A 71003-nucleotide genomic window follows, 5' to 3' on the forward strand; every position below is an offset into this window, starting at 1 on the left:
TCTTCTCAGTCGAACGCTGTAATTTAACCCCCGATTGCTCAACTATCCGATTTTTCAAACCAAGTTTCGTTTCCCTTAGAGGCTCAAGAAATCGGGATTCCACTGTATTTCTTAATCAAGCGTGCATTTAGCAAATTCCTGGGTCAACAGACAGCTTTTTCAATAAACAGCCTCCCTCAGGTAAACCCCATAACATTACAACAGCACCTAGCGTGTGCACAGCGGGTCGATGAAAAGCCGTGTTTTGTGTCTTTTATTTGCGTAGGCTCTCTTTTATAATTACATCCAAGGTATATTGTTTATTTATAAATGGTGATGTAAATGTGTTTTTCTCGTGTGTTAATGTTTTTGTTTTCAACTGGCTTCTCGAATTAACACCCTGCCGGTTTTAAAATACCATACGCCAAATCCACTTCACTGACTTGAAAAGGTTTCTGTGATAGCTCCGAAATACTACATCTATGGTCATCAAATCGATATTTATAATCATGTTTTATGTGCTGAAAAGGGCCTCCTTCGGTGAAAGAGCATCTTCTTTCTAGGCTTGTTAACTATACATGTACACCCTTCCCAAGCTTGCTTGGTTGTTCAGTGAAGCGAAGTGGGCCGCCTTTAATATTCTTTCCAAGTTTAAAATAGCATTCTCTATACTGATTAAGATTTTGGAGAACAGTTAATCATCTTCCAGGACGTGCTTGTAACAGTTTTACAAAGACAATATTTGTTTTTTCAGAGATGCTTTTTTAAAAAGAACCTTCACAAAACCTATTTGAAAGTCGTGATAGATTTTCATTCACACGTCGCCACAGAGTGTGACCTCAGCATGACCTCAGTGATTATGCGATTAACTACAACCATTGATGTTTATTTAACACGATTCTTTGACGTGCTGACCGTCTGTGGTGTGTTTAATTCACCTAAAGCTATACTGATCCGTGAATATATTATGGCTTGAACTTCGTTGAAAATTTGGGGCATTACCAGATCAAATATTACCGATATAAAATCGTTTTTCTAAACTGAAACCAATTTTCTTCACGTCATGCATACTCAATCATTGTCAATGCCGTTCTTTGCTAAGAAAAAAGAGCGGTCCTTCTTCGTATCGAAATATACATTTAAATAGCCAAAAATATCAGACCCTTGAGGCTGACACTTACTATAATTGTAATTACCAATACCTTTCTATGAATAGAAATATTACAATTTGAAAAATGCTACTAGCGATAATGACACAAAAATATCATACCGCCTGGGCTGATACCTTTCGCTCTAATTACTGATACCTTCCATGTCTTCCTCGTCGAACTCTGAATTTGAACTGCCAACAGAGTTAGGAATGCGTTTTCGACTGACTCTTCCGTTGACAGCTTCGCTGTTCAAGTCCTTCGATTTATGACTCTTGTGCCTTCCTCGCTGCTGGTTCTTGTGCTGAACCAGTGTCTCCAGCTGATCTGTCAAACTCGCCAACTTGTTAAACGTTGTGTGGTCATGCTCGAGCGATAGCATCTCTCGCTCAAGATGTAGACTTTCTCGGAGCATGGCAGCCTCCTCTTTGAGCGCCTCTACTTCGTGCTGAAACTCGCGCTCTCTCTTCTGGAAGAGTGTTTCCAGAGTGATCTTCTCGGCTAGAAGTTTGTCGTACCTGTATGCCCATTCCTTGGCGCCGTTCGAGTCCCCGAACGGCTCCTCCTCGCGGGAAGGCCTTCGAAGTTGTAGCTTTCTCTCCAGCTTTGCCACCTGCTCCATCAGCGCTGTGATCTGTTCCTTGTAGAAAGTTTCCTTGTTATTGAATAACTCATCGCGGCGCGATCTTTCCGACAACAGCTCCTTGATTTCGACAGACATTTGTGCGATTTTAGAGTCTTGCAGTGCTAGCTGCTCTTTGTACATCTCTTCCATGGCGTCCGTCTGTTTCTGCTCCTTGTCCCAAAGATTGCTCTCGACACTCTCGAGCCTTCGCCTTAAATCCCTGATGCAATCATGTGTCGGAATATCGCTGAGATCCAATTCCACTCCGCATCCCCCCGGACACACTAGTGTTTTCTTTTCATATCTCCTTATATCTTTCAAGGACAGTTTTCGACCACTTTGTTCTAGATTGGCATCTGCGGATTGGGGCGTGCTAATACCCGTCTGTTCTTCCATCTCATCCAGAGTATCCATGTTCGCTTCCACGTCAAATTTAGACTGTCCTGTATTTTATTCGGCCAACAGCTCGTTTTAGAAGCCGGAATCTCGTTGAGCGATAAGTAGAGTTCAAAACAAACCGAAACCGTTAGATTACGTATTATCAGGGAATATTTGGTCACGTCTAGTTGACCTCGAACAACGACATACAATTCGAGAGTAAGCCGTTCATGGATCTGTTCAACTGAGTGTAATTATACACTTCCAAAGAGGGTAATAAGGCCTATTATATCCCTTTGGCGGAACAAAACTCCAACCCTGCTGGGCACGAGAACAGCTGCACTCGTCAGCTTTTCGGTGAATCCAGTCACACCTTTACTGTACCCGGTTGTTTTCGTTTTCGTTTTCGAGATCCTGCCTTTTGTGTCGTGTTCCTCAAACTGATCTAGTTACTCCCGCCCTCGCACTTCAAACTGTCTCGTCCCGAAGTTTGATAATGAATGTCACAAGAGGCGTCAATTGCTGCCGAAGACTTAGCTCACAGTGCCTTTGCGGTACAGAAAAGCCTTTCTACTGCCTTAAAAGTGTTCCAACAACGTGCTGTGCGACAACAACGTTCGGTCGCGGCCCGCAATCAAGCGACTATCGTTTGCGCGCGATCCTAACGACCACAGAAGACGAAAATGATAACTTTACAAATGATTGTTTGACTCGGTGTTGTTTAGACGGTTTACATTGGGTTATCATGGGTCAACGGCCAATTATAATTGTGACATAAAGGAATTTTCACACATGGAGTCAGGCATCCGAAAAATCTCATTTATTTGTTGTCACTTTGGCAATGACGGCGCTATAATGTTACCTGGGACGTTCTGTTGTTGTCCCTTGAAAATGGAAATAAAGTCGCTTTTGCTTTGAAAAGGTCGCTACAGCAACGCGAAAAGCTACGTGCTCTCCACAAGAAGGTATTGAGGAAATAATTGTCGGTCTGTCATAATATTGATCAAACAAAAATTCAAAAAACCTGAAGTGGTTTGTATCTATGGAATATATCTTGGAAGCTCCACGAAATATTGAGAAACCTTTGCTATCTGACTGTACCGTTTGAAATGTTCGGATATGTTCGGTAAATCGTCGGATTATTATCTCCACTCCGGGGATCTTTGATTACGGTTCTTTAGTCGACGATTGAATGTCTTTCATTAATCTTATTTCATTTTATTTTGCATTAGCTGAGACAAAAGCAATTGACAAATAATTGACAATTAGCGTATAAGCGGAAACGATAATGAATGGTAAAAAGTGGAAATTACAACGTAAGTCCAGGAGCATAAGTCATAGATCAAGATTGCAAAATATGCAAATATTTTAAAATTATAATATGACTTTGAGTAGTTTTATCAAAATAACTTCAACGACCTTTGGAATGTTGGCAATCAACCGCTGCCATGACGGTATAAGAATTGTCCAGTGAAGACACCTACTTTTAACTGCTACAAAGATTTTACTTTAACAAACATAGAGAAGCAGTTTTCTCTTTCATCAGTTAAATGATTTATATTAATTGTGTATTTAAAATTTGATTTTATGAATAAATTGAATTAAATTGCATCCAGTGCGTTACTATACTTAGACTGCAAAACGACCTCACTTTTCTCTGGAACTGGCCAATAGGATAAGTGAGCGGAAGGCGCGAAAAGTTTGGCAGGAAGTGAGTGCTAAGCTGATGGTGCGAACATTTTGGCGGGAGGGAGTGCTCAGCGGTTGGCACGAAAAGTTTGGCGGGAAGTGAGTGCTAAGCGGGTGGCGCGAAAATTTTTGCCGGAAGTGGATGCTAAGCGGATGGTGAGAAGTGCCAATTTTCGTGCGTGATACTAACACGGTTCGCGGTCTCATCCCACTTTCTTACACTTCTTCCAGGCTCGCTTTTGGAGCTCATACCACGCGTACGTAACACCCGGCGTATCTAATCGAACGTTCGGTAATCGAACATAATCGAACTCACACTAAAATTTGGTCAATCGAACAAAATCGAACGTTCGATTGTCGAACGTCGACAATCGAACAAAATCGAAGGTTCGATTACCGAACGGTCGACAGTCGTACTCAGTCAAACGCGGGATTACCGAACTCCTGTTTGTTTGATTTTTATGTTCAAATATAAGCACTGATAAAAAAGTACAATGCATAACCGAACACTGACATTCAGTTTGATACTTGGACGTTTTTGTATTAATCCCATTCAATTAAGGTTGATTATGATTACTCCTGCGTGATTTACTTATCATTAGAAATGGATTCCGAACAAAATCGAATCGGATTGAGTTCGATTGCGTTCGATTTTGTTTGATTGGTTCGATAATCGAACTCAAAGGAAAATAGATGTTCGATTGCCGAATTCAATCGAACGATTGGTGTTCGATTGGGTTCGATTTTGTTCGATTAGATACGCCAGGGTAACAAGATGTGTATTCTTATGTAGTGAATTCGTCACATACGTGGGTCATGGTTGGAAGACTTGAAGTAGGCACTAAGGGACAGATCATATTTTTTTGAGGGGCAGGGGGTAGTTTGGGCATGATTTTTTTTTTTTCGCACCTTTAAGTTGTGCATGATTTTTTTGGTGGGCAACAGCTTGTGCAAGATTAATAATAGAAAGCACTAGCTCAATTTGTATTTTCCATATGGCTCCCCTTGCACGAATTGTTTCGGCAGTTTTTGCTGTGCGCGAATCAAATTTCTGGGGAAAATTGCCCAACCCCCACCCCCAACCCCGCCCTCCCAAAAATAATGGTCCGTCCCTAAGAATTCTCGAACATTCTCAATGATTACAGCTTAACACTTGCGACTGCATACTAGTGTCTTCCCGACATTTCCTCCACAAATGATCGCGTTCTCTCCTCCATCCGCGTCCACACATCGTCTCCTGGATGGAAGGGCGGCTTCTGCTGCATCCAGTCCTGGAGCCAACCCAAATGCCGGTGATCTACACGTGGCGCCGATGGATTATGCTGTAATCGGTAATTGTAATCACGTTCTAAAGCGCGAAGCTTGGCGAGTACATCCTCCTTCTCTGCCACCATGTCAACGGCGTCGGAAAAAAATCTGTCAAAGCCAATCGAGAAAGAAGTTTTCTGTTATCCTGAATTTTACAAACCCTTCCACGCCGTCTTCCTCTTGGGAAACAACCAGATATTGCGAACTTTTCTTTCAGCTGATCAATTTTTGTCTTCTCAGATTTTCGCTGGCTTATGCTCTGATCAAGGTGGACAGTCGCCACCGAACATTTTACAAAGGTAAAAAAACAAATCGACTGAAACATTCTTCCAAAAAACTCTTAGATATCGTCAACTGTGAAAGTTACTGGATCAATGTGACCTAACACTGCAAAACTATGAAAGAGAGCAGTTCAGAGAGTTTTTTTTTTTTTTGCCTCCCTTGGGATTATCTCATGGATTTTTTGAGGAAACCACAAAGAGAATAATGAACAGATAATACTTTAGAACATGGGTAGCAGGTGCGACGTCAAATACACACTTAACAGATTGCTACACAGATTGCTACATCTGCTGAAATGTTTACTCGTCCACGCGAGATATGGCAACAGTCTTAGACTAAAGCTTTTGATGCAATCTTGACATTACCAACCCAAACCTGTAGGTCTGTCGGTGTTTCCCTACGTAGACTGCCGTTGGGTGCAGAAATTTAATTGCAAACAATTTGCAATTGAATCCAAGTGTAATTTTGCGATACCGTATAGAAAATTCATATGGAAGGATAACAAAAGCTTCTTTGTCTCGAAAACTCGTAACCATAACTTCCACTTAATTCTCTCGGACGTTCACAAAATTTCTGTGCCTGTGTAATTGAGCAATGCCCGATCATGCAATGACAGTGAGTGTTAAATCAAGATTAGTCGGCTTACCTGTTCAAATAAACGCACTCGCGACAAGACGGTCCATACAGTGCAGCGTACTTCATGAATATGCCGTCCACCCGTGCCACCAGATCGTTATTAAAGGCGGTGAAGTACTCGAGCATATGCCTCCGCTCCTGTAACTTCTTGGCCTTCTCGGCTTGCTCCGCCGTCCCAAACAAGGATGGCATCTGCCTGTGACACCAGCCAGTGACGCTATGATGTAGGGAACTGGTTACCTTTCCCAAAAAGCTTTTTATCGCGTTCGGGATCGCAACAAGCGGACTATTAGAAGAGTAGTCAAAAGGGCTGCTTCGCCATGATGGTATCAGATCCTGATCCCAACTGACGAAGAACTCGTCGCCATCAAGATCGCCGCCCGAGGATTCGTCAGCGTGCGGTCGGCTCCCTCTGGTCGGGAACACGATGCAGTCGCTGAGATACGCGTATTCTGGCTTGTTCTTGACGAGTTTCAGCACACGGATGTCACCTGGATGGTAGCATGGATTGCGAACGACCATCACCTCATGAGCTGCCTGAAACTCTGCGAACTGCACCTCGTCAAAAAGAGTGGGTTGAAAAACGCACTGGCCGTATTCCAGCTCATTGAATGGATCACACGCGCCAAACACTACCCTTGATTTGGGGACGAGGACTCGAAGCTTACATTTTGAGTTCTGCGTTAGACTGACTTCATCGCCTGCATCTACAGTGTTGTTGTCTTTCTGCATCTTTTTAACCTCCTTGGCTTGAAGAGCTTTGAGTTCTTTTTGTAGGCGATGGCTTTCCAGGCCATAGTCATGCAACCAATTGACCAGCTTTCTCTCGCCCTTAATGCGCAGATAGTGCTCGGCGGATTGTACAGTGCCACGGAGCTCTCTTAACGTAGAGTGAAAATCATTCTGTAGACCTGTGAGATAGCTGTGTTGGACTCCACTGTCAGCTAGCAGCATGGTGATCTGCTTGTTAAGGTAGCCCATGGTGTACGGTCGAGAACACTTCACAACGCCAAAGGTGGTACACGTGTGGCGCATTCGTTCATCAGGGATGGTAAACTTTTTCATGGACTTCCGGAATTGTACCTTGACCCGGTCCCCCAACTGTCGATTAAGGATGAGCACGCCTTTGAAGCCCTGATACCGGACTTGCGCCACACAAGGTTTGCCATCGAGCTTGCCTACCGCATCCTGTATCTCCTGCGCAAAAGAATCTGACATGAAACCGCATCCGTCTGTAAAGATGTAATTGCCGCGCTCCACGTCGTCGATAACTGTGTAGTCGTCCTCGGTCAGGGAAATGCTCTGGCTGAACGACGAGAACAGCAGTCCGATCCTCTTAGCGCGCTTAGCAGCTGTCTTGATTTGCGAAAACTTTCCAAACATTGCCAGCAGCTCGTAGATTTCTTCGTCCGAGGCATTCATTAGAGTGCAAGTTCTTTCTTTAAGCTGCGAGTTGGAATGGCCCAGGAAGCTGTATATCGCGCCACTGAAAGCAATTCCACGCTTCAAGATCTCTTGCGAACAGTCGGTGTCAGCGCCTCTTTCAGGGCGAAAGGCCACTGTCATGATCCTGTCGATCTGCTGTTGACCATGCGCAGACATGAGGTATTCCAGGAACAGGTTTCCACCCTCCACTTTGTTATATTTCATTGGCGGTCGCACCAGCCTTCCGTGAATGTCCACATGCTTCACGTACAGGGCTCGTTCCAGGTGACCAGCTGGAGGAGGTCTTATGAACTCGTCTGGTATTTCGTAAGGATTCGTCATGTTCATTTTCTGGCGAGGGAACAATATAAAGCCGTTAAGAGGCACTCGGGCCAAATTGGACCAGACAGATCCCTAGGCGCGAATCATTTAGGAAGAAGTCTACTTTCCCCTGCCACTTCCTTTGCCAGTGGGATACCACTTCAACGCTCGGTTGCCCGAGCATTTCTTTTTCATAAATTATTCGCCCCTTATCAGGCTAGGGATTGTGAGCCTTAAAGGAGCCGCGCCACGGTTTGCGCATCTTAAAAAGTTTAATGGCCTAAATTTTTCAAATCCGTGTCAATCTTCGCCATCCTTAACCATCCTTGTTTCTTTACGGTTTATTTTTATCTCTTTGTTGTTTTTCTATCTTACTAAACTATCATTTTCAGGTTAAGTTAATTTTGTACGTGGCCAAAATAACCCAACTACCGTGACTGACTGCTCAAGAACTGAACATAATTACCCCGCCTAGGGATCATGGGATCCGGCCGGTCGATCCAGAGTCCAATACAATAACCTTTCCAGACAACCGTGGCTTCCTCGGCGAAAGACAAAGTATAGACGGATTCGGCTAACGTGCTTGCTTCCTTGTTGCCACCCAATTCAGACCACGCAAGGATTCATTTGGGAGGTTACAACTGTGCAAATTGCTACACAACTGATTTCATGGAGTATGTTCAAACAGACCAGTTGTAACCTCCCAAATGTATCATATGATCTGAATTGGTGGAAACAAATGGTTCACAATGTATATATTTTTGAACAGAATTTCAATTTAAGAGGGAAGGTAAAGGTAAAGCCTGCGTCAGGCCGGTGGTCTATACAGCTTGAGTTTATCCCAGTTTCTGTAGCATGAAGCGACCAGGAGTAGTTCTACTTCCCCTCAATGGGATGCTAGTCTATCGCAGGGGTACCCCCCAGCTAGTGCCCATTTATGCACCGGGTGGAAAGAGGCAGTGTGAGAGTAAAGTGTCTTGCTCAAGAACACAGCACAAAGATCCCGGCCAGGGCTCGAACCCGGACTGCTCGATCCGGAATCCCATGCAGCACGCTAACCATTAGGTCACCATTAGCTGGCAAACGGCTATCGCTAAATCTAGATATATCTAGGCACAGACTGTTTGTAGTCGGCTGTACGATGAAGCTCGTTCGCTCGGAAAGAAGAGGTTTCGGGTAAATTCCTTTAATTTGGCGTCAACAGTCAAAATTGTGATTAGTTTGTTGATAATTCCAACTGTTCTGTATAACGCCAATGTCACTGACGAACACTTATTATTCCGCCTGCGGAAATTCCAATTTGATCGTTAAAATAGTAGGCATTAAATGTAATAAAAATCATCCACCATCCGCTATTCTTCGTCCGCTCCGTTTCCTACCTTAGCAGTGTTTTGCGGCAAATGATTTTCAGTTAATGCAAATAATTTTGCCGTTCTGTGAGGTTAATTATTTAACTTGTAAGCTTATTTGTACCCGTCTTCCCCTGACAATGGAATTGATTTTGATGCTTCGGATTATTCTTTTGTCTTGTGAGGGATCTTGTGATTACGATGATTCGAGGGATTTGCGTAGGTTTTCTAAACTTTGATGCTTTGCTTTCAAAGGTCAGAGAGTTCATTATTTCTCGAACTGGAATTTTCTTACTTTGTTGCCAGGTTTTGCTTCTGCTATACCAACCGAGAGAAAGTAAAACTGTAACAATGAACGGACCAACCAGCGCTATAAATTTCCTGACTTCGGGCGAAATTCTAAGAAAATACGAGTCACGCGTACCCTTGACAAATCCCGACACAAAATGTAACATTAATTATTTTTACCTACCTTAAATCTTCGATGAATAGTTCTTCTTTGAATTAGCTTTCAGGCAAATTCCCTATGAAATAATTGTCAAAACAAAAGACTCGTGTTTCACGTCACCTTCTCAGAAGTTTTTCGTGACTTCCGGTCATTTTCTGAGAACTCCAGTTTGGTCCCAAGGCTCTTCCGGTACGCGGTCATTTGTGATGGTCGTTAAAGCGAGATGGTTGAAAACATACAACTGGATGGTTATAGAGTTAGCTCAATACATCAAGTCGTTTTCTATGATGCACAAAATTGCATTCAAAATAAACTATTCATCACAATAATTGATCACGCGAGGTACTGAAAATGAAAAGAAAAACAAAGTTGCGAAGACAAGGTGGATGATGAAACCAAAACAAGCAGGAATGGCTTGAGCTTCACAGGAAACGTACCCAAAATTCTTTCAAGAGTTACATAAAGCTGAGTAATACCTTTAATATCTATCTTTTTCGTTTTTAAAGTATGATTAAAGGCCAGTTTGAGAAATTCGTGTCAATTTTTATGATAACAATTAAAATAAAACTTTAATTTCTTTTTTTAAATTTCCGATTTTTCCAGAAATGATCCAGCGATTCTGAAAATGTTTCTTGTTCATAGTCGACTTGTAAGATTTACGTACTATTCAGTGATCTTTGTAGCTTTGTTTCAAGAGGGGCGGGAGGGGGAAGACGAAATGAATATGAGCCGTTTTCCGGGCTCCCTGCTCGACTCCTATTGACACCAGGGTCATGTGGTGTGACGAGCACAGCCTAGCGTGACCCTGGTGCGTGATATTGAGCGCAAACTCGTGCTACGAAAGCTAAATAACAAACACATCACTGATAAGAATACCTTGTCATCGCGACATATTCAAGTGTTTACTACAGAAACAGTACAACCTGCTAAAAGCATCCTTGAACTTGAATTTTTTTGGTACAAGTGAGCTTGCAGGATAATTTTTTTTAAGTATCACCTACGCCCCTTGAAAGGTCAAATGGTCTACCCCTAAAACCATAGATAGAGCCACATGGCCTATAGCTATTAAGAGGCATTTAAATGGCTTACATCATATGTCTATATTTCGTAAGTCTGCAATATTATAATCTTTGCAAAGAAAAACAAAAAGGGCTGACGATATGATAAAATTATAAAGCTAATTTTCCGTTTCTCTGATATCTATTTTTCATTTGACTGAATCTAACGTTACACGTATAAAGGCAACGCCCACAAATTTGGGCAATGATCAAATGTCAACAGCAAATCCTCGTTCATATTACAAAGATAACACAGGCAACGTTGTGTTAATAATACCTGAGTTCAGACAGCCGCTAATAAATTATCGATATACATAAGTCAAGTATAACATATAAAAGCGGAATGTGTTTGTTGGAAGAGTTTTTCCAGCCTAACATCCCATGTAGGTAAAAAAAGATCTCCCAAAACTACTGAAACCAGAGTTAAGCTCCGGCCTCTTCAGCTAATATCTACTGACTTTTCACTTTTGATTATGTCGACGTTCCCTAAGTGTGTTGAATCGTCTACGAAAAATCACTGGCACGATCAGTAACACACCCATTCCTGTTTGCATATGAATTTGAATGTTACACAATTATTTTAAGAAAGCCAAGCGACTCCTTAATAGTTTTCCGGAGAAGAGTGGGCTTGACGGCTTTTTCTGGCTAAGGATCTCAAATCATGAATGCTTAAGCTATGAATATAATAAAAAATTCTCGATTCTCTTGTTGTCTGGCTACGCTATTTTCTGAGCTAATTTTCGATCTTAAAAGTTTCTAGTTTTCCTCAGTTATGTCTGCTCCTTTGCCGACCTTTAATAGAACCGCACGAGAACCAAAAAAGAAAAGAACTAGTGTTGAATAAAGTACCTCAAACTCTACAACTTATGAGCTTGTTGGTCTCGGTGACGTGACTGGGATGTATTAAAGGCGCAGCTAAACAATGAGACATAGCAACTAAGCAACTGTAAAACCACACCCTGAGAAGAAAGGCAACCCTTCCTGATTGGAAGACTAAACGACGCGCATTTGATTTTCACGTTGCATTCCCTCAACAAAGTCTTTAGCTATCTTGTCGATGTCCTTCCAGATCTCATTTCTAGCGCGACGCTGTTCTGCCGATCTTGCTGAACGTGTTGACGATCTTCTTGAACTTTCCTGGTCGGGCCTGGTTGGGCTTTCCACGTCTGAATACTCATTTGCGTCGTCTACGTCTTGGCCATTTGGTGAACCCGAGAACAACGCTGATTCTATCGACGGCTTCATTTTCTCGAGCTCTTTTCGCAACTTACCACTATCCACACAGAAGCTTGCTGCTTGGTAAAGCAACTTGCTTAGTTGTCGGCATTGCTTTGATGATGGGCCCAAGGCAGTGGCACATTTCATGTATTCTCCTTCAATCATCCTTGGAATTTCATCTGAGAATGTGGCGAAGTACTCCAGCATTTCCTCTCGTGATTTCAATTCCTTGTTGTTGTGGCCCTTTCTGAATTTTTCCAATGCCTTTGACACTGATTTGGCTGACGCCTGGCGTAATTGAGCCGCCACTGTCGGCGAATAATCGCAGGGGTTCTTTTTTTCACTTGGAATGAGATTTTTATCCCAGCTGACAAAGAACTCGTTTCCAGCCAAGTCCCCACCGAAACATTCAAACGCGTGAGGGCGTGGGCCTTCGACAGGTAGCACCAGACAGTCCCTGAGGTTCTCGTAGCCTTCCTTTTCCTTCGTCATTTTCAACACACGAACGTCCCCAGGGTGGTAACATGGGTTTCGTGTCACCACAAACTCCTGGCCTGCAGGAAAAACCTTTGCTTCATCCTTTGGCATTGTGGGATTGAAGTAGCACTCTCCGTACTTCAGCTTGTCGTAAGGATCGCAAACAGCAAACACCACGCGGGACTCGGGAACCAAAATCCTCGTGTAGGCAGCTTTTTCCATTTCATCCAGTTCTTGTTTTCTCAGACATTTCAAGCGCTTCTTTATGGTGCCGTCAATGCCTTTGTTTTGAATGTCCTGCAGAAGACGGAATTCCCCTTTGAAGCGCAGGAAATACTCGGCAGTCTCTTTGCCCATGCCTTCTAACAATTCATGGTAGCCCGCCTGCAAGTTTTTGAGGGTTTGAGCGGACACTCCTCTGTCAGCCAGAAGCATGACCATTCGAGTGTCGAGGTATCCGTTGACGTAAGGGCGGGAATAATCCACAACATCAGCAAAGCTGAACCTTTCAGGCATGTTCTCAATTGGGGTGACAAATTTCTGCATTGAGTCGTGGAACAGCACTTCAAAATAGCCCAAATCTTCTTTGAGTACCAGCATGCCCTCGATGCCTCGATAGCGGACTTGGACGGCGCTGGGCTGATAATCAAGCTCGAGGGTCAGCTGTACTTTGGAAGAGAATTCCGGAGACATAAATCCACATCCATCAGTGAAAGTGTATGATCCGGTAATACCGCCTGTAATGTCTGGCTGGACTTTGTATTTGCGCGTATCTAATGGCACGAATTTGTTTATTGTCGAGAAAAGCATTCCAATATTTCTTGCCCGCTTGTCTACGTTCTTCTCTTCAAGAAAGTCACCAAACTTCGCCAAAAGCTTGAGAATTTCTTCCTGTGTGGCTCTCATCAAGTAGCAGGATTTTGTCTTCAGTTGTTCATCCGAGTGGCCAAGGAAGAAATACGAACATTGACGACAGAATATCCCTCTTTCAAGAACGCTTTTGCACAAGCTGTTCGCTTCGTCGGCTGGCGTGATATCAAATGTCAACTTCATTAGCTTCTGGTTGAAGTCTGGCCCCTCGATTTGTCTCAGGTACTCTGTCAGTAAAGTGTTTTCTAGCTTTTCTCGATAAACTTTGTAGTCATTTCGACCAGTGCCATGAAATTGTACATGTATTATACAGGTTTCACCCTCGGCGACCGAAGATCGATCCTCGACGGTTGATAAGTCCACGCAAAAATGGTAGGCCATCGAGATTTAATCTTCTGCAAGATAACAGATAGAGTACGGCATTTAGTTTTTGCACAGAATTTCACCTACTTTTTATTCTAATAACTGATTTGTTTCAACCGACCATGTGGTAGAGACTTAAGATCACTCACGTGAATTTAGACGTGGTTTGAACTCGGTCAGTACTGAAAGGTCTGGGACCAGTAATGTTGGGCTGTTGCCATGGCATTATCGACCTCATACATACAGTTACATGCTGGGAAATATATCGAGTGTTTAGATCTGAATGATCTCACAAGTGAAAAGTACAGGATAATACATGGGCGCGCGTAGATATGGAAGTGTTCAACGAGTAAGATATAAAGTTGAACACGAGAAGAGAAATTCCGTACCTACAAGCAACCATGTATTATTTTGTTTTTTTTTTATGTAAACATACTGACTAGTTTACCTAAATGGTACAAAATGCTGCCGAAGGGAAGGAGGATGTAAAGAGTGTCAATGCAGAGCGGGGTTGTTCCCATACAGAACTACTGATCGTCGGTAACAGTAACAAACTGGTTTATTTAACATAGTGATAACGACGTTTTTGACGATTTTCCGAAGATTTCCGACCACTTTCCGAAGATTTCCGAAGAAAAAATTGTTCGAAAGCCACACGAATATTTCCGTCCATTTCCGAAGATTTCCGGAGATAACCGAAGACTTTCAAGGTAGATCCGAAGATGTTTGGATCATACACCAAAAAATTTAAGTACAGTTTAAGGATGATATCAGATATCAGTGAAGTCATCAATATCTTCACTAGTGAGGAAATACGCCACCCACATGGTTTCGTATGAACTTTACGAGTGGTGTATTTCCAGTGAAACACTCGTGTTTATATTATAAAAGGTCATAAACGACTGATGGATAAAACCATCCTATTTTGCTGGGCGCTAAGTTTGCCTTACAATGAATCATTTTTGGCTTTTTTCTCATCAAGGAAATAAATATGTGCCATGAATTGATTTTAAAACAGATTCAGAGCGGAACTTCACAGCTGACACAAAGAGGGAAAAGCCCCGAGGATATGGAAAGTTCTCGTAAGCACTTAAACCAGGAAAAAAGGGACTAGACTGAAGGATCTCAATTGGCGGTAATTAAGGACCATTAAGTCAATCCGTTCGATCATAAAAGAGAGAAGTACGGTTCGCTCAGAAATAATGTCTCCTTCTGCTAATCAGGACTAGTGCTGTCAAGATTCCTCGCTGCAAAATTTACAGCTAGGAAGTAATTAATCGAATTATTTATTCCTAATATTCAACGGAAGTAACTAAACTCACTGGCCCGCTTCAACTTTGTGTTCTGATCGACATATCGAAAGGAAAACTTTGTGAAGTACAAGTGAATCTCCAATAATTCAGTTGTACGAAATTTTGCAACGTCATCACTTTCGATTTCTATCAAATCCATGATCAAACGCATCAAATATGTCATAATCGCTTCTTGACAATGGCTAGTCTGATTTGCTCAATTTCAACTTGAAGTAGGGTCTAGTGGACAATTGAACAACCCGAAGTTTAGCAGAGATTAGCCTATGTCCCTATGAACTAGAAGAATCTAGTGTAGTGTAATAAATAGACGCGTTGAATATATTTCGCAACGTCATCACTTTAGATTTGCTCCGCCACCAAAACCATTATCAAACTATCAAACATGTTATTACCCGCGCTTCTTGACTAGTTGTATTTGCTCCAATTCTGCTTGAACTAGAGAAATCAATTTCTTCACGAGAACGATCTTGACTCCCTTAGCTACACTTGGATAATTGAACAACTCGAACTTTAGCAGACGTGATGAGAGACTCGGCGTCGACAAAACCTGGATCGGACCGGATCGGATCACGGATCGGATCACGGACCGGATCACGGACCGGATCACGGACCGGATCACGGACCGGATCACGGATCGGATCACGGATCGGATCACGGATCGGATCACGGATCGAATCACAGAAAAAAAAACAACAAAGTTTTAAAGAAAAAAAAATCAAAAAAAAAAATCAAACCGTTTATAAGATAATAATAAATAAAAAATAAAAGTGGAAAACTAAAATATGTTAAATGAAAATAAGAATCCCGAATTTGACGCAATGACATGTTAATTACAGAGAATGACAAGAGGTCATTTAAAAAGCCACATAAGCGCCTAATTTACGACGAATTTAAATTGTAATGAACAGACAGATGTAGTTATATTAGAACGTTAGTTGGCTCGAAGCTTGCGTGAACCTCCCATTCTCGTTTTTGAAATTGTTTTCAGTGGCTAATTCTCGGCTACATTTTCGTGTTAGATGTGAGCGTTACAGTTGGCGTTACACACAATACAGTTAATGAGAAAACTTACGTGCGAAAGCTTAAGGACATGACTTGCTTTGAAGGAGCTAAGTCACGATTTGCACATCTTGAAAAAACTAGCCTAGTTTTTCAAGTTCGTCATTTGCAATCCCCGTTAATCTTTGCCATCCTTAACGATCCTCATTCCGTTTTGATTTGTTCTTGCCTCTTAAGTGTTTTCTATCCTAGAACACGATCATTTTAAGGTTTTATTCTATTTAAAGGCAGCTCTTTACAACCCTAAAAATAACTCTAAAAATCGTGACGTAACTCCTAAAATGTTGTTTATTCTCGGGTTGCGTTATCGTTCACACTATCGATGTTATTCCTAGAATTTTTTGAAAAACAGCTATATTTCCTTGAAATACAAATGGTTTGTTTCGTTTTATTCCAGTGCGAAATATCGTATTCCAAACTCACATCTTGTAAAAGTATAGACTTGTCTCAAAGACGGAAATTGTTTGAAATCATCAGGTGTTTAATTTTTTAGTGTTTTTAGTTTTTGTGTTTCTATTCATACGTTCGTCCTATTATTACCATACTGACTCGTTTTATGACAGTTTACCTTTGATGCAAGTGATTACACGAAATATCATTTATCTGAACTGCGGAGAAAGATATGAAGACATGATTGATCATCGCAATCAAAACCCAACAGCCTGAAAAAAATTGATCTGTGACCAGCTCCCAGTTGGCTTGATATTATAAAAGAATAAAGGAATATCACACCTGAATTAAATAAAACGTTCTGCTCACAGTAGTCACTCTAGTGCAATTTGCTTAACAAAATTTTGGATTTTTTTCCTTGATCCGATCCGTGATCCGATCCGTGATCCGATCCGTGATCCGATCCGTGATCCGGTCCGTGATCCGATCCGTGATCCGGTCCGGTCCGATCCAGGTTTTGTCGACGCCGTGAGAGACTAGCCTATTTCCCCATCGAACTAGAAGAATCTGGTGTAAATTTAATTGACGCATTAAATTTATCTGTTCCTGAACTGGCTTGAATCGATTTTGTATTTTGATCAACACAAATGTAAAGGGACAACGTTCTGAAGTACAAACACTGACATCACCAAGGAGCGAGAATCTCGGATACGGTTCTAAAGAATTAATTCTGTCGTACGAAAAATCGCAACATCACTTTCGATTTGCTCTTCCGAATACATTATCAATGCATCAAAATTGCGTTTAACGCTTCTTGACTATAGCGAGTAGCATGGCAAGTAGCATTGTCTCCAATTCAGTTTAAAATCTTCACGAGAAGTAACTTCACTTCCTTGACTTCCTTAGCTATACTTGGGCAATTTAGCAACACGAACTCTAACAGACGTGAAGAGCGACTAACCAATGCACTGAAGGAATTAAGTGTTGTGGGAGTCTTGAATATACCCAATGAACAATCATTCGATCAAGAGCCCGCCCGTTTCACTCTCGAATGGCAAACGGTCTATTTACCTTACCTTCGGACTTAATAAGCGAACAATTCTTTCTTCTTTGCACCCAACTTCACAACACAGATGAGGACTTGAAAGAAGGAAGACACAAGTGTCGTAAACAAGGGCAGCTGAATGCGGCTTTGTTTTGACGCCCAACTAACTTTAATGGGCAGGTCATAAAAGGGAAATTCCCGGCTATTTGCAGTTACACGTAACTCGCGAACATTCGACAATGGACAGACGTAAAGATAACTTCCTGATCGATTGTGGTTTTAGATTTCCACTGCAAGTTAATGCAGGGATAGGGTATGTGAATTTTTGCACGACTGATTTATAAAATGGGACATTTCGTACCGAACTATTAAGCTCGAAAGTACTTATTCATTCATGTTAATTGACTAATTAAATTATTCGCCTTCGGCAACGCGTTATCGTTATTCATGCTAATAGTCAGCTATATTTTTCTTGTCAGTGATTGCCTCCATCCCTGGCTGTTAACTAAACATTCAACTGGATTCCAGTCCCAAAGCCAACTCGAAAGAGTATGGACATTCGGCTATAATGAAGGAATTATTTGAAGCAAGCAACTCTCAAAACAGTAGTTGAAACTTCCAAACGAAAGTCGATCGATTTAAAATGGACATGTGCTGTCAAGGTTACGCATTGTCCAAACTCTCACTCTAGTCTCATAACAACAAACTGCATTAACTTCCGTATTGGATTAAACAGGTCAAGGATTTGGGCAAAAGCTACACAAAAACGCTCAAACTCCTTACCGGAAGTTCACTTCAAGTTCCTGATTCAACTTTTAATTAAACTTATAGCTAGTTGATTTTAAAATTACCTACTTCCCAAAATCATATTGAGTTTGGATCTTAATTCTGACAAGTATCTTTACTTTATAATTGTCTTTTACCTACCTCTGTAACGGGGAAGACTGTTCAGTTCCTATATAGCTCTCGGACAATAAAATTGCCAAGCTCGTCAAGCTACTGATGAATGCCTTCTCGTCGATTCTCCAGAGCTTTGTGTAACTTCCGGCCGATTTCTAAGAACTCAGCATTCTCGTCCCCAGTGCTACTCGTTTTGAAAAGTTGTTAAAAGAAACGGAGACTCTGGGGACGAGAATGAGAAAACTTGGTCCCGGGGAGATCTCGAAGAGTCCCGAGACCGTCTCGGTTGTTTCATGTTCAGAGGGTCGCTAGCGCGATAAAGTCAACAATGAATGAGAAAATTGTGATCTTTACTGATACCTGAGGCCCCGTTCACACTACACCAGAGAAATTTGTAAAAAGAGTTTTCACTCTGAAAACGCATCAAATGTTTTCCGTCCACACTCCGCCGGAGGAATTTGAAAACGCAGCAATTACCGGTGACGTCATCGTTTTCGAAAAGCTCCGTATTCAAATGTTTCCGTCCAAACTAAAACTCAAAGCCGGCGTTTTCAAATTCCTCCGTTAGAAAAGAGTTTTCCAAAAGCTCCGTTTTCGTGACGGATTAGTGTGGACGGTAGGCCTAACCGTAGAAATAAAGCTGCGTTTTCAAATTCCTCCGCCGTAGTATTCGAAAATGACAAATAAAACTGATCCAGAAACTTTTCGTTTTCATTAACTCATTTTTTCTTTTAAAGAGAGATGAATGACCTTCGCGTGAGATCTGCAAAAATCTAAAAATGTCAGTTATGATGTCAGAGTTGTGACGATCTCTTGCGTGACGTTCAAAGCTCATTGCCAAAAAAATTCTGGCAAGGTTCGGATAAAAAATGGAGCGTGTACGTGAACGACGTGCCGAGCCAAACTTTCACCCGCGCTCGGACGACCTATTCAGAGGGTCCGAGCTCGGGTGAAATTTTGCTCGGCACGGATGGGGAAAAGACGTTTACACAACAAAATTTATCCTTGCTAAACCTGTTTTTTCGATACGCGTACCTTTTATGTCGGAGTCGTGCCAAATAATGTTGTGTTGTGTGAATCAGCCTTCTGTCATGCATCCTGCGCGTGGTTTGATTCTCAATGGACCTGTTTACCGATGTCACGCAATATCAACAATTTTTCGTAATTTTCAAATAAACAAAAACCACCTCCATAGTTCAGTTTATTATGCCGAAGTTAGTAAATCTATGAAGTCTCAGAAGAATCCATTGCAAATTCATAACAATGTGGGACCCCAACCTTACAAAGAAATGTACGCCAGGGAGCAAGCGTTGCTCCCTGGCTTACGTTTCTTTGTGAAAATGGGCCGTTCGGGGGCCCATCTCTTTAAGAGTTTGCAATGAATTCTAATGAAACTGGACATATTTATTAAATCTGTCCATTACGTCAGTCAATAATACGAAAGCATGACTGATAACTATATCAACAGTTGGTCCTGTGGAAAACACCGAGCGTATAACATGCAAACGAATTTAGTGGACCCCATAAATTTTTATCATTGAATAATCATTACTGGCACAGACTAAATGTTTGGCAAAGTTCTGTAGAAATGGAAAGGAATTCTTCGCCTTGTCCACTTTAGCGGACTCGTGCATATATCTTTATGCCTTTTTTTCTTATTTCAGAAATCTTATAACCTTTGCAAAGTATGACATAAAACATTTTAGAAGTAAGGCTGATTTTTAATTGAGTTGATCACATGACGCTGGAGTTAAATATACATACATACTTAATTTGTTCTCCCCGTGGAACTTCTCAATCGCAGTAACGATAATAAAATCGATAAAACACATTTCATAATCACTTATGTACTATATACCATCTGCCTAACGTTTTCTCTTAATATTTACATAAGGTATACAATGGAACTCTGCGTCGTGGCTATGCAGTTTATACGATCTTCTCGTTGTTAAGGTCTATACTCTGATACAAAAATTTCATTTTATCACGTTCATAGGAATTCTAATGATGTTGCGTTCAACGCGTTCAAAACGCGGTCAAATCGCGCTCATCGCGTTCAAGTAGCGTTCATCGCGTTGAAATTACAGCTGCTGGCAGCACGTACCCTTGAAGATCAGGACTTCGATCTAACTCGTTTACTGGTGCGTTCTAGTTATGCATACGGATTTCATTAACTGTAATTAAGTCTAACTAGGACCAGGAAACAAAAAAATACATCTTACTGGCAATAAAAATGTCTTCAAAACGAGACTAATACGTGGACTAAAAGTTTGAACCCTGCGCAAATTCTTCCCCGAGGCGAACTGGCCGTGGGGGTGAATAATGAGTGAGAAAAAGAACTAAAACGTCACATCCCACCCTCCACCTCTGCATGGGGCCTAGGCCTAAGCGACGCATTTGTGAATTTCACGCAGCATTCGGTCCAGAAATGCTTCGGCTTTCATGTTAATGTCCTTCCATATCTCATGGCCAGGGAGACGGGATCGGCTTGAACGGCGCATGGTAAGGCGAACGGGCGAACACTGCACCTCGCTGGTGGTCGTTTCCGGTGCACGTCGGAGATTCCCATATTCATCCATGTCACCTTGTTCTTCGTCCACCGTGGAACTTGACTGTTTGATTTGCTCCAGCTTTTTCTGCAAGGTAGCTGGATCTTCGGTGAAGCTTGCTGCTTGGTAGAGCAACTTGCTCAGTTGTCGACACTCTTTCGATGATGGACCCAAGGCAATCGCATATTTCATGTATTCTTCTTCAATCTTCGGTGTCTCATCTGAGAATGCGGCAAAGTACCGGAGCATTTCTTCTCTATCTTTCAAATAACTACTTCGTTGACCTTTCTTCATTTTCGCGGATAAATTCGACACGGACCTGGCAGAAGCCTCCCGAAGTTTAGCTGTAATTGTCGGTAGGTAATCGCACGGTGCTTCTGTTGATTTTGGAATGAGATCTTTGTCCCAGCTAACGAAGAAGCGATTCCCTCTCAGATCTGCTTGAACGCCTTCGAACATTCCATGGCATGGGTCATTTGCGGACAGTACCAAACAGTCCCTCAGGTTTTCGTACCCAGGCATCTCCTGATTGAGTTTTAAGACTTGCACATCTCCAGGATGATGGCATGGCATGTGCACGACGACAATTTTTCCCGCAGTGGTAAAGCTGTTATCGTCGTCGGGTATCGTTGGCTTGAAGTAGCACTCGTCTTGCTTCAACTTGCCGTAAGGATCACGTACGACGAACACGACTCGGGACTTGGGGACCAGGATTCGCGTGAAAGCAGCTGCCTTAATCTTGTCCAACTCTTGTATCAGTAAGAACTTAAAGTAGTCTTTAACGCGACTGTCAACTCCGTTCTCATGAATGTGTTCCAAGAACTGGACTTCCCCTCTTAAACGCAGAAAGTACTCAGCAGCCGCCGTATTCCTGATCATGTTTTCCAGTAATTCGTAGTAACCTGCCTGCAATTCTTCGAGATGCACAAAGGAAACTCCTGCCTCGGCCAGAAGCATGACCATTCGATTGTCGAGGTATCCGTTGACGTAAGGGCGGGAATAATCTACGACATCAGCGAAGCTGAAATCTTTAGGCATGTTCTCATCTGGGGTGACAAATTTCTGCATTGAGTTGTGGAACAGCAGTTTAACTTCGGGCAAATCTTCTTTGAGTACCAGCATACCCTCGATGCCACGATAGCGGACATAGACGGCGCTGGGCTGATGATGGAGTTGAAAGAGCTCTTGTACTGCGGAAGAGAATTCCCGGGGCATAAAACCACATCCATCGGCCAAAGACTGTGATCTGAAGACTCCACGTCTCGTCTCTGGCTCAACTTCGTACTCATCTGCAGCCAAGTCTAGGGGCTCATTCAGCTTCGAGAAGAGCATGCCAATTTTTCTTGCCCGCTTTCCTATGTTTCGCTCTCCTGTAAAGTCGCCAAACTGCGCCAAAAGCTCGTGAATTTTTTCATGCAAAGCACTCATCATAAAACACGACTTTTTCTTTAGTTGTTCATCCGAGTGACCAAGGAATCGATAGACTTGTTGACGACAAAATATTCCTCTCTCCAGAACGTTTCTGCAGAAGACATTCGTTTCGTCTGTTGGCGAGATAGCGAATGTCAACTTCATGAGCTTCCGGTAAAAATCAGACCCGTCACGTAGTTTGAGATACTCTGTTAGTAAGGTACGTTCCCGTTTTTCGTAACTAACTCGGTAGTCATCTCGACCAGTGCCATAGAACTCCACATGCAAGATGTGGGTTTCGCTATCGTCAGCCAGTGGAGTGCTCACAGATGAAGCTTCTATGCACAGATGATAGGCCATTAAGTGTATGGTATTGATGTGTTGGAGAGATCCTTTATAGTTTTCTCTCCTGCAGGATAAGGCATTTAAAACCCAATTTAGTTTTCGTACAGATACACACTTAATCCTTCAAGCTTCAATAATTAATTTTAGGATGCGTTTCTTTGAGAAAATCCAAGTGAAGTGAAAGGAAGGAAAGGTAAGGACAATTTAAGTAAGTTTGGGTTTAAAATTTCTTGAGTCATGACGAAGGGTGCGTTTCTTTGTGAAAATCCAAGATTGGATTCTTAAAACCAAAAACAGATTTTCGTCCTTGACTAAGGAGATTAATCCAAGACCACTTCGATCATGGTGCGTCAAAGGAACCGAAGAATCCATTCTGAGCTAGGATTCTTCATTGTTACTCGTGTTACTCGGCGTTAACTTCGTCTACTGGGGACTACAATCTTGGACACAATAAAATGCAACAATTAACCCCCCCTCCCCCCCAAGGCAATGATGAAGGCGCGAAGGAGCAAAAACGCGCCATTTTGGCATCATTGAAATGGGGGGAGGGGTGGTCAAGATGTTCCATTTATTTTGTCCCAGATTGTAGGTTGAATATTCTGACACGGTATAAACCCTTACTGGGTTCAACTCAATATTCCGACAGAGACTTTTTCAATCCCGCATCCCGCCACCATTTTTGGCTCGGTCCCGCCATCCCGCCACACTCAAAATGTTTATCCCAATCACACCTGGGGCCTCTTTCTCGAAAGTCCCGATAACTTTATATACCCGACTATTTTAAGATCTAAATCTCAGGAATGGTGGTGCGGATTTAAGCTCAAAAAACAGTCCATTCTGCTTCGTCTCCTGATATTGTTCGAATTTCAAAACTATTAATATCTCGATCTTGAATGTAAACACGGCGAACAAAAAACAGCTTTTCGTTCTCCGCGTAACGTCCGTAACGAGTGATTTTCTTTTTCTTTCTCCCACATCTTGCCGTCGAAATGAGCAAATCCAGCTCCTGGTCAGGTATTTCTATCCGGTGATAACGGAATATATGCTTACTCAACATCTTAAAGCAACTACTGATAACTCGCCGGCGTGACTCCGTCAATATCTTTTCACGTGAAAGATATCAAATCTTTTTCGGTGGAATGTCAGGGCCAGAAATCTTTGTACTTTCACTGTAGAAAACAACAGCTTACTGTTTGAAAGTGTCACGCAAGTGGGGATGTTTTTATTTTCAGAGGCTTGTGAGAAAAGTGCTCTTAAACACGAAGCTAAGAGAGTTAATCCCCTATATTGGCCTTTTTCCTAAAGTATTCCCTCTTAATTAAGTTCAATGGTTACGACTAGGTTAATTACACGAACTTCGTTAAAAACAATTCTACTTCGTCGTTTATTTTTGTGTTCAGGGAAAGCTTTAAGATGTAAATATGAAGTCGAGAATCTTCCCCTAATAAGCGTGTCGGGTGCTTACCATTTAGCCAAAAAATAAAAAACCCTGAAATCTCTGTTGAAAGTTAAATTAAAAAGAAATTTCGTGAAGATCTCTTCGAAGATTGTCGGTTGCCAGCTGCCAGAGGTACTCCTCTTTTTACGTTTTGAACGGAACAGCGGAAAATTTTCGCACCATTGAATAAATTTCCCAGTTTCCAGTCTCTCATCAAAGCGAAACGGAGTGCCTTCTCGTTCGGTTGTTTTGCTAATTTTAAGAAAAACCCTTACCATCACAATCAGTTTATTCCAAAAAATGGTGAGCAACCCTCAGCAAACTTGCTAAAAAAGAACTGCTCGATAACCCACAACATGATAACCTTTGGTTTCGTGTCAGCAACAATGATGTCGATTGTATTTACGAGGTCTAAACTAAGCTAAACTAATCACGTCTTCAAAATTACCAGTTTTTTAATGTGTATAAGGTTCTTTCGCTGCTTGTTTTATATTTTGTCGTCCGCAAGGGTCACGGACGAAGCTTGTGCCATTTAAAATAATCACAACAACCGAATCCATTGTTTTGAAATTTAAAGGGATCGACGTCATGGAATCGAATGCTATTCCTAACGAATTATGTAATCTAAAGCTAAACAACGCCGAGTACTGATTCTCTAACAAAGATCAGACCGTCAAGCGTTTCTTCTCTGGTTAATTACGAACGGTTCATCTGTGGAACGCAAAATAGATTGTTTTTTTTGCCTTACCTTTGTTTGCGAATCCCTCCTTAACCAACTCTGCTCGGATCTCAGACAATGAACCGAGCACGAAATAAAAATTTTAGTCAAATGGTAGACTCGTGCTGGCTTGTTTACAAAGATCAGTTTTCCCACGAGGTCAGATCATATGAGAGAGATAACTTGGAGATCCACTAATATTTCAGCAATGACGTAATGCTAAACAACGTGAACGAAATATTGTTTGGTTTTTGGTTTTCTATCTTTTTCAGAGCTTATCTGTTTTCCTTTTAATCAGCTGCTTCCAATATAGGACTTGTACAGGGGTCTAACAGGAAAGTAACTGGCTAACTCAGCTCTCAGACTCGAACTGTAATTTCAATATACATAGAGTCATCTTTTTGGGCCATTTCGTAAATATAAAATTAATTAATTAATGATTATATTAGATATTTATATTTATATATTTGAATTACATATCACAAAACATATTGAGTGTCCATCAATATTTGATATCAATCAATTAAATGCTGTCAATTTATATCAATTATTATTTTGATTCCTGACTTTGAACCTTTAAATTTAGCCGTAACACGCTTAAGGACGATATACTCGTCTGGACCTGTGTCACGTCTACCTAACCTTGGCCTTCACATGGCCTTCACATTATGTTATCCTATAACCCACATGTTTACTTCCTTTTGTTTTAGTTCCAGTCCTTTCGGTGAAAGTTCCTCCCAAAACTCGATAAGAAAACCGTTTAAGTGTGAATTCGTGACATAATTCGACGAGAATCTCATCTAGAAGCAGCCAAATCTTGTCGACTCAGACGGATATTTGGACGAGTTTCCCGTCCCGTTCCGTCCCGTTATCACACGAGGACGGAGCCTCGTCACAGACGAAAACAAGTTGACTTTCCCGTCTCTGGTGTGAAGTCGGCTTTTTTTTTACGATAACAACTCCGCGTCGAAAATTTGATCATAGAACTTGTACCTTCCTAAGGTACATGAAATGTTTCTTCGCTTTTCGAATTCATTCGATGAGCTAAGCAGGCAATATTCCTTCTTGACAGTATCGAGGCAGAAAAAGCTAGTGCCACTTCCGGCCGTTTTCTAGTATATCACGGGGGTCTTCTTCCACCTCAAGCGTGACCGTGAAAGAAGACCCCTATATACTAGAAAACGGCCGCAAGTGGCACTAGCTTTTTCTGCCTCGACCGTGTGTTTGCACCCTACAGATGTTATTTGGAGAGTCAGTTATAGCCTGCGAATAGGCTCCCGGCGAGGACGGAAACAAAATTCGGCGAGCGAAGCGAGCGGACGAGCGCGTAACGGAAGAATTCGGAGAGCAAAGCGATCGGGACGGGACGGGACGGGGGAGCCACCCTCGCTTCGTTCGGACTCACCTGGAGCCTGTTCACAGGCTACAGTGACGAGGATTTGTGTCTCAAAATCTAACTTACGTCCAGGATTGCACGTAGCTACCAATTTTACAAATTTAGGGATTTTCGTCTCTAATCAGTGACAGATTGTATGTAAACGAGCATACTAAAGTAACGTAATCTTTTGATAGTAACTGTTAATCAAGGTAATCATCCATCACTGTAGGTTATCCATTAATGATACAGTCAGTAACTCGCCGAGTACTAATATGGCGTCTGAATGTTAAACCAAGTGTCTCTTTTTTCTTCTATGGAGCAGGAAATGTTTCTGTACGGTAAAATGTCATTTCATATAATCACTTTCTAAACTATCTTTTTCCTTTCACCAGCAAATGTTTTAACAAATTTCTCAGCCTCCTTGTTAATAATTTCATGTACCTTGTCTCCATGACAACACTGTGGCCTGTCTCGACGCCAGAAAAGGCGGCGCTGTCTGATGAGTGGAACTTGATCATCTTCATTTTCGTTTCTTTTGTCGTTAATAAGAGGAGATGTTTCACTAAGTATAAATGTATCACGAGGAGACACTTCACATTTTGCGCGAGGTTCCGCTTTCTTCCACTTCAGCCACTTCTTTTCCAGTGCAATTCTATCTTGGGTCAAATCATTTGCTTGGTAAAGCATCTTACTGAGCTCTCGGCACTCGTTTGATGATGGGCCAAAGGCAGCTGTATACTTCATGTAGGTCGCGTCAATCTTGTCTGTTAAATCATCTTCGTAGGAGGCAAAGTATTCGCGTATTTCTTGTCGGCCTTCTCTATTTCGCCAAACAGGGCTCAGTTTGGTCTTGGGTAGTTGACAACAGGGTACAAATGCCGCGGCTTTGCGACATCCAGGCGTCCTCTTTGGGGGATAAGCACAGGGGCTTGTTATTTTATTTGGAATGAGTTTCTCATCCCAGCTGACAAAGAACATGTTTCCACTCAAGTCTCCACCGGAACATTCAAACGCGTGAGGGCGTGGGCCTTTGACGGGCAGAACTAGACAATCCCTCAGGTTCTCGTACCCTTGCTTTTCCCTGGTCATTCTCAGCACACGCACGTCTCCAGGATGGTAACATGGGTCTCGCATCACCACAAACTCTTGGCCAGGGATAAAACCTTCCGTTTCGTCCTCTAACATCGTGGGGTAGAAGTAGCACTCTCCGTACCCCAGTTTCTGGTAAGGATCGGAAACAGCAAACACCAGTCGAGACTTGGGAACCAGAATTCTCGTGTATGCAGCTTTTTCCGTCTCATCCAGTTCTTGTTTTCTCAGACCTTTCAAGTGCTTTTTTGTGGTGCTATCAATGCCTTTGTGTTGAATATCTTGCAGAAGACGGAATTCTCCTTTGCAACGCAGGAAATACTCGGCCTCGGCAGTCTTCCTGCACATGTCTTCTAACAATTCATGGTAGCCTGTCTGCAAGTCGTGTAGATTCTTAGCTGATACTCCTCTATCAGCAAGAAGCATGACCATTCGAGTGTCGAGGTATCCGTTGACGTAAGGGCGGGAATAATCCACAACATCAGCGAAGCTGAACCCTTCAGGCATGTTCTCATCTGGGGTAACAAACTTCTGCATTGAGTTATGGAACAGCACTTTAACGTCTGCCAAATCTTCTTTGAGTACCAGCATACCCTCGATGTCTCGATAGCGGACGTGGACAGCGCTGGGCTGATAATCAAGCTTGAAGATTCGCTGTACTTCGGAAGAGAATTCCGGAGACATAAATCCACATCCATCAGTGAAAGTGTATGTTCTGGTAATACCGCCCGTAATGTCTGGCTGCATTTTGTACTCCTTTGTAGTCAATGGCACGACTTTGTTTAGCGGCGTGAAAAGCATTGCAATATTTCTTGCCCGCTTTCCTAGGTTTTTCTCTTCAAGAAAGTCGCCAAACTTCGCCAAATGCTTGTGAATTTCGTCCTGGGTGGCTCTCATCAAGTAGCAGGATTTTGTCTTCAGTTGTTCATTCGAGTGGCCAAGGAAGAGGTACGTATGTTGACGACAAAATACCCCTCTTTCTAGAACACTTTTGCAGAAGCTGTTCGCTTTGTCGGCTGGCGTGATATCAAACGTCAACTTCATTAGCTTCTGGTTGAGGTCTGGCACCTCACTTTTTCTCAGGTACTCTGTCAGTAAAGTGCTTTCGAGCTTTTCATGATCCACTTTGTAGTCATTTCGACCAGTGCCATGACACTGCACATTTATTATGTAGGTTTCACCTTCTTCGGTCTTTGGTGGGATCGTCGCGGCTAATAGGTCTATGCGCAAATGCCAGGACATTGGAAATCGTAGACTTTATCTCCTGTAGGAAAAGAGATTTAGAATCAGATTTAGGGTTCGCAAGTAAGGCTTTTACTTCGGGTAGAAGAGCACTGTGCGTCGTCGGAATGGAACGCACAGTCACCAAAATTATTCATAATTAAGGTATTGACGAGCAAATTCATGCATGCAAATATTAAAAAAAGTTCTCTGTGCTTTTCTTTTGGAAAAAGTGGAAATATGTCTTTATTCTCAAGTTAACAACTGTGGAAGTGCGGAAATTTGGAAATGTGTCTTGAATACTTAAGTTACCAAGTGTGGAAGTGTAAAAATCTAGAAATGGCTGTTGAATACTTAAGTAACTAACTGTGGAAATCTGGAAATCTGGAAATGTGTCTTGAATATTTAAGGTACCAACCATGGAAGTGTAATAATGTAGAAATGTTTCTTGAATACTTAAGGAACTAACTGTGGAAGTGTGGAAATCTGGAAATGTGTCTTTGATACTTAAGTAACTAACTGTGGAAGTGTGGAAATCTGGAAATGTTTCTTGAATACTTAAGGTACCTAATAAAGAAGTGTAGAAATGTGGTGAAATTGTGGAAATGTCTCCAATACTTAAGTCACCAACCGTGGAAGTGTGAAAATGTAGAAATGTTTCTTGAATACTTTAGTTCCTAATTGTGGAGCCTGGAAATGTGGTTTAAATACTTAAGGTACCAACTGCGTAAATTTGGAGTCATTATTGCCTTTCGTTATATTTTTCGGTCTCGTGAAGTGTCACACAATTTCCTTCGCAGACCAATTTATAAACACGTTGTCGCGTGATTATAACAAGGAACAACCTTTACTGCTGAATGTAAGACTTTTATTTGACAAAACAACTATTGCACACGAGAATGATCACCCATATATAATAATTATCTTCTTAAAAAAAAAGATTTTGTCTTAATAAACTATTTTACGGAGTTAAAATTTCGCAACATTTTAGTAGACTGTAACTAACGATACCTATCATCTTACAAACGTATCTCCGTTAACACAAATATATAACTTATATGTATCAACCTTGATTGAAGGAAAAAACTGATCGGAGCAAAGGCCTTGATTAAAAATAAAAAAAAAATAGTCATAATTTTTTTTTTTTTGAGGAGAGGATGGATCTATTTAGTTATACAGTAATTTTAGGAAAATCTTTCTTGTGGACTTGTCGATGTAGAGAAACATTGCCTTCCTTGAGCCACTTCACAAGAATTTTGGTAATTAAATATGAAACTGAAAAACACATATATTTCAAATTGAATAAAACGAATTATAAGACAACGCTATTATTAAGGAAAATCGTTAAGTTAAATAAGAATGTAGATAAGAATTGACAAAATCTTTTTTCTTAATTAATTCAATATGGTGTCATCGTTAATTATTGTAAACCAAACGTTATTCATTCTTCTGTAACTTAACTGTTGAAAAAAGAATCGTAATTGCTGTAATTGTGGAGATAAATAAATAAATCAATAAATAACTGACTAAATAAAAAAAAAAACTTGAATTTAAAAAATAGCCATAATTTGCTTCCAAAGGTAAGAGAAAAAAAGTATTTATAAAATAAAATGTGCAACTGAAATACAGATACTCAGCACGCTCCTCTCAACGATGAATTTATGAATTTCTTCTTGAAAATTTTACTTCATTACTTGTTTCAGTAATTCGCTCTTCAAATGAAAAGTTTAAAATGCAAAACAAGACCTGATTAAATACTCAACGTTTGATTAATCCAATCACGGCTTTGAGTATTGGATTGAGTGCCATTTAGAGAGTATAAAAAGAGTGTATTTTGATTATGATAGCACTAGTTCTTAGAAAGGTGTGTTAAATCACCTTATGTTCAACTGTATTCTATATAAAATCAAGTGAGTGATATTCAGAGGTGAAATATATGACTTAATTCAAAAGACAAGACAGTAGTATCAAAGGAAGGAAAGTCGAAGTATATTTCAACGCTCACTCTTTACACAAGAATATTGTTTTTCCGGCCTAGGCTGAATATTCTTATATCTCTGCCGATTTTTTGCTGAAAATATTTTTGTGAATATTCTTAGATTAAGATACACAATTGTATTGCAGAAATGTTATTATAATCGAGCATACGGCTAGTGTTGTTTTTGGCTAGTTTTGTCGTTCAGAGAAAGGAAGAATTTTATCTGGTTTAGCTAATAACATATAATAATTGTACGGCATTTACAAATTTATTTTTTATTATTTATTTATTATTATATTCTTTTCAAAATCTCAGCCTCGCGTTTATTCTGAAATTCTGATAAATTCTTATAAACTAGTAGTAATCGTAGATTAAAGAGTGCGTTCGAGTTTTGGTAGGCTTGGTATGTTAAAAAAAACAAAACAAAAATTCTAGGGAAAGCATTTTGTGCCTGAGCTGTTAGGTAGGCGTGAAATTGGTCTCCCTTCAGCAGGAGCCAAAACAAATGAATTGATCGCAAAGCACGTGCATACGAGAGGGTTTGTTCTCGTTTATACATGTATCGTGTAATATTATACATAAATCTGTGTTTTATACCCAGTCCGTAGTGCGTAGTCTGCAGTCCGCAGTCAGCAGTCCGCAGTCCACAGTGTGTGTTTTATACTGACCGTGTAAATCGACACCAACCATGTTTGTTCCGTGGGTATGCGAGACGACGTGCTTTTAGTACCAAAACTAGGACAGTTATTTTGTTTACGAACACGACTTTGAATCGCCTTGGCTTTGGGGTAACAGCTACAGGGCATTTTCACTTCCGAAACAATGAAACGGAGGACATGTTCGTGTACCAAAGCAACCCTGTGGGAGTTGAACTCATATCCTATGTAAGTACTTTCGTTGGGTTTACGTTACATAGTTTTCGCACAGAAACCTAGGTATCGAAGTGAAACTCATTTCCTCCTTTGATTTTTTCAGCAGAAAGCAGCGTTGGTTTCGGTCGAAGAGAACAGAGTACACAACACGCAGCCAAACTACAGCTTTCTGTTCGTACGAAAAGTCGTACACATTTCGTGAAGACATGTCTAAAAGATTTTTAAATGACATTAACACTGACTTCGAACTTTAAATAAACAACTTCAGTATCCGCTACAGTCCACAATAAGCTTCCTCGACACTCGAAACCGGTCCGCAATATTGCACAACACTCGCAAGAAAGCACATGGACGAACATGGACATGACATCATTCGTACCTGAAGAATTTGTTAGATAGATAGGTAGGTGGGTAGGTAGGTAGGTAGGTGGGTGGATAGATAGATAGATTCACAGATCTCGAACTTTTTATGCATTACGCGGTTAGAACTGCATTCTGTCGAACGAAAAAGAGTGTATTGATCTGTATTACGTTGCGCCATTACGTCGATTTGTTTACCTCTGGGAGAGTGACAAAGTTGCATTTTCTGACTCCCTAACGATAGTCTTGATTATGCTTCGCGTATCCACGACTAAAAACTAAAATCGTTGTCTATTTAACGACTGAGCTTTCGGCTACCAGGATGCAGCCTATGACGAGTAAAACTAAACCGAAACCTGCGAATGAATGAATATTTACATTCATTTGTTAACACAGCCAAGTGTGAAAAAATAACCCAAACGGAATACAAATGTGGAAGAAAGACTTATTTCCGATGTACAATCAATCGATTGAGAACCTGCCGGTTTATTTTTCGAAAAGGAAACAGTTTACTGTATTAATCTTACCTTAAGTGATGAAAATCTTTCCTCTTCTTCAACCAAGTCGGCAACGTAAGTATTAGAGACTGGGGAAGTCCGTCTGTTGAGTGCAGTTTTGTTTTGATGCCCGGTATAGAGATGTCTGAGTTTTTTCTCTAAATCTTAAGCTTTCGATGTTCAAGCGAAATTCTCGGAAATCGAAAGTGCGGAGTAAACAGTTTCTTTATAGAAGTTACCTTATAGGCTACCTTATAGGTGATCCTGTAGACACATGCTCCTCCCCCCCATCATAGCCAAAGTACTTGACTTGCAGCTGGCAGATGTTTGTTGTTTTTCTCTTGCAAAAAATTGCGAAAGCGCTTTTTTTTTTAAATTCAAGAAGACCGCCATGGTCTGGCCTTTCTCAGTTAAATTATGATTTCTTGCACATGTGTTCAGTTGCAAAGTGAACAGGACAACAGACAGCATGTCATAACCTGACCTCATAATAGCAGATGCAATGTAAATAGACTCTATTTCCTAGAAACTTGCTCGTGTTTTCTAGGAATCGAGACTGCTACTTCCTACTTGTTCCTCGTCGAAAAAAAACTTTAATCGCAAGAATCGATAGCTTTTTTCACAATAACTGTCTAATGTCTCGCGCGCTGATTGGCTCATTTTTATCATCAATAAGAGTACAGACGGATAAAATTTTAATTTATAACAGCTTTCAAGTTCAACTTTCAGCTGTCAAACTGTCAACTTTTTAGCCAATGAGATTTTATGGACTTTGTTTAATAAGGCAATCAAAAAGCGAGAAAAGCTATTGACAATGCTCCCGTCGTTTTGAATAAAATTCGCTTATCTTTGTTTACGGCAAGTTTACGGCGTCTTTTCCCCTCATTTATTCCTGGCATTTGACCATTTTGGGGTCTTGTTATTGTAAAAAACAAATTAACGTCAGTTTTTTTTTTGTGCGTCTGTCCTCTTATTGATGATAAATTTCGTCATAACATTGTCAAAGTTTACTGCGGAACCACTCGCGGCTCGTGGTTCCACAGCCACTTTGACAATGTTATGACGCAATTTATCACCTGCCAATGAGATGACAGACGCATAAAAAAACTGACGTCAATTTGTTAAATCGAAAGAACACTTTCCAGCATAATATCCTAACAGCAGTAACAACAAGCTAAAGGACAGAGCTGTACAGGCCCGCAAATGATCCCCTTACTGCAGATGATCCCCAAATTGTACCGCAAATTATCCCAGGGGCCCGTTTCTCGAAGGTCCCGAAAAGTTTTCGCACCCGGAAAGCCATAACAAAATCTCGAACCTTACGATTACAGAGCTGTTTTATTCACAAATTCTTAATATGACTAGAGGTTTGGTGCATACAAGAAGTTTCGGAAGTATAAACTTCTCCGTTTTTAGATACAGACGAACTAAAAATGGCTTTACGGGCCCAAAAAGTTTCTGGGGCTTTCGAGAAACGGGCCCAGGACCGGATTCATTTGTAAACGCAGCCAAGTGTAAAAAAATAACCTAAAGTGGAAGAAAGGAAGGAATAATCAATCGACTGGGAAACTGCCTGTTTATTTCTCGAATAGCAATCAGTTTACGGTGTTTATCTTACCTTCTTCTTCCTCTTCAACCAAGTCGGCAACACAGATTAGGACTTAAAGGAGAACGGAAGGCTACAGGGTATAATTTTTGAAATGATCTGAAATTGTAGAAAGAACGTAAATTACAAAGAATCGATTGAAAAAAGTTCATATTTCAGTGCAAATCAAATAGAAAACGAAGAGAACTCGCCAGAATTGAACATCCGCCATTTTGTTAGCATTCTCTTCCGGTTACTTCCAAATAAGGATTACCGTCCGCCATCTCGTGACGTCAAAGCGCTCATGCTTTCTTTCCTACTTTGCGTGCTCGCCTCCGCGTGCTATGTTTTGGTGTTCTCGCCCTTTATTAGTCGTGATTAGTCGCGGATTTTCGCAGCTATATTGTGTATAGTTTGGGACAACAGAACGCTTGATAATACAGTTACAAAATATGGCTGAGTTTGAACCCTATTCCTTCGAACCCATGCGAAATTTCTCGGATTCCGATGGAGAAAATACAGCTGACGGCCAGAACGAGCTTGCAAGGAGGGGAAATACCTCTTGGTGTAATTGCGAGCTTTGTGAAAACTGGGAAAATCAGCAGGAGAGAGAGTGTGTCTGCTGCCAAGAGATCGAAGAAGCCATGACAAAAATATCAGGTGAAATATTGTTGATTAGAAGGATAATAAATTTCATGAAACGATTCATTCACTGTTTTGATTTAGTCCTTGTATTTTCGCTTATGAAAACCCAGCCATTTGTTTTCCATTTGCCATTGCTGCTTTTTTATTATATGACTTAGATTTAGAGGACGATCCCCCTATTCGCTGTATAAGTCGTCATCCTGATTTCGAAACTGTATGTTTGCGAAGAGAAGTGTTGGAGACGGCCATTGTTGGTTTGAGTCAGGCGCGTGGCATACGAGCGCCACGGGAACTTGCTAATGTGTACGTACCACATCTCCAACATTGTTAATCGTTTTGCTCTTTTCCTGGGATAATGTAGATTAGATCAATTTGCCACAGGCACTCTGTATGTCACAAATTCTGTAAGGACGTTAAAACGTTTAATTGTCATTATAATACAAAATTCAGTTTGAGATACTTGATTAGCCCTATCAATACTGCAACACAATTTTGAAAGATATAAGTAGCTAAACTACACGAATCGTTTTAGTAACTGTAGACTTAGTGAAAGAATTATTCGTTCATTGAACTCAGTCGACTACATTTTACACACACGGCCATTGCCTAAATTTCCTGTAGGTTCTACGAAATGAAATTAATAAACTGAAGCGACTGACAGTTCTGTGTAGCTACACCCCGATCAGCGGGTGATAGCAAATTGTCACGGCAATTGCAATGACCTTTCAGCCTTCCTTTCCATCATAACTTGAGCAAATTTGAAAAGATTTTGCAATACACGTTTCATTCGTATGTTTTCTTTTTGCAGCAATTATCGTTACGCAGCTTACCGCCAGTTTACTTGGTGGGTACATGACAGACTGGGGAGATACGTGAGAAAAGTAATCCCTGCTTGTGTAGTGAAAGCAATACGAGCCGTGTATCCAAACGCAGATGGGAATTACACCGGCTTTCGCACCCCTGATGAAAGTTACTCAGAAGTGGAATTATCCTGGATACAGGAGATTGTTAGAAATTAAATATAAATCATTCAGTTAGTTCCCTGCATTAAAACGAGATCTGTGCTTCTCTAGCAAGTCGTTCTTGGGTGGCCTGGGGGTTGGAGCGATGTTCGCGGCGGCGGGTTTGGGAGGTAGCAGGGGAACTTCAATGTGACCTTTCTTGAATGCAAGGAGAGAAACCATTAAATCATTTAAAAATGCGTACGATTTTTCCTCGTATTGCGGCTTTGCAATCCACCCAACACTTCCCTTGGGGGAGACAAATTTGTGTTTCTTTGCACCCTCCTTGGTTTGGCCTTGGCTCCTTCCTACGTTGTGGTTGTGGTCAAGAACAGCTAACTGGGTGCGAGCCCTCATCCCATCATATGAGTAGTGCTGCACTTTTTGGCAGTACTTCTTTGCCATGAGGCCATGGTACATTTCTAAAACGCCAGTGTGGATAAACTCGGCTAGCATGCCGATGTCCTTTAGAAGCGACTTGTTCAAGACTACCTCCTTCAGGGTGTCATGAGCAGGGCTTCCAACCTTTAACCAGTCTTTCCTTCTCTCTGTTTCTCTTGGGATGGGTGGGTGTGCACACTGGTGGAAATGCTGACATCCGTCCCAGTGGTGGATATTAGCCGTGTGGTAAACGATGGATTTCCATCGTTCCGCACAGTCGGTAGCATTGCCCTGCGAGGTTTTTGCACACCACCAGAGGTGAGTTATGATGGAGTGTATCCAGGGTTTCAATGCCGCACATGGCTTTGATTGAGCCTTTTTGGATAGCTTCTTCTGAACAGACTTTGCTAAATGCCAAACATCGAAGTTGTGTTTGATGTGCGGCCTCTCTTTTTTCATGTGCGCTCTGACTTGCACGTGCCTATCCGTAGCAAGCTTTGCAATAGCCACTTGTTCCCGTTGTAGGTGATCTAGGCAACGTTTTAGGCCCTCCAGCTCCATCGCATTTGAATTTTTGACCTCTGTTACCTGGACCAGAGAGAAGTCAAGAACTTTAGATGAAGCTGTGTTCACAATGCTGTACGTGCCGTATTTAGCCGAGTGGCCTGGGCTGTCACAGCGACCATCACCTCCTGCTACAACCTCGGTGTTTCTCACTTCGTTAAGAATATCCACTTGATGCTCAGCAAATTTTTTGTTAACAATGGGGAAGAGGTACTTTTTCTGAGTAGAACTAAAATTTCTCTGGCTAAAAAATTGGACGTTGGTTGCCTTTGTAAAATTAGCAATATTGCTGTAATCGTTGCCGGTAAATAGAATTCCAGCGCTGAACAGCAAATTTCCAGCGGCCATTGAACTTACAAACGGCTGTGTTTGCCATCGTAATGGTTGATCACAGCAACCAAGGCATTCAATAGTCGCAAGAGACCCCTTGGTTTTTAATGATGCTTTTTCCAAGTTCCGTCCACAGTTTGGACAGTGCACGTGACGAGAAAAAAGCTCTTTTAGTTTGCTTTCAAATACCAAGAACTTTCGCTCTTGGTGAAGATCACCGCAATCTTCATTTAGCCAGTTCGTGGACTCCTTTTCCTCGTCATCGTCAGGAATTTCAGTTTTTATATCGAAATCCTCGTCTTCGGAGTCGAAACTTTCACTAAATTCGCTAACTTCATAATCACTTAGGTCCGACATGTCCGATTCTTCATGATCCGAAACATCGGATGGAATCCACTCATCTTCAATTTCCTCTTCTTGGCAGTCAATTTGAGGAAAATCCGATGTGTCAATTTCGGAGAAATTCAACGTCCTCTTGCATTCTGGAAAATCTTTGCCAGAAACCCTAGGGACTTGCTCAGCGGGCACAACAGGGGAATCACTTAAGAGAGCGGCATAGCTGTGGTCATTCGCTACAGCGTGACGAACGTCTGCTAAGGGAATGGACTTAAATTTATGAGGTGAATGCACAACAAAAGGTAAATCTGTTTGACAGGCTTGGTCCACCATTGTTATTACAGTGTCAGTAGAGGCATCCACCAAAACTATCTTTGAAATAGGTAGTTTTCTCCTCTTCCTTTGTGGTTTTTCTTTGTCACCGAAAGTCTGACTGACATTGTAATCAGGAACCGCAGAAGTCGTGACATTTGCATCTTGAAAAGGCTGCGCGACTTTCGCTCTGGATTGGCCCGACTCTTGCGAATTACTATCACATGCATCCAGTATTTGATTGAGGGCCTAAAATAGCATATACAATTTTGTGAACGAAGGATAATTTGTTTAAAGCTTGCTTGCCAGAAAAGTAACACGGCGGCCAAAAGGTCACGTCAGGTCATATCAGTAGAGTCAGTTTTACACCGCGAATACATGACTTACCTCTTCGTGTAGAGCTCTATTTCTTCGACGCTCGCTGGACGGCCTTAGGCTTAACTTTTTTGTGTGTTGAAACAAAGTTGGAACGGCACCCTCTTTTAAGCGACGTCTGCTTAAATTGTCTGGCAAAATATCTAGTCGGTACTCACTTGCAAAACACGTGGGCTCAAAGTGTTCGGAACAGACGTGGCAGTGCTTCATTTGGGGCAAATTTTCTCTCTTTATCTGAGCAAGCCATTTGCTTAAAAGGCCTTTATCTTTTAAAGGAAGGCGATGAAAGCTTATTCCTCTTTTAGAATCTCTAGGTGATCTATTGGAACAGCCTACGGCAATGCAGTGAACCATTTTCCATCCGAGCAAAAAAATTAAATTTGGCGCGAACGCAAGTGAGCGCAATGACGTCATGCCATGCAGCCCAGCCTTCAACATGGCGGTCAAAATGGCGGACCTACATAGTAGGAATGTCGTGAGCAATTTTCCAGTCAAAACGCGTTAAGAAAGGACAAATATGGACAAATACTGCAATTTTTACTCAAAACAAACTATTTGCTCTGTTGCAAATATGCAACGATAACTTCGTTTTTCACCTTCCGTTCTCCTTTAACCGGTAAACGAAAGTATTAGAGACTGGGGAAGCCCTGTGTGTCGAGCGCAGTTTTGTTTTGATGCCAAAATTAGACATAAAAGGGAAATATATCCAAAACTGCCGGCTAGGCTTGACACTGATGGGAAACCAGAAACTGCAAGGGACCGCATCCGATAAACGCTGCCAACGTAGGACTGATCTACAAATTGACAAATGGGCATAAACTCGTATAGCTTCACCGGTATATAGGCGTCTGCATCTCTTCTCTAAATATTAAGCTTTCGATGTTCAAGCGAAATTCTCGGAAATCGAAAGTGCGGAGTAAACAGTTTCTTTATAAAAGTAATCTTATAATTATAGGCTTTCTTTACGGCTGTGACCCTGCAGACACATGCTCCTTCCCCCATCATAGCCAACGTACTTGACTTGCAACTGTCAGATGTTTGTTGGTTTACTCTTGCAGTAGCAGTCTCGATTCCTAGAAATCGAGACTGCTGTGTATTTCTCAGTTAAATTATGATATCTTGCACATGCGTTCAATTGCAAAGTGAACAGGAGAACAGACAGAACAAGAAGCATGTCATAACCTGACCTCATAATATCAGATGCAATGTCAAAAGACTATTTCCTAGAAACTTGTTCGTATTTTCTAGGAATCGAGACTGTTACTTCCTACTTGTTCCTCTTCGGGGGGAATCGATAGCTTTATCGAAAAAACATTTCTAGCACAATATCCTAACAACAGTAACAACAAGCTGAAGGACAAAGCATTATTGGAGAAAGGCGTGAAAAGAACGCTTACATTGCAAGAGTTTAATTTTCGTTTCAAGATCTCCAGTCTTTCTAATTTATTTTTATACGGGGATTCCCCACATTTCAGTTTCAGTTCAGAACTACAAATATCCAAATAAGGTGTCAGAATCTAGTGCACTGTCCTGACGGCACACAGTAAAGTGGATTCGTGGCATTCTTCTGCCGATTATTAACCCAAAGCTAGCTGTTTCCTTCGTCTAAGTAGAAAGGAAGATACTGTATGCATAAAAGACAACGGTGACAGCCCTCAGGTAAATATCACTGCCAATATTACTACTCTATATTCATAAGAAGTCGGAGACACTTAATGTACGACGCCATCTTCCTCGTGTCGGAATTGGAGTCATTTTGGCGGACTTAAAAGCCAGTGGCCGTTTCGATCAGGGCCTACTTTCATTGTACATTGATGGCTTTGAATTCTTCGGGTTGACTCTCGACTTGGCTACGCAGGTATTTCGCTTCACTGGAATTTTGGAATTGTGCACCATTAGCGATATTTCAGCACTTCATTTTGGGTAATCAGGAAATGGCAATGGAAATAATACTTTTCACTGACGAATCGCTGACTCTTTTGAGACCTATTGACAGAACAGACCCGGCATAGCATTGAAACGTATTAGAACGCTTCTGGCTCCATATTGATCGCCAGACATAGTTTATCGATTTCCGCCACCGCTCCAGAACTTCGTCTATGATTTATATGAGTCGAACATGTCATGTATGCTTATTTGGAAGTTTGAATTCTTGCAAATTGAAGTAATTGTAGACGTCATGTAGATAGACGTAAATTGGCATGAGAGGGAAAGACTTATAAGCGTGAGAATGAGCTTCGTGTAACCAGGTTGGGATGTTGTAAACGGGTTTCCAATGGTATCTGTCGTAATGACCAGATGGCAGACAGTCTCGCAGAGTATCGTGAATGAGCCCTCTGCCCACCCCTACCTTAGTTCAATTAAATTTTTCATCTCTGAAAAGCTCCCGCTTAGACAATTCCTTAATCCCCAGTCCCCGATTCGATTTCGTCCGGGCTAGCTGAAGTAAGTTTTTTAGAATTACAATTTTCTTGAGTGAATGGGCATTGCTGCACCTTTTCTTAAATTCGAAATTGTACAAGAAGGTTCTCGAAGAATATGCTCAGTTCTTGTCGCAATCTTTATCGATCTGATTTAAGTTGACTTCACTACAATCGTTTTGGAAGAGGATGAGAGGTTGTTTCAGTTTCCTGAAGCCCTCTTCAAAACAGCAGTCTATAGCAATGTGAACAATGTTCTCCGTTTTCATCGGCAACTGTCAAGAATCAATGTGTTTGAATGCTTTTTTGATGAGCAGGTTTTGACCTTATTATAGCCGACTGATAAGTTCCTCAATTTGATTGGCTGCGGTATAATTGTCATGCCAACACTGACGTCATTTAAAGTATATTTAGCTTCGGTATAATGTTCTTGGCTTTAGGTCAAAGCAATGGAGTCAGTGATCTATTGTTTCGACTATCATTCGCGAATGATAGTCAAAACAATAACGAAACATGTAACATTAATTTATTGTTCGAAAAAGACGTTCAAGATAGGTCAGAGTCAAATTTCAGGACAAATTTGAAAGGAAATTTAGTACTTCCGTTTTGGAACTGACCCGTGTTCGGAACTCAAGCAAATTCTAAACGCTTTAAGAACGATCAATGTTAATACGTGTATTTTTGTTAGGATTAACAAGATCTACTAAGCACCCAAAAATGCAATTAACTCTAACTAGCATTTCTTCAAGAGATGAGAAAATCAAATGAGCGATTCTTTAGAAGAAGATGTTCAAGTCAAGATGAAGATTCTGCCAATAGGCAATTTCCCGCTGAAAAATGACGACGTTCAAAAATAAAAAAGTAATATTTAAAGCCCTTGAACACTTATAAAGAACATTTTGAAACGATCTTGCTGAATTTGCCTTTAAGATGAATGTGAAATTCAAGGAAACGTCTTGTAGATCAGTTTCAACAAATATGAACGATACTTTGTAGAAAAGGTGTTAAGACATGCAGAACTCGATTTGATTGTAATTACTTGTGAAAAGTGTTGCCTGAATCATCATCACAGGCTCATTCATTTCCCTTATAAAAAGTAATAGTTCCTACAACTGCGGTAACTATTTACAAAATAAAACCATTACACTCCCCCAATATGCAACCTGCAAACGCCTCTCCCCCTCCCCCAACCTCCTGGCTTGTAAGAAACTTTAAGTGCATTTTTCTCAAACGTCTACTTTTGTACAAACTGACTTCACACCAACATTTCTACTTTGGAAAGTATTTAAGAGAAGTTCCTGAAACTCGGGGTAATCAAAGACCAATAGTGTGGTGGTGCAATCACCCAAAAAATCGTAACATTTAAACATCTGTCACGTGACCCTAGAAAATTTGTCCACTGTTTGATGCAAAATAAGTTTATTTCCAGATGAAGCCTGTAAAAAGCACTGAAAACAAGAGCTAACTGTCAAACTATGGTTCACTGCACAGAACGAAACAGAAACTTACAAGATGTGCTTGTTTGAAAGTCAAATCTTCTTTTGTAAAAGAGCAGGAACTGTTGGCGTCAATGCTATCAATGCTTTAAATTAAAACCTCAAAAGAGTGTGGCTGATTGCTATAGTAACCATTTTGAGGAAAACCTTGAAAATTTATTTTCTCTTCATGAGTGCAATCGCACACAATTTATCTTTTTTCACCAAATTTAAACAAACTTTTTGGTCCCTTTGAGGCTATCGAGCCACCTTGAAAAAGGAGAGTTGGTACAAAATCTCTTCTTGTGAAAAGGATTCTTTTGCATTTTTACGTAGCTCTTCTTTAATTTGAATGGGTTTGCACTAGTCTCTTTTTAAAACGGAGGATAGTAAATCGACATATGCATGCGATTGCAATTTTAAAACCGCTGCCAAAGGGACTATCTTTGATCTATAAAAGATAACTGGAAATGGTCAAGTGAAGGTAAAAAAGTACTCAAAACAAGGCCACTACAAATGGAGCAAAATTAAAAAAAATACATAAAAACGATAGGACTCACTGACTTTTGATGTGCGAAGTGAGCTAGAGATTTAAACTATCTTGGTGTCTGTTAGGAGTAGAGATGAACCTGAACAAAGATTGCAAAATGCGTTTCTGACACACCATTCAAACTATCCGACAAGCATCCCTCGTCATTTTACTTGTTAATAATGTAAGTTTTATACAGCAGCCATGTTGCATGGCAGGAACAATGAAAATGTTTTGCATTAGAAAGAACGTTTTACCCCATAGGAAACAGAATCTATTGTTCCTGCCATGCAACATGGCTGCCGTACAAAACCTCTATTGGCACTTACAACTACTGTTAATACAGAAATAAGGAGTTGTTTAAGGAGAGCAACTTCTCCAATATTATGGAGGCTGTTTTCTGTTAAGTTGTTTCCTGGGGCCTATGAAAATGTCCCTCCATGACATCTCTCTAGCGGACAACAAACTGAAAAATAGCAAACCCGGGCTTACTTCTAATGCTGATATTCCATGAAAAAACTGTCTCCATGCCATAACAAGATAATAATAATAATAATAATAATAATAATAATAATGATAATAATAATAAGACGAGGTAACGAGAAGAAATAGAAATCATCACTACAGGATATTCTCAAATTTTCAGGATGACATTAGAAGAAACTAGTTACAATCAACACGCGGAAAATTGATATTTTAAACTTAATTAAGACTGTAATAGTTAGGGTTTTTCAAACCAAGATACCCCGATAATTTTTCGAACAATTGTCATGATGGTTACGTTTGATGCTCTTTCATTAGATTTTGCTTGAAGTGATTAAGCTGACCAGGCATGGCTGGACCTTTCCTTGTGTCATGTGACAAGCCACTGAAATGTCCATCCGATGACAAACTTTATGTTAAGCACGTCATTCTTAATAAGGACATCCCGAATCCTCCAAGACAACCGACAGAGGTAAAAAACTGTTTAATGATCAATCAGCTGCTTTCCGAAGCCGGAGGAAAACAAAATTTGTGGAACAAGCTTCTGATGGTTGAGTTTTCATCTTATCCTGAAGATGAAATAAATGGCATATTAAGCAGAGGTATCGAGCTCGACGGTTCGCAATATTGCTTTCTGGGTTTTTCTGCGTCTCAATTGAGAACCAAAACATGCTTTTTGATCAAAGAAACTGACAAGGAAGTTAGCGACAGGCGCGCAAAGTTTGGCATCCTAAGCGACGCCATCTCATTTGCTGATCGAGCAGCTAAGGTTCAGCACATGTTTGAACCCTTTGAAGGAAGCTTGTGCTTAGAGGAAGACGAGTTCAAATTCGAGCGCAATGCTGGCACCAAAGTGCCAAGTGGGTTGATGTCGCCCGAACTTGCTAAAACAATCAAGACAACATGCGGTCTAGCTAACGCACCAAGCGTCGTGCAAGTCATATGCCCAGGCTTTTCTGGCAAATTAGTGCTGTCCGATGAGATACACACCAAAGCGTCTGGAGCGAATGAAGATTTTGGTTCTTCGAGCAGAATTAAGGCACTGTTGAGAATTCCAAATGTAGCAAACAACTATGGTAACTCCCTAACAGTGGGCATTGCTGACTGCCCCAAACCTTACAAGATGGGATACTTGGACGTTTTCTCTTTGATGTTTTTGGATGAACTGGGTGTAAAGCCTGATGATCTATTGAAACTGCAGAACTTTTACTATCAACTGTTGGAAAAGCTTGGAGAAGCCGATTTGTCTCATGCCAAGTACTTTCTTCGAATAAATGGAAGAAAAGAACTCTTGAGTAAAATAGAAAACGGGATGACACCTGATGCACGGGAAAAGATCTGCAAGATAAAAAGCGACGAAATCAAAGAGATGCAAGATTATGATAGCACTAAGCTCAGAGTTCTTGTTAGTAAATCAAGGGAGGTTTTTGGTATTGAGGATCCTTATCACGATAAGGACAACGCCCTTAAGACAGATGAGTGCGTTTTTGTTCCTTGCTTGGACTGTTTGAATGCTCAAGAACGAGAAGAGTTTGAAAAAGCAGACCAGGTCCTCGTGATTCCACTACCATGTTACACATCTTCAGGTATTCGAGTACTCAAGCTTGTCCGCGATAAAGGAGAGTATGACAACCTCAAAGACTGCCTCGTTTTACCTTCACCAACAGAGGAGCAAGTTGTTGCCGACAAGTACTTCGTTTGCTGGGATGCAAATCTCATGCTCCATAAATCAAAGTCCCTTCTCGAGCATATTACCAGCGCTTTACCTTCAAATTGGAGTCAGGTTCGGAAGATATTCACTGCCCTTCCTTGCTCGAGGGAACCACCTCCGACGAGGCACAAGTTTGAAGAAATGGAATCTTGTAATAAAGAGGTGAAAACAGATGAGCCTTCGACCAAAAGCAAGCTTCAGGAAAATGCCAAATTTCAGAGTGATCTAAGAGAGTATTTCTCCACCTTCAAAAGCAATGACGGCCTAGTTTCCCAAGCAAAGTCACTTTTTGAGAAGTTTGCGTCTCATCTTGGGCATGGGCCATCGTGCTCCGAATGTCAAAAGCTCGGCGAGTACCTGTCGCCGGATTTTGACTGGAATGTCACGAGCTACGATGTTATTGAAAAATATCTCGCAAAGCTTGAGAAGAAATTTGAGAAGCTCAGCTCCGGCCGAGAAGAAGCTCAAGATTCTGCAACTCAGTCTTCTACTCCACAGCCAGTTTAGAAAGAAATGACTGCAATTTTGAATGCTTTTATTGCGCCGAGCGCCCAGCAGAATGGAATTTTGTAGTATTTACAAAGATTTCCAGCGCGATTCTGTACAGACTGCTGTCGTGAACTGCCACGAGTTGCTCACTGCCTCTTTGAGCGAAGCACTTCTTTAGTAGTAAGTAATAAGCAAGAGTTGACAATGCCAACAGCCAGAAGAGACAACAACAACAAAAACAACAACAAAAAGCAAAGAAAACAAACAGACAAAAATGAACACCGGCTAAAAGAAACAACAGAGGCAGCATTTATAATGAACAAATGAAAACAGAGGTTCTACAGTGGTGGGGGCATGTTGGATCTCATCAGTTTGGAAATAGAAATTTTTTCTGTGTTTCTATCGCGTGTTAGTATAAATCTACTAGCGTTGTATCACGAATGCCGTTCTGTGATTGGCTATGCTACTCACTGACTATTCTGTGATAGATAGTGAGTAGCGTAGCAGTGTCCCCTTGTTAACAAAATGACGGCCGCCTTTTGGCGTTTTCGAAGTGTCTATGAAGAGAATTTAGATAAAGTTTTGAACAACTAGTAGATTTATACTAAAACAATTAGATTATTCACTCTCGATTTCTATGCACCCTCGTCAACTATCACGCGATAGAAATCTCGAGCTCATAATCTAATTGTTTAATAGAAACTCGAGTGGAAATTTGGGAGAACGAGAAATTCGAACTACTCGTATACTATCAGCCATTAGCATGATTAGAGTGCAGTGGTAGAGGTCGTCCACATAATGACAACATTTGCTAGTTTTTTTTAATGTTTCGAGGAGGATTTAGAAATATTATTGCATAATTAAATTCTCAAGAACACTAACGAAAGGAAACTGGCCGTTATCCAACATAAAACCTCAAAATTTGCCAATACTCAACCAATGAACGCATTTGCACAGGCTCCAAATAACAATTTAATTCGCGCAATTTTGCTAAAGAATGAGCTATAACTTCGGGAAATGATTGGAAATCTTGTTTTGAAGGAAATTTAGTGAAGATTTCACTAAAACAATTAGATTATTCGCTCTCGGTTTCTCTGAGGTCATAGTTAAATCTACTTTCGGCCTCATCAACTATCACCTCAGAAATCTCGAGCTCATAATCTATTTAAGAGTCGTTTTTGCGCGCATTTTTTTCAGAGTGTTATCTAACAGTAGTTTAAAAAATAGGCTGAGTATGCGTACATGTATTAACTCTTCTCGTCTATGTGACAGACTTAAATAATTAATGCTGTTATCAACAATAATCTTAGCTTACAAGAAAGAGGGTTGCTCTTTTTCAAACATTATGAAATATGCCGGTTGAATGAAGAGAAGCCATTTTTAGGCATTTGTTATGCAGTAGAACAATTCATTCGATCAAAATGTATTCAGTTAAAAAAAAAGAGAAAACGTAACTGAAAATGGAGATAGAAGAGCTAGAAGAAACTGAAATTTCCATCATGACGTGCTTTGTATGTCTCCAAACTCAGTGGCAATTATGTATCTTTTACAAACGTATAATATCCCTTAAGAAACAGAATGTGACGTCATGACTATGTTTACAGTCAAACCACAATTTAATACAAAGCACTTAGCTATACAGTTCTAATCATTATGTAACCAAAGCACTTAGCCGACCAATTAGATTGCTCGTTATATAATCAAATCACTTGGCCATCCAGTCAACTAAGTTGTGTTACAGTAAACAGAGTGATCGTCTGGTTGAGGGCAGTCCTTAAAAGGAATGTTTTTGGTGACTCTCAGTCGGACGTTCACAATAGACATACTACCTTAAGCTTAAGTAAGTCTGGCCATGGTTAACGGTCATATTTGCCTATTTTTCCCCGTAATTAAATTTACAAAAAATCCAGTAAATCTTATAGGCACAAGTACAGTCATAACCTTATTTTCTCAAAGACTATTTGTAGAACTGAAGGTAGCTTTTTTAAGACTAGTGTATATCTAGAGTGGCCCTTGAAATTATACGCTGAAACAATATGCTAAATGTCGAGGAAAAGGTTGTTGTTATTCATCGTGGTAGATGCAATAATAAAGTGTATTATCGTTTGTCTCACGATGTAGTCACTTGAGATGTAGATCGCGACGTTTCGACTGCTTACTGCTAGTCTTCTTCAGGCGATAAGGTCGACTGATTGCACGGTATCATTTATATCACGAAGGTCGGCTGTAAATGTATATATAAGAAGATATCTTTGAAAGCTACAAGCAGCAAAGCTGTTTATTTGAAGTGTTGATTGCTTAAAGAAAAACAATCCGATTTTAGTTAGCAACAATATTTGCTTTTTTGCCAGTTTATCTTACAGTTACGAGTACAGCACCAGCTTCTGAGGAAGCTGGCTGTATAGACTCAGTGTAAATTTCGAGTATGAATTAAGGTTGTACTTGCGCTTGAAACTATAGCCTTTACCAATATACCATTGTATATGTTATTAGAAGATTTCTATGGAAGTCATAATCAACAAAACTGTTTATTAAAAGTATTTGATTTGTAAAAAGGGCGAAAGATCTTTCTAAAGTTTTGTTATGGTTTAACTTCCTTACCTCATTTTCCTCTACAGTATGTGTAGGAGGAGCGAATGTTCACAATGTTTAGGTCTTGCTTGAAGCGCGCCAAATCTCTTCAGAGTTGTTTTCATTCTTCTGGAGGCGCCTACAACTTCGGCACTTGCCAAATAATATCCAAGCTGGGTTACTCGAACTTCAAACCAAATCAAGCGATCGCTAGTTTTGATCCTGCGAAAATACACATGTGTCAATCGCATTGTTTGTTCCAGCCGTCGTCCAATAAAGACTTTTTTACGTTTCTTACCAATCTCAAAAACCCTCGCGAGTATAGGGACTCGAGACTGGATCTAAGACATTTCTTCTCTGTAGGGACCTAACAAACTTACAACGTATGTTTATGCAACAGCTCTGTTGCTATACTGCTAGTTATGCATTGAGTCGTCACGCAATCTCTCCTTCCTCTATGAGTGTCTGAGAGGGAGGGTGACGGGGAGGGGTGGGGAAAGCAACGCACAACGAATACAAAGAGCGTCTGCGTGGGAGGTTACTTTCTTTCCTAGAAATGTGCTCACGTTTTCTAGGAATCCAGTCTGTTACACGTCATAACAATGTGTTATTTTGTAAGAAGCTTCAATCGCGGGATTGAAACGATTTATACAGGAATATGTTCCATACTATGCTCTCCTAACAACAGTACCAAATAGCCAAAGGAAGGAACGATATTGGTTATGAAAAGGACGAAAATAATAGATCAAGGAATTTCTAAATCTAGTTCGGGGATTCCCCTAATTGTAGCTCATGCATTCCTGGATACGGCTCACGAACTATGCAAGTGAGTTGAAAGAATCTTGCGCGCCGCCATGCCGTGAACGCTGTCAACGCTCATAGTTTGCTGCATTCTAGGAAGCCGTCAGCTGCTGTCATTATCTGTGTTTATATGAAGTACTGAGAGAAGAAGGCATGTAGAGAAAACGAAGACACAGGCCACAGATAACAGTAGGTTGATATGAAAAATAATGCACTATCTGTCAGTCAAGTCGGATTATCGACGTCATAGCTAATGAACCCTGAACACCAAGAAGAAAAACTTTAAAATGGAACTTTCAAGTCATTTTAGAACAAATGATAGAAGTAATGAACAAGAGGTCGTTTCATTATAAGCGTTCTTTAGCTCTCCTTTGGATTTGACTGCGAACAGAACTACGCAGGCATTTCAAAATTTCCATTGTTTACAAGGCACTGTATCTCTTATGGTTCTTATGAGCTTCCGAGTGAGGACGAAGAGAAGCGTAAGAGTTGGTCGAGGCCACTCCAAACTTCCCAAGTGCATCAGAACTTGATAATGCACAGCTAAAAGCATGAATCAATTGTTTTATAATATTGCCAATGAAAATGGCGAAGCAAATTTAACTTTGCTGACGACAAGAGCGTCGCATCATATTGTTATGATGCACCTTTACGTACACTAAGTTTGATAGCGAGACTTCAATAGCGCTTTATATCGACTAGCTAATAAGAAAGACTACTGTTACTGATTCCTAAGCGTTAAGTCTCTTGTGCGATGCCTGGTGTCGGAACAGATATATCATGCGAAAACAGCTTGGAAAAAAGCTAAAGACGAAAATATGGTATTGAATTACATAGGGAGGTTCTGATGCCATAATATACAGTGAACGTGCACACTGAAAAAAAAACAAACAAATCTTTCTCTTAAGAATACCCTATCCTCTCATATTTTATTAATACCTCTTCTACGCCGAACGTAAGTGAGTTTTTCAGTTCGGTAGTTCGGTATTCTTATATCTACCTAAACGTCTCCAGACGCAAACTTCCTTTACGCTACACACTCTGAGCATCGAGAATTTCTCGCCCCGGTGGAGTAATTCGTCTGATCGACTCTGCTTGTTTTTATTCGCTTTCATACAAACATATCACCACCATTTAATACGCTCTTTCATGGAATGTTCTAACAGTAATCTACCAAGGCGAATAAATTAGAATCCGAGATTCCTGTGGGACCATCTTGTAATGCGCAGAACGTGTGCGCATTAACCAAGGAAGCTCCTTAAGCCCCGGCACCCAGAAGGAGTGTGATCAGAATTAAAAGCAGTTTCCAAGGTTGACTAACCAAAACCTCACAATCACACAACTTGATTTACTATACTGAGTGGCTTTTTGTCTCTCTGCAGCCACCAAGAGTCGATTGTAACAGTACCAAAGGTCTTATGGCTTATCCTGTTTGTATCACTGTTCCTGAAAACGCTGCTCCGCCCACCGATTGCGAAGCCGACTACATAAAACATGTGGATTATTTGGGGGAAAACGATAACGATTACTGATTCGAGTACAGGAAACTGGAAAGAAGTCTGTTGTTCGAGTACTTAAGACGTACTAATGGGAATGGTTCTTTCCCCGGTAACCTGATGTCTGTCTCTTTCAGTGAACCAATTGTGCAAAACGGGAGTAACAACTTTTGTGTAGGCATTTTGAAGAGGAACATATTTTGCGAAGGACGGCACTATCGTTACCTTGGTCATTCCGACAGTCAGTTCAGGGAGAAAAAGTGCTACTTAATGAACGCGTCGGAAGATGAAATTCATGATCTGTTGGCACGGTTTGATAACTTCGTTAAGATGACGGATGTGAGAAAGCGGTCCAAAAGAATCAGCTTGTTATTCGTTGGATTTGAACATATGCTAGACCTTGTTAGAGAGGATTACAAAGTCGAGCCAGATATCAAGAGTGGATTTTTTGGAACAAAACCGCACGCTTTTACTAATAGCTGTGGTTTTATGTCAAATGGGTTTACTACTGAGGTGCGACGCCAACTTGGCCTTAGCTATCCCGAACCTAGCGCCGTCCTAGTAAATTACCAAGGTTTTCAAGGTACGTTGGTGCTGAGAGATGACCCCACAAACGCCCCTCAGGTGCAGCCCCGCCAGTCCATGCAGAAATTCAACATTCCGAACAACGAGGTGCGTCAACATATTCCTTTCATAGGAATCTTGGATTATTCCAAGCCTCACATAAACGGGTACCTTGATACTCGATTGATCATACTTCTTCAGTCCAGAGGGGTGCCAATCAGTTATCTCCAAGCCCTGCATGAGGGTTATCTAGACTTGTTGAGGAAAATACCCGATGACTCCGCGTCCGCTCAATATCTCTTACGCCTGACTGGGAGAGATGCAGGAAATATCAGAAGTGGAATTGATAGACTTACGAGAGACGTTTTGACGACCATAAAGCGTAATGAGATAGAAGAGATGATCGATCGTAGCTATGTTCTCCCTGCCGAAGACGACGAGCCGCCAAGAAGTCCCGTGGTACGTGTCAGAATTTTGGTCCCCAAAGCTAGAGTAGTGTTTGGTGTTTGTGATCCTCACGACAGACTACAGAAGGGTCAGTGCTACTTCAAACCTACACTGCTAGATGACGAAGCCGGAGCATTTTCCTCTGAAGAACAGATCGTGGTCGCCCGCTACCCATGCTACCATCCTGGAGACATACAAATTTTGAAGTTGACCCACGGGAAGCTTGGATACGAGAACTTGAAGGACTGTCTGGTGCTACCAGGAAAGGACCACGCGTTCGAGCGCTGCGGAGGAGATCTGGGCGGAAGTAAGTTCTTTGTCAGCTGGGATCAACAACTCGTACCAAAAAAAGCCATAAACCCGTGCAGTTATTCACCGACAATAAAGGAATATACATCCGAGGCCTGTGCTAAACTGCGCGCTAATGTTAAATGGCTATTCAAGCGGAACCGAGAGAGAAAGAAGAGATGTCGAGAGGAACTGATCGAGTATTTTGCCAACTTTACGGACGACCTGCCTCAAAGGATTGACAAGACTTATATGAAGCTTGCAGCAACCCATGGCCCATCTTCCAAACAATGCAAACAGCTTAGCAAGATGTCTTACCAGGCCGCCAACCAAACGGTCGATAGAGACGTTTTGTCGCAGAAGTTAGCAATGTTTGAAAAGAATGAGACCACGAGGACCACGAGCTCTGCAGAAGCCTCATCGTCAGAGGGGTCACCTCTTCTTAGAACAGAAGAAGACGGAGAAGAAGAGCCTGGAGATAGAAATGAAGACGAAGATGAAACAAGTGTGGAGATGACAAATTGTGATGGAACAGGAGCAGTGCGATTTTTTCGCGGCGCACGTCGTAAAACGCCTCAAATGCGTCACGAGGTGCGGAAACTTGAAGAACGAGCAAAAAAGTTTGTCGAAGAAGCATTACAGGAATAAATGTGGGACTTTATCCGTACGAATAAGCTTGCAGGCTAATTAAGCTGTAGCGTGCTGCAAAATCAAAATTTCTCAATAGATCGTTTTAGTTTTCTGTTGTGAACACAGGGAGCACACAATCTCGGCCACGCCTCGTTGACGATTCGCTCAGAGAACCTGGGCTCGTAGTCTAATTGTTAAATAGGAACTCGAGTGTAAATTTGGAAGAACAAGAAATGCTGCAGAAACACAAGCCACAGGCGAATGTTTCTACCGCTTTTTTGAATTCTCCCAAACTTTCGCAATGGTTTTTATAACTCGCAAGAAACACGGAGAAAATGTTTTTTATTTCTTTTGGAAACCAATATGAGAAAACGAAAGGAAAATCACTCATTTATTTTGACTTTGAAAATGTAATTTTTTTTATATTTTTGCTGGCGCCATCATTACGTTAACAGCTTTTGACTGGCGCTGTTTTCCTTTTGAGTGATAGAAGTACTGTTTTTAGCGCGATTTTTCTTACAAGGTTATTTAACTGTAGGTAAGAAAGAAGCTCACCATGCGTACATGTATTTATTCTTTTCGTTTATCTAAAGAACTGAGATACCTCTCAAAGGTCTGAAATAATTAATGCTGTTACCAACAATAATCTTAGCTTATAGGAAAGAGGGTTGCTCTTTTTTTAAGTTTCATTCGATTAAAATGTATTCATTTTAAAAAGCGAAAACTAATCTGAAAATGGAGACAGACAAGCTAGAAGAAACTGAAATTTCCATCACGGTGTGCTTTGTATGTCTCCAAACTCGAGGGCAATTATATATCTCTTACAAATGTACGATATCATGCAAGAAATGCAATGTGACGTCATGGCTGTTTACAGTCATACCACAGTCCAATGCAAAACACCTAACTATTTACAATATTTGCCTCATTAGCATAATCAATATAGTTTCTGATGGAGCCACAAAAGCATTAGCTCTGAATCTTGAAAGGGCACAGCACGGTTAACTGTCTCAAGGAATTTGAGCCCGTTGTATTGAACACTTTTTGTGCGACGGGGGTTTAAAACTTAAAATTTTACACAGAATATATAACTCATTAGGCGCTTTTGCCACCAAGAAATTGTGCAGTTTTTTAAGCCAGTTTCTCCTCGAATATTACACGCAAAGAGCCCAAATTTCCACCTACAATAAAGTTTCAGAAGCTCTTTAAATGTTTGTAGTCAATTAGTGTCTAGTGTGATGCCTTCTCTGCGCAAAATCGTCTGTTAATGAGGAAAAATGTAAACAATGACGTCAGCAAAGATTCTCCAATACAGTTAGATTGATCATTATATAACCAAACCACTTAGCAGACCATCATGCCCCCGGGTAGGTTGCACTGATTGTGTTGGCTGCGTTGGCCGTATTTTCAGATTAAAATTCTATACGTCTGTACTCTTATTGATGATAAAAATGAGCCAATCAGCGAGCGAGAAATTAGACAGTTATTGTAAAAAAGATTTCTCTTAAAGCTACAAGAAATGCCTACGACGACTCCAAAGAGCGTCTGTGTCAGCCTCCTATGCAGACGGTTTTTGGTCTCGCCACGCAATCTTCCTTCTCTCCGGCCAGAGCGGCTCTTGTACCAGTAGGGTTGGTACTCATTAGAACAAACTCTTCTCCAGGGCTTTTACTTTAGAGATTTGGAAAAGCCCTGGGAACGAGTTTGTTGTTAGAAAAGCGTTCGTGCCCAGGAAAATCCTGAAAACCGTTTTCACGTACGGCTGCTCGATTACTGTGCCGATTTAAATTTGCCGGAGTGCCCACCTGGTGATGTCCTGTCCGGTGCGGAAGACAGTGAAAACGGGATCGTGCTTGATTGCAAGCCCTTTACAATTTGTGCCATAGAAGATGGCCTGGATGGAGACGGGGTGCAAATGTCAGTTAACAGTTAACATTTTGTCCAATTGTCAGTTGTCAGTGGAATTTTGGGCCATTTGTCAGTTGTCATGATCAGTTGAGTGGCTGTTAATTAATAATTAACTGAAGTCCTAAAACCTCTCCTGGGGCACTTTTAATTCAACCAAAAATTCCGAAAATCTCGAAACGGTGACAAATAAATACCGGGTAAGGAAATTTCGGGGGACAGTTTGCAGAAAATCCGGAAATTGTTGAAATTTTGAAAAGCGAACCATTAAACGGAATTCCGGGAGTACAAAATAACCGCAGACATTTCTATTCTCCCTGAGGCCTGAAGCGCATGGCCTTCAATCGATGATCATGTATCAGATAGTATGAGGGTCAAATTAAAAATGATTTACAATAACAGACTTATAAAGTAATAGTATTTTAATGAATTTCAAACGAATATCAAGGGCTAAAAACCTTTGGTCTGGTGTTAGCAAATCTGACTACAAATGTCAGTTGCCAGTTAAATGTTTGGGTAGTTGTCAGTTATTTTTTTTGCCATTTGTCACTTGTCAGTTAACCCCATCCAGACCCACAGAGAAATAAGAAACGAAAGTCGTTTAAGCATCGTGTTGAAAAGTCTGTAACTCCGTCTTTTTGAGGTGTAAAATTTATCCCAGTAAACCGTAAACTAACCAAATCTGTTCCAGCCCCAAAGTGAAAATATAACCCTAGAGACTCAAGACCTGATTCAGCATTGTGTGGCCGGGAGCAATTTGAGTACAATGCATACCAAAACAGCCGTGTTAAAGGACTATTTCAGCCCACTCTGGGACTAATTTCAGCCCGTGGGTCCAAAGATCAAAGTTCCCTCATGTCTCATTTCTATTTTACAATGTTTGATAAAAAGAGATCAATTTCAAATAGTAACAAAGAAAAAAAAAAATTAAAATTAGAGTTTCAGGCATATTAACTCAATTGGAACGGAAATCTCTAGCCTGCGTCGATAAATTGTTGGCGGAATTTCCATTTTATGTTGTTGACCACTGCCCCAGGTCACGTGAACAAACAGGAAATTTTTCTTTTATGACCTCATAGCGGATGAAGTTAATTTCTTAAGGGGCTTCTCTACTCCATAGTAGTTTCGTTTGCTTTTAAGTACTCATCTGAAGTGCCACACGTTGGTTGAAGAAGAAGAAAGAAGTCATCACTTAAGGTAAGATAAATAAAAAGTTTGCTGTTCGAGAAGAAAACGGTAGGTTCTCGATCGATTGATGGTTCATTGGGAATAAACCTTGTACATTTGCATTCCGTTTAGGGATTTTCGTCTCTAATCAGTGACAGATTGTATGTAAACGAGCATACTAAAGTAACGTAATCTTTTGATAGTAACTGTTAATCAAGGTAATCATCCATCACTGTAGGTTATCCATTAATGATACAGTCAGCAACTCGCCGAGTACTAATATGGCGTCTGAATGTTAAACCAAGTGTCTCTTTTTTCTTCTATGGAGCAGGAAATGTTTCTGTACGGTAAAAAGTCATTTCATATAATCATTTTCTAAACTATCTTTTTCCTTTCACCAGCAAATGTTTTTACAAATTTTTCAGCCTCCTTGTTAATAATTTCATGTACCTTGTCTCCATGACAACACTGTGGCCTGTCTCGACGCCAGAAAAGGCGGCGCTGTCTGATGAGTGGAACTTGATCATCTTCATTTTCGTTTCTTTTGTCGTTAATAGGAGGAGATGTTTCACTAAGCATAAATGTATCACGAGGAGGCACTTCACATTTTGCGCGAGGTTCCGCTTTCTTCCACTTCAGCCACTTCTTTTCCAGTGCAATTCTATCTTGGGTCAAATCATTTGCTTGGTAAAGCATCTTACTGAGCTCTCGGCACTCTTTTGATGATGGGCCAAAGGCAGCTGCATACTTCATGTAGGTCGCGTCAATCTTGTCTGTTAAATCATCTTCGTAGGAGGCAAAGTATTCGCGTATTTCCTGTCGGCCTTCTCTATTTCGCCAAGCAGGGCTCAGTTTGGTCTTGGGTAGTTGACAACAGGGTACAAATGCCGCGGCTTTGCGACATCCAGGCGTCCTCTTTGGGGGATAAGCACAGGGGCTTGTTATTTTATTTGGAATGAGTTTCTCATCCCAGCTGACAAAGAACTTGTTTCCACTCAAGTCTCCACCGGAACATTCAAACGCGTGAGGACGTGGGCCTTTGACGGGCAGAACTAGACAATCCCTCAGGTTCTCGTACCCTTGCTTTTCCTTGGTCATTCTCAGCACACGCACGTCTCCAGGATGGTAACATGGGTCTCGCATTACCACAAACTCCTGGCCAGGGATAAAACCTTCCGTTTCGTCCTCTAACATCGTGGGGTAGAAGTAGCACTCTCCGTACCCCAGTTTCTTGTAAGGATCGCAAACAGCAAACACCAGTCGAGGCTTGGGAACCAGAATTCTCGTGTATGCAGCTTTTTCCGTCTCATCCAGTTCTTGTTTTCTCAGACCTTTCAAGTGCTTTTTTGTGGTGCTATCAATGCCTTTGTGTTGAATATCTTGCAGAAGACGGAATTCTCCTTTGCAACGCAGGAAATACTCGGCCTCGGCAGTCTTCCTGCACATGTCTTCTAACAATTCATAGTAGCCTGTCTGCAAGTCGTGTAGATTCTTAGCTGATACTCCTCTATCAGCAAGAAGCATGACCATTCGAGTGTCGAGGTATCCGTTGACGTAAGGGCGGGAATAATCCACAACATCAGCGAAGCTGAACCCTTCAGGCATGTTCTCATCTGGGGTAACAAACTTCTACATTGAGTTATGGAACAGCACTTTAACGTCTGCCAAATCTTCTTTGAGTACCAGCATACCCTGGATGCCTCGATAGCGGACGTGGACAGCGCTGGGCTGATAATCAAGCTCGAAGATTCGCTGTACTTCGGAAGAGAATTCAGGAGACATAAATCCACATCCATCAGTGAAAGAGTACGTTCTGGTAATACCGCCCGTAATGTCTGCTTGCATTTTGTACTCCTTTGTAGTCAATGGCACGACTTTGTTTAGCGGCGTAAAAAGCATTGCAATATTTCTTGCCCGCTTTCCTAGGTTTTTCTCTTCAAGAAAGTCGCCAAACTTCGCCAAATGCTTGTGAATTTCGTATTGGATTGAGCAGTGTTTAGAGAGTATAAAAAGAGTGTATTTTGATGATGATAGCACTAGTTCTTAAGTAGTGGTATGGGCTATAGTCCAGTACGGATTTGACAGGTATTGTGATGCAAATGAAAAAGCATTGTTATGGAAAGGAGTTCTATTGTTTTCTCGAGTTTGACGTATCCATGGTAACCAGAAGCCCCGCCCCCTTTGACGTCATTAATCTCGTTTCCGTGTTGACCGAGTAATCTTCAAGAAAGTCGCCAAACTTCGCCAAATGCTTGTAAATTTCGTCCTGGGTGGCTCTCATCAAGTAGCAGGATTTTGTCTTCAGTTGTTCATTCGAGTGACCAAGGAAGAGGTAGGTATGTTGACGACAAAATACCCCTCTTTCTAGAACACTTTTGCAGAAGCTATTCGCTTTGTCGGCTGGCGTGATATCAAACGTCAACTTCATTAGCTTCTGGTTGAGGTCTGGCACCTCACATTTTCTCAGGTACTCTGTCAGTAAAGTGCTTTCGAGCTTTTCATGATCCACTTTGTAGTCATTTCGACCAGTGCCATGACACTGCACATTTATTATGTAGGTTTCACCTTCTTCGGTCTTTGGTGGGATCGTGGCGGCTAATAGGTCTATGCGCAAATGCCAGGACATTGGAAATCGTAGACTTTATCTCCTGTAGGAAAAGAGATTTAGAATCAGATTTAGGGTTCGCAAGTAAGGCTTTTACTTCGGGTAGAAGAGCACAATGCGTCCTCGGAATGGAATGCACAGTCACCAAAATTATTCATAATTAAGGTATTGACGAGCAAATTCATGCATGCAAATATTAAAAAAAAGTTCTCTTTGCTTTTCTTTTGGAAAAAGTGGAAATATGTCTTTATTCTTAAGTTAACAACTGTGGAAGTGTGGAAATTTGGAAATGTGTCTTGAATACTTAAGTTACCAAGTGTGGAAGTGTAAAAATCTAGAAATGGCTGTTGAATACTTAAGTAACTAACTGTGGAAATCTGGAAATCTGGAAATGTGTCTTGAATATTTAAGGTACCAACCATGGAAGTGTAATAATGTAGAAATGTTCCTTGAATACTTAAGGAACTAGCTGTGGAAGTGTGGAAATCTGGAAATGTTTCTTGAATACGTAAGGTACCTAATAAAGAAGTGTGGAAATGTGGTGAAATTGTGGAAATGTCTCCAATACTTAAGTCACCAAACGTGGAAGTGTGAAAATGTAGAAATGTTTCTTGAATACTTTAGTTCCTAATTGTGGAGCCTGGAAATGTGGCTTAAATACTTAAGGTACCAACTGTCATTATTGCCTTTCGTTATATTTTTCGGTCTCGTGAAGTGTCACACAATTTCCTTCGCACACCAATTTATAAACACGTTGTCGCGTGATTATAACAAGGAACAACCTTTACTGCTAAATGTAAGACTTTTATTTGACAAAACAACTATTGCACACGAGAATGACCAGAATGACCATATAATAACTATCTTCTTAAAAAAAGATTTCTTCTTAATAAACTATTTTACAGAGTTGAAATTTCGCAGCATTTTAGTAGACTATAACTAACGATGCCTATCATCTTACAAGCGTATCTCTGTTAACACAACTATAACTTATACGTATCAACCTTGATTGAAGGGAAACACTGATCGGAGCAAAGGCCTTGATTAAAAATAAAAAAAAAATAGTCATAATTTTTTTTTTTTTGAGGAGGGGATGGATCTATTTAGTTATATAGTAATTTTAGGAAAATCTTTCTTGTGGACTTGTCGACGTAGAGAAACATTGCCTTCCTTGAGCCACTTCATAAGAATTTTGGTAATTAAATATGAAACTGAAAAACACATATATTTCAAATTGAATAAAACGAATTATAAGACAACGCTATTATTAAGGAAAATCGTTAAGGAAAATCGTTAAGTTAAATAAGAATGTAGATAAGAATTGACAAAATCTTTTGTCTTAATTAATTCAATATGGTGTCATTGTTAACTTCTGTGAACCAAACTTTATTCATTCTTCTGTAACTTAATTGTTGAAAAAAGAATTGTAATTGTTATAATTGTGGAGATAAATAAATAACTAACTAAGTAAATAAATAAAATTTAAAAAATAGCCATAATTTACTTCTAAAAGGAAGAGAAAATAATATTTATAAAATGAAATGTGCAACTAAAATACATAAGCAGCATGCTCCTCTCAACGATGAATTTATGAATTTCTTATTGCAAATTTCACTTCATTACTTGTTTCAGTAATTCGCTCTTCCAATGAAAAGTTTAAAATGCAAAACAAGACCTGATTAAATACTCAAAGTTTGATTAATCCAATCAATCCTTGAGTATTGGATTGAGCAGTGTTTAGAGAGTATAAAAAGAGTGTATTTTGATGATGATAGCACTAGTTCTTAAGTAGTGGTATGGGCTATAGTCCAGTACGGATTTGACAGGTATTGTGATGCAAATGAAAAAGCATTGTTATGGAAAGGAGTTCTATTGTTTTCTCGAGTTTGACGTATCCATGGTAACCAGAAGCCCCGCCCCCTTTGACGTCATTAATCTCGTTTCCGTGTTGACCGAGTAATCTTCAAGAAAGTCGCCAAACTTCGCCAAATGCTTGTAAATTTCGTCCTGGGTGGCTCTCATCAAGTAGCAGGATTTTGTCTTCAGTTGTTCATTCGAGTGACCAAGGAAGAGGTAGGTATGTTGACGACAAAATACCCCTCTTTCTAGAACACTTTTGCAGAAGCTATTCGCTTTGTCGGCTGGCGTGATATCAAACGTCAACTTCATTAGCTTCTGGTTGAGGTCTGGCACCTCACATTTTCTCAGGTACTCTGTCAGTAAAGTGCTTTCGAGCTTTTCATGATCACTTTGTAGTCATTTCGACCAGTGCCATGACACTGCACATTTATTATGTAGGTTTCACCTTCTTCGGTCTTTGGTGGGATCGTGGCGGCTAATAGGTCTATGCGCAAATGCCAGGACATTGGAAATCGTAGACTTTATCTCCTGTAGGAAAAGAGATTTAGAATCAGATTTAGGGTTCGCATGTAAGGCTTTTACTTCGGGTAGAAGAGCACTGTGCGTCGTCGGAATGGAACGCACAGTCACCAAAATTATTCATAATTAAGGTATTGACGAGCAAATTCATGCATGCAAATATTAAAAAAAGTTCTCTTTGCTTTTCTTTTGGAAAAAGTGGAAATATGTCTTTATTCTCAAGTTAACAACTGTGGAAGTGTGGAAATTTGGAAATGTGTCTTGAATACTTAAGTTACCAAGTGTGGAAGTGTAAAAATCTAGAAATGGCTGTTGAATACTTAAGTAACTAACTGTGGAAATCTGGAAATCTGGAAATCTGGAAATGTGTCTTGAATATTTAAGGTACCAACCATGGAAGTGTAATAATGTAGAAATGTTTCTTGAATACTTAAGGAACTAACTGTGGAAGTGTGGAAATCTGGAAATGTGTCTTTGATACTTAAGTAACTAGCTGTGGAAGTGTGGAAATCTGGAAATGTTTCTTGAATACTTAAGGTACTTAATAAAGAAGTGTAAAAATGTGGTGAAATTGTGGAAATGTCTCCAATACTTAAGTCACCAACCGTGGAAGTGTGAAAATGTAGAAATGTTTCTTGAATACTTTAGTACCTAATTGTGGAGCCTGGAAATGTGGCTTAAATACTTAAGGTACCAACTGTGTAAATTTGGAGTCATTATTGCCTTTCGTTATATTTTTCGGTCTCGTGAAGTGTCACACAATTTCCTTCGCAGACCAATTTATAAACACGTTGTCGCATGATTATAACAAGGAACAACCTTTACTGCTAAATGTAAGACTTTTATTTGACAAAACAACTATTGCACACGAGAATGACCACCCATATATAATAATTATCTTCTTAAAAAAAAAGATTTTGTCTTAATAAACTATTTTACGGAGTTAAAATTTCGCAACATTTTAGTAGACTGTAACTAACGATACCTATCATCTTACAAGCGTATCTCCGTTAACACAAATATATAACTTATATGTATCAACCTTGATTGAAGGAAAAAACTGATCGGAGCAAAGGCCTTGATTAAAAATAAAAAAAAAATAGTCACAATTTTTTTTTTTTGAGGAGGAGGAGATGGATCTATTTAGTTATATAGTAATTTTAGGAAAATCCTTCTTGTGGACTTGTCGATGTAGAGAAACATTGCCTTCCTTGAGCCACTTCACAAGAATTTTGGTAATTAAATATGAAACTGAAAAACACATATATTTCAAATAATTATAAGACAACGCTATTATTAAGGAAAATCGTTAAGGAAAATCGTTAAGTTAAATATGAATGTAGATAAGAATTGACAAAATCTTTTTTCTTAATTAATTCAATATGGTGTCATCGTTAATTATTGTAAACCAAACGTTATTCATTCTTCTGTAACTTAACTGTTGAAAAAAGAATCGTAATTGCTGTAATTGTGGAGATAAATAAATAAATCAATAAATAACTGGCTGAATAAAAAAAAAAACTTGAATTAAAAAATAGCCATAATTTGCTTCCAAAGGTAAGAGAAAAAAAGTATTTATAAAATAAAATGTGCAACTGAAATACAGATACTCAGCACGCTCCTCTCAACGATGAATTTATGAATTTCTTCTTGAAAATTTTACTTCATTACTTGTTTCAGTAATTCGCTCTTCAAATGAAAAGTTTAAAATGCAAAACAAGACCTGATTAAATACTCAACGTTTGATTAATCCAATCACGGCTTTGAGTATTGGATTGAGTGCCATTTAGAGAGTATAAAAAGAGTGTATTTTGATGATGATAGCACTAGTTCTTAGAAAGGTGTGTTAAATCACCTTATGTTCAACTGTATTCTATATAAAATCAAGTGAGTGATTTTCAGAGGTGAAATATATGACTTAATTCAAAAGACAAGACAGTGGTATCAAAGGAAGGAAAGTCGAAGTATATTTCAACGCTCACTCTTTACACAAGAATATTGTTTTTCCGGCCTAGGCTGAATATTCTTATATCTCTGCCGATTTTTTGCTGAAAATATTTTTGTGAGTATTCTTAGATTAAGATAGACAATACACCGATTCCAGAAAAAACCGGAAGTTGCACCGAAACGAGGCTTAATAGCCCTCGCGGTAATTAAAGCAACATGGCGAACGAAGAAGAAAGGCAAATCTCTCTTCTGATGATATTCCCGGCGTCAGTGTGAGCGAAGAACATTGAAAACTTGACACTCAGCCAATCGAAATTCTGGCTTAAAAGTCGCCGTATAAATCAAAGGGGCAAAATAAAGGAACTTTTAGACGGGTATGTTTTCCATCCTTCGATTGTCTCGATCTCTAATATGCGCAAAAACAACCTGTTCTCACCATTTTTATTGCCTAAAAGAACTTTGTTTATGGTCGGTTTAGGAAAAAGAATCTGAATGAAATGAAAATTGTAAAAGTTTACGACCCTGACCCGAAGAATGCTTTACTAAAGCTACAGCAAGAGATCGAAAGAACATACGGAAGTAAATTTTAAAATTGTGTCGGATATCGGGAATATTGCAACAAAACACTTTAAAAGATTTCCTACGGCTGATTCATTTTTCACTGACCACTTCAGTCTTCTCAAGTTTGAGAACATCCAATCTCTCTTCATAAATTAACAATCGGTGTTAGAGAATAAAGGGAAATCCTTTTAAAAGTTCAAAAGATGCTAATCAGAGTATCAAACAAGACCACGATCTACTCGCCAAGAAAGGTATAAGCAAGGGTTCGGTACAATGACAGCATCATTGCGTTACAGGGTAGGACGCAATCACAAAGCTGATTCATCAGTCAAATCAGCAATAAAATTATCAGTGACGTGTACTACAGTGTAACAAAGACTATCAGTCACATGCCATGAAAGATGGCCTAGAAAACTAGCAACTAGTAATGAACAAGTACACTGAAATAATGCATCAACAGGGATCGACGAAGGTGCAAGTAACAAAATGCTTTTTTTTTTTGTTCAAGAGAAAAGGGAAATTTCGGGGGCCTCCCCAGGGTCCCCCGGCTGGACTGAGGTTATAGACCCAAGTAAGGGCAATCTCCATGAAATAATTTAAGCTAGGAATGTCATTGTTATGGATAGTGAGACCCTGAAAGATTGCCTTACAAAATCAATATGCAAAATGTTTGACACTGGTTTAAAAGTAAACAAGAGTCATATGAACTTCAGTTTATGATGTACAATGTACAACAACTACTCTTTGTTGTGAACAGACTTTGGAATGTCCCGGCTATAATTGAAAGTAACTGCAAATTTTTAATGAGCAAAATGCCTTGGACATAGAATGGTGGAAGGAGATGCTAAAGAATATTGAACAATTTATGATAAATATATTACATATGAATTGGCTTACCTAATGCTTAGAGATGGCCTTACATGATGTGATTATTGCTAAAGCCAGAATAAACAATGTATATCAAAGGTCCAAAAATTTTGTCCAGCATCTAATATTAGAAAATTCAGCTACTTCCAGTTTTTCTCTGGTGATGAATATTTGAATAAATATTTCAAAATAGTTCAAAACAATTGGGAATCTATAAGATCATACAGCGTAGAAAATTCTCAATGAGGTCAAATTCAATTGCGCTTTTATGTTATTAGCAAAATTATACACCAGCTCTACCATGTGTCCTTCTATGTTACACCCTGTGCCAGAAAATAGAACATGAAGCCACATAATGCACAATTTCAGTATGGTGGAAATCACCAAATATTTAATTACCACTGATGAACAATATCATGTACTCTGTTTAAAGTCACTACCAAATGACAAATAAACATCAGATAACTTTTTTCTGCCAGTTTACAAGCAAATAGCTCACTATCCAGGGTTGATTAACAACTCTACACAACCTTAGTGGAGTTACACCATCAAATACATGCCATCCATTTATTTTCCTAATAGCCATTTCAGCTTGTATTCTTACATTTGCAGTTCTGGTTCATGGTTGGAAAACAGTCTTCCTTAGAAAATTGGCATTAAAATTATAGTCAGTTCTGATTTACTTGGTTGCATAGAATGGATGAAGATTATAACCTTCCTGCTTGCCAGTACAAGCTGTCTATCAAATCTACGACATTAAGGAAAATTCCTACTAGGCCTTAAAATGTGTTGTCAGACTTATTCAGAGTAAAGTTCACTTTTGGATGTCCAGGTCTTGGGTGTCTGACCTGTTATCTCTCTGCAGTCTATTCTGCACCTTATGCTTTCAAATTCAGCCTAGGAAAACTTCAGGTAAATAATTCATGGGCTGGCTCCCCAACATCAAATACAGGAAATTGGCCCATGCAATAATTTATCTGACACTGCTAGTTCTGAAACATTAAACCTAAAAGCCAGATCTTGCTGAAATATTAAGCGAGTAAAAAATATTCAAAATTCATCAATGGCTGTATTTAAATCACTAATGTCCTTCCACATTCAACATTGTTTTTGGGAAAATTTTTTTGTTTACCTCAGAGGCATGAAAACTGATTAATTCCTAAGTTGATTGAAGCTGATGGGTATTCATATGCCAGACTCAGATGCATCATATATTTTGCTCTACACAGAGATTCCTCATCAACTTTTGCCCAAGGGAAAGCCGAGGGTACGGCTCCCAGTTTCAAAAAGTGTACTCAGTTTAAAATCACTTGGCAAGAAGTGCTCGGAAAAACAAAAATTATTTCCTACCGAGGTAAAATAGACATCTCCCCTTTGCATAAGTATTTCCCACTTTTTTCTTCTTTGTTTATCTGGTTAGCTTGTCCGAAGGAAACTCAGTCGTGGAAATGATAAATGAGGTCGGTTTTTGCTTCGATTATTAGAGTTTGCAGCCGCACAACACTTGTGTCCAACTCTTTTCCTTTTCTTTACCACATTTGCTCCAGACAAGTAGCTCTAACCTACATACATTCGAATTTTTTCGTTCTTCCCCAGCATTTCGTCCGCCATTTTGAAAGCTCGAGGGCTATTAAGCCTCGCTTGCGTGCAACTTCCGGTTTTTTCTGGAATCGGTGTATTGTTATTGCAGAAATGTTATTATAATCGAGCATACGGCTAGTGTTGTTTTTGGCTAGTTTCGTCGTTCAGAGAAAGGAAGAATTTTATCTGGTTTAGCTAATAACATATAATAATTGTACGGCATTTACAAATTTATTTTTTATTATTTATTTATTATTATATTCTTTTCAAAATCTCAGCCTCGCGTTTATTCTGAAATTCTGATAAATTCTTATAAACTAGTAGTGATCGTAGATTAAAGAGTGCGTTCGAGTTTTGGTAGGCTTGGTATGTTAAAAAAAACAAAACAAAAATTCTAGGGAAAGCATTTTGTGCCTGAACTGTTAGGTAGGCGTGAAATTGGTCTCCCTTCAGCAGGAGCCAAAACAAATGAATTGATCGCAAAGCACGTGCATACGAGAGGGTTTGTTCTCGTTTATACATGTATCGTGTAATATTATACATAAATCTGTGTTTTATACCCAGTCCGTAGTGCGTAGTCTGCAGTCCGCAGTCAGCAGTCCGCAGTCCACAGTGTGTGTTTTATACTGACCGTGTAAATCGACACCAACCATGTTTGTTCCGTGGGTATGCGAGACGACGTGCTTTTAGTACCAAAACTAGGACAGTTATTTTGTTTACGAACACGACTTTGAATCGCCTTGGCTTTGGGGTAACAGCTACAGGGCATTTTCACTTCCGAAACAATGAAACGGAGGCATGTTCGTGTACCAAAGCAACCCTGTGGGAGTTGAACTCATATCCTATGTAAGTACTTTCGTTGGGTTTACGTTACATAGTTTTCGCACAGAAACCTAGGCAGCGAAGTGAAACTCATTTCCTCCTTTGATTTTTTCAGCAGAAAGCAGCGTTGGTTTCGGTCGAAGAGAACAGAGTACACAACACGCAGCCAAACTACAGCTTTCTGTTCGTACGAAAAGTCGTACACATTTCGTGAAGACATGTCTAAAAGATTTTTAAATGACATTAACACTGACTTCGAACTTTAAATAAACAACTTCAGTATCCGCTACAGTCCACAATAAGCTTCCTCGACACTCGAAACCGGTCCGCAATATTGCGCAACACTCGCAAGAAAGCACATGGACGAACATGGACATGACATCATTCGTACCTGAAGAATTTGTTAGATAGATAGGTAGGTGGGTAGGTAGGTAGGTAGGTGGGTGGATAGATAGATAGATTCACAAATCTCGAACTTTTTATGCATTACGCGGTTAGAACTGCATTCTGTCGAACGAAAAAGAGTGTATTGATCTGTATTACGTTGCGCCATTACGTCGATTTGTTTACCTCTGAGAGAGTGACAAAGTTGCATTTTCTGACTCCCTAACGATAGTCTTGATTATGCTTCGCGTATCCACGACTAAAAACTAAAATCGTTGTCTATTTAACAACTGAGCTTTCGGCTACCAGGATGCAGCCTTTGACGAGTAAAACTAAACCGAAACCTGCGAATGAATGAATATTTACATTCATTTGTTAACACAGCCAAGTGTGAAAAAATAACCCAAACGGAATACAAATGTGGAAGAAAGACTTATTTCCGATGTACAATCAATCGATTGAGAACCTGCCGGTTTATTTTTCGAATAGGAAACAGTTTACTGTATTAATCTTACCTTAAGTGATGAAATCGCTCCTCTTCTTCAATCAAGTCGGCAACGAAAGTATTAGAGACTAGGGAAGCCCGTCTGTTCAGTGCAGTTTTGTTTTGATGCCCGGTATAGAGATGTCTGAGTTTTTTCTCTAAATCTTAAGCTTTCGATGTTCAAGCGAAATTCTCGGAAATCGAAAGTGCGTAGTAAACAGTTTCTTTATAGAAGTTACCTTATAGGCTACCTTATAGGTGATCCTGTAGACACATGCTCCTCCCCCCCATCATAGCCAAAGTACTTGACTTGCAGCTGGCAGATGTTTGTTATTTTTCTCTTGCAAAAAATTGCGAAAGCGCTTTTTTTTTTTAAATTCAAGAAGACCGCCATGGTCTGGCCTTTCTCAGTTAAATTATGATTTCTTGCACATGTGTTCAGTTGCAAAGTGAACAGGACAACAGACAGCATGTCATAACCTGACCTCATAATAGCAGATGCAATGTAAATAGACTCTATTTCCTAGAAACTTGCTCGTGTTTTCTAGGAATCGAGACTGCTACTTCCTACTTGTTCCTCGTCGAAAAAAAACTTTAATCGCAAGAATTGATAGCTTTTTTCACAATAACTGTCTAATGTCTCGCGCGCTGATTGGCTCATTTTTATCATCAATAAGAGTACAGACGGATAAAATTTTAATTTATGCAAGCTTTCAAGTTCAACTTTCAGCTGTCAAACTGTCAACTTTTTAGCCAATGAGATTTTATGGACTTTTCTTAATAAGGCAATCAAAAAGCGAGAAAAACTATTGACAATGCTCCCGTCATTTTGAATAAAATTCGCTTATCTTTGTTTACGGCAAGTTTACGGCGTCTTTTCCCCTCATTTATTCCTGGCATTTGACCATTTTGGGGTCTTGTTATTGTAAAAAACAAATTAACGTCAGTTTTTTTTTTGTGCGTCTGTCCTCTTATTGATGATAAATTTCGTCATAACATTGTCAAAGTTTACTGCGGAACCACTCGCGGCTCGTGGTTCCACAGCCACTTTGACAATGTTATGACGCAATTTATCACCTGCCAATGCGATGACAGACGCATAAAAAACTGACGTCAATTTGTTAAATCGAAAGAACACTTTCCAGCATAATATCCTAACAGCAGTAACAACAAGCTAAAGGACAGAGCTGTACAGGCCCGCAAATGATCCCCTTACTGCAGATGATCCCCAAATTGTACCGCAAATTATCCCAGGGGCCCGTTTCTCGAAGGTCCCGAAAAGTTTTCGCACCCGGAAAGCTAAACAAAATCTCGAACCTTACGATTACAGAGCTGTTTTATTCACAAATTCTTAATATGACTAGAGGTTTGGTGCATACAAGAAGTTTCAGAAGTATAAACTTCTCCGTTTTTAGATACAGACGAACTAAAAATGGCTTTACGGGCCCGAAAAGTTTCCGGGGCTTTCGAGAAACGGGCCCAGGACCGGATTCATTTGTAAACGCAGCCAAGTGTAAAAAAATAACCTAAAGTGGAAGAAAGGAAGGAATAATCAATCGACTGGGAAACTGCCTGTTTATTTCTCGAATAGCAATCAGTTTACGGTGCTTATCTCACCTTAAGTGATGAAATCCTTCTCCTCCTCCTCCTCCTCCTCCTCCTCCTCCTCCTCCTCCTCCTCCTTCTTCTTCTTCAACCAAGTCGGCAACACAGATTAGGACTTAACCGGTAAACGAAAGTATTAGAGACTAGGGAAGCCCTGTGTGTTGAGTGCAGTTTTGTTTTGATGCCAAAACTAGTCATAAAAGGGAAATATATCCAAAACCGCCGGCTAGGCTTGACAAAAGGGAAACCAGAAACTGCAAGGGACCGCATCCGATAAACGCTGCCAACGTAGGATCTACGAATTGACAAATGGGCATAAACTCGTATAGCTTCACCGGTATACAGGCGTCTGCATCTCTTCTCTAAATATTAAGCTTTCGATGTTCAAGCGAAATTCTCGGAAATCGAAAGTGCGGAGTAAACAGTTTCTTTATAAAAGTAATCTTATAATTATAGGCTTTCTTTTCGGCTGTGACCCTGCAGACACATGCTCCTTCCCCCATCATAGCCAACGTACTTGACTTGCAACTGTCAGATGTTTGTTGGTTTACTCTTGCAGTAGCAGTCTCGATTCCTAGAAATCGAGACTGCTGGGTATTTCTCAGTTAAATTATGATATCTTGCACATGTGTTCAATTGCAAAGTGAACAGGAGAACAGACAGAACAAGAAGCATGTCATAAGCTGACCTCATAATATCAGATGCAATGTCAAAAGACTATTTCCTAGAAACTTGCTCGTATTTTCTAGGAATCGAGACTGCTACTTCCTACTTGTTCCTCTTCGGGGGGAATCGATAGCTTTATCGAAAAAACATTTCTAGCATAATATCCTAACAACAGTAACAACAAGCTAAAGGACAAAGCAGTATTGGAGAAAGGCGTGAAAAGAACGCTTACATTGCAAGAGTTTAATTTTCGTTTCAAGATTTCCAGTCTTTCAAATTTATTTTTATACGGGGATTCCCCACATTTCAGTTTCAGTTCAGAACTACAAATATTCAAAGAAGGTGTCAGAATCTAGTGCACTGTCTTGAAAACACACAGTGAAGTGCATTCCTGGCATTCTTCTGCCTGTGTTATTAACCCAACGCTAACTGTTTCCCTCGTCTATTTACAAAGGAGGATATACATAAACGACAAGGGCGAGAGCCCTCAGATAAATATCACGGCCAATATTAGAACTCTATATTCCTTAGAAGCCGCCGGAAGACACCTAAATGTACGACGCCATCTTCCTTGTGTCGGAATTGGAGTCGTTTCGGCAGACTTAAAAGTGATTGTCTCGATCAAGGCCCTCTGTTATTCTTCATTGCAGGTTTGAATTCATCGGGTTGACTTTCGACTTGGCTACGCGAGCATTTCGCTTCACTGGAATTTTGGAACTGTGCACCATAAGCGATATTTCAGCACTTCATCTTGGGTAATCAGGAAATCGTAATGGAAAGAATACTTTTCACTGAGGAATCGCTGACCCTTTGAGACCTATTTACAGGACAGACCAGGCACAGCATTAAAACGTATTAGAACGCTTCTGGCTCCACATTGATCGTCAGACATAGTTTATTGATTTCCGCCACCCTTCTAGAACTGTGCACTGTGCTTTTTTGGAAAAAGTGGAAATATGTCTTTATTCTTAAGTTACCAACTGTGGAAGAGTGAAAATTTGGAAATGTGTCTTGAATACTTAAGTTACCAGCTGTGGAAGTATAAAAATGTAGAAATGGTTCTTGAATACTTAAGCAACTAACTGAGGAAATCTGGAAATCTGGAAATGTGTCTTGAATATTTAAGGTACCAATCACGGAAGTGAACTAACTGTGGAAGTATGGAAATCTGGAAATGTTTCTTGAATACTTAAGTAACTAACTGTGGAAGCGTGGAAATCTGAAAATGTTTCTTGACGACATAAGGAACCAAATATGGAAGTGTGGAAATGTGGTGAAATTGTGGAAATGTCTCCAATACTCTAGTTACCAACCGTGGAAGTGTAAAAATGTAGAAATGTTTCGTGAATACTTTAGAACCTAATTGTGGAACCTGGAATTGTGGCTTAAATACTTAAGGAACCAACTGTGTAAATTTGGAGGTGTGTCTTACCCCCCACAAGCACCCCACACAGTTTACGTATTCTTCAATGACATCCTGATGATGAAATAAGCAATTCATACAAATCAAGAAAATATAAACATTTATTTTGGTTTTTTTTACAGACATTTATTTTTTTTAAACGAGAAACGCGCATTTGGATCATCACTCTTAGAGTGTTTAGCCTCGAAAGGTCCACAGCAGGAGCTTTTGCGGTACCTTTTAGGGTATTGAGCTGAAAAAAATATGACAGGAGAGGCAGGAGATAAAATGTGTTGTTTCAGAATTGGTACCTCTTAAGGTGAATTAAAATTTCAAGCCACGCCCACAAAACAGGATCTTGGTATCTCTTAGGGGTTCTTTTCAAAATTTCCGACGAGCACCTCGGTCCTTATCCCCACAGGGATAAAATCTTCTCTTCGAAAGTTGTGTTTTTTTGTATTTTAGAGTTGTTTGATAGACTGAATGCCGCAAACCCCTTGATAGAATAACTCCCTTTTCCGATGATAAAAAAGTATATCTAATAACAAATGACTATGTGTGGTTGCATTTTCTCTGATCATCAGTTGCCGTAGCAATATAATATCATGTGCTGATTACGATTGAGGCAGAAATTGAAACAAGAGAGAACTCGAGAAGACAGCCACAGATAGAGAGCAGTGGAAATATCTGGTCGCAGTCTTATGTGCCACTTAGGCACGAAAAGGATATCACTGCGTAAAATAGCGAGTGACGTGGCCGGAAATCACACGATACGGACCCGTATTCTTCGAGAATACCGACAAATTTAGGAGTACCGTTTTCCAGGAAACGCGACGTGTCCAGTGCGTGCCAGGAACAGTATTTTTCCCGATTCGGGGTGTCAAGGCACGGAAATTTTCCCATTCTTCCTGATTTGCCACGAATAACGACGCACCGCAGGAAAGCAAAATAGTCGATCAAGTTGAGCATTGTACTTCTCATCTGCACAAAGTCATTGTTGCTTTTCGTTACGTTTTCCGGTTTCGTAAAGTGCCACATGGGATTCCCCTATCGGATATT

General features: G+C 40.3%; 8 protein-coding genes and 1 pseudogene across 10 annotated transcripts; 2 read left to right on the forward strand and 7 right to left on the reverse strand.

Moving 5' to 3' along the window:
- Positions 1-1272: 1272 nt before the first annotated feature.
- LOC145462562 (uncharacterized) lies at positions 1273-4751 on the reverse strand. Its single transcript, XM_081446112.1, has one exon. The coding sequence runs from the start codon at positions 2164-2166 to the stop codon at positions 1273-1275; it is 894 nt and encodes a 297-aa protein (XP_081302238.1). The 5' UTR covers positions 2167-4751.
- A 149-nt stretch (positions 4752-4900) lies between these two features.
- LOC145462545 (uncharacterized) lies at positions 4901-10578 on the reverse strand. Its single transcript, XM_081446084.1, has 3 exons — positions 9613-10578; positions 6056-7821; positions 4901-5235 (listed from the first exon to the last, which is right to left on the reverse strand). Exons 2-3 carry the CDS (start codon positions 7816-7818, stop codon positions 4986-4988), a joined length of 2013 nt encoding a protein of 670 aa, XP_081302210.1. The 5' UTR covers positions 7819-7821; positions 9613-10578; the 3' UTR covers positions 4901-4985.
- Positions 10579-10677: 99 nt separating this feature from the next.
- On the reverse strand, positions 10678-18928 carry LOC145462548 (uncharacterized). Of its 2 annotated transcripts, none has more exons than XM_081446089.1 (2): positions 18309-18928; positions 10678-13606 (listed from the first exon to the last, which is right to left on the reverse strand). In XM_081446089.1, the coding sequence occupies exon 2, from the start codon at positions 13590-13592 to the stop codon at positions 11640-11642; it is 1953 nt and encodes a 650-aa protein (XP_081302215.1). In that variant the 5' UTR covers positions 13593-13606; positions 18309-18928; the 3' UTR covers positions 10678-11639. The 2 variants fall into 2 exon arrangements, with proteins under 2 accessions (XP_081302215.1, XP_081302214.1); XM_081446088.1 differs by having other exon boundaries at positions 17413-18928.
- A 144-nt stretch (positions 18929-19072) lies between these two features.
- LOC145462549 (uncharacterized) lies at positions 19073-25239 on the reverse strand. The gene is made up of 2 exons (XM_081446090.1): positions 24772-25239; positions 19073-22649 (listed from the first exon to the last, which is right to left on the reverse strand). Exon 2 carries the CDS (start codon positions 22598-22600, stop codon positions 20666-20668), a length of 1935 nt encoding a protein of 644 aa, XP_081302216.1. The 5' UTR covers positions 22601-22649; positions 24772-25239; the 3' UTR covers positions 19073-20665.
- A 5-nt stretch (positions 25240-25244) lies between these two features.
- Positions 25245-47440, reverse strand: LOC145462546 (uncharacterized). Of its 2 annotated transcripts, none has more exons than XM_081446086.1 (2): positions 47374-47440; positions 25245-28472 (listed from the first exon to the last, which is right to left on the reverse strand). In XM_081446086.1, exon 2 carries the CDS (start codon positions 28448-28450, stop codon positions 26486-26488), a length of 1965 nt encoding a protein of 654 aa, XP_081302212.1. In that variant the 5' UTR covers positions 28451-28472; positions 47374-47440; the 3' UTR covers positions 25245-26485. The 2 variants fall into 2 exon arrangements, with proteins under 2 accessions (XP_081302212.1, XP_081302211.1); XM_081446085.1 differs by lacking the exon at positions 47374-47440 and adding an exon at positions 32167-32802.
- On the reverse strand, positions 33825-37638 carry LOC145463758 (uncharacterized). Its single transcript, XM_081447547.1, has one exon. The coding sequence runs from the start codon at positions 37309-37311 to the stop codon at positions 35401-35403; it is 1911 nt and encodes a 636-aa protein (XP_081303673.1). The 5' UTR covers positions 37312-37638; the 3' UTR covers positions 33825-35400.
- On the forward strand, positions 42724-47390 carry LOC145462550 (uncharacterized). The gene has a single exon (XM_081446092.1). The coding sequence runs from the start codon at positions 42922-42924 to the stop codon at positions 44788-44790; it is 1869 nt and encodes a 622-aa protein (XP_081302218.1). The 5' UTR covers positions 42724-42921; the 3' UTR covers positions 44791-47390.
- A 2320-nt stretch (positions 47441-49760) lies between the features above and the next one.
- LOC145462287 (uncharacterized) lies at positions 49761-51587 on the forward strand. The gene has a single exon (XM_081445789.1). The coding sequence runs from the start codon at positions 49761-49763 to the stop codon at positions 51585-51587; it is 1827 nt and encodes a 608-aa protein (XP_081301915.1).
- A 3429-nt stretch (positions 51588-55016) lies between these two features.
- On the reverse strand, positions 55017-56540 carry LOC145462288 (uncharacterized; annotated as a pseudogene).
- Positions 56541-71003: the final 14463 nt, after the last annotated feature.

This window comes from Orbicella franksi, chromosome 12, assembly GCF_964199315.1.
Source record: "Orbicella franksi chromosome 12, jaOrbFran1.1, whole genome shotgun sequence".
NCBI classification, from domain to species: Eukaryota; Metazoa; Cnidaria; class Anthozoa; order Scleractinia; family Merulinidae; genus Orbicella; species Orbicella franksi.

What these genes read in the sequence shown, in the direction of transcription:
- LOC145462548 (XM_081446089.1), bottom strand. Translation starts at nt 13,592, where the DNA reads ATGGCCTACCATTTTTGCGTGGACTTATCAACCGTCGAGGATCGATCT.
- LOC145462545 (XM_081446084.1), bottom strand. Translation starts at nt 7,818, where the DNA reads ATGAACATGACGAATCCTTACGAAATACCAGACGAGTTCATAAGACCT. An exon ending in GAGTGCGTTTATTTGAACAG is followed by an intron (nt 5,236 to 6,055) that starts GTAAGCCGACTA and finishes TGGCTTTGACAG; the next exon opens with ATTTTTTTCCGACGCCGTTG.
- LOC145462546 (XM_081446086.1), bottom strand. Translation starts at nt 28,450, where the DNA reads ATGTCCTGGCATTTGCGCATAGACCTATTAGCCGCGACGATCCCACCA.
- LOC145462550 (XM_081446092.1), top strand. Translation starts at nt 42,922, where the DNA reads ATGGCTGGACCTTTCCTTGTGTCATGTGACAAGCCACTGAAATGTCCA.
- LOC145462287 (XM_081445789.1), top strand. Translation starts at nt 49,761, where the DNA reads ATGTCTGTCTCTTTCAGTGAACCAATTGTGCAAAACGGGAGTAACAAC.
- LOC145462549 (XM_081446090.1), bottom strand. Translation starts at nt 22,600, where the DNA reads ATGGCCTATCATCTGTGCATAGAAGCTTCATCTGTGAGCACTCCACTG.
- LOC145462562 (XM_081446112.1), bottom strand. Translation starts at nt 2,166, where the DNA reads ATGGATACTCTGGATGAGATGGAAGAACAGACGGGTATTAGCACGCCC.
- LOC145463758 (XM_081447547.1), bottom strand. Translation starts at nt 37,311, where the DNA reads ATGGTGGACCAAGCCTGTCAAACAGATTTACCTTTTGTTGTGCATTCA.